At 32.7% G+C, this 72,089-nt stretch overlaps 5 protein-coding genes, 1 long non-coding RNA gene and 1 pseudogene across 8 annotated transcripts; 2 read left to right on the top strand and 5 right to left on the bottom strand.

The window, feature by feature from the left end:
* Positions 1–17,773: 17,773 nt before the first annotated feature.
* LOC120121828 (dof zinc finger protein DOF1.4-like) lies at positions 17,774–19,719 on the bottom strand. Its single transcript, XM_039141126.1, has 2 exons — positions 19,583–19,719; positions 17,774–19,305 (listed from the first exon to the last, which is right to left on the bottom strand). The coding sequence occupies exon 2, from the start codon at positions 19,081–19,083 to the stop codon at positions 18,124–18,126; it is 960 nt and encodes a 319-aa protein (XP_038997057.1). The 5' UTR covers positions 19,084–19,305; positions 19,583–19,719; the 3' UTR covers positions 17,774–18,123.
* Positions 19,720–21,710: 1,991 nt separating this feature from the next.
* LOC120121827 (transcriptional corepressor LEUNIG_HOMOLOG-like) lies at positions 21,711–27,697 on the bottom strand. Of its 3 annotated transcripts, none has more exons than XM_039141124.1 (15): positions 27,453–27,697; positions 27,176–27,273; positions 26,621–26,751; positions 26,357–26,529; positions 26,030–26,066; positions 25,829–25,934; positions 25,562–25,611; positions 25,203–25,376; positions 24,260–24,407; positions 23,668–23,777; positions 23,436–23,585; positions 23,086–23,241; positions 22,443–22,559; positions 22,154–22,351; positions 21,711–21,939 (listed from the first exon to the last, which is right to left on the bottom strand). In XM_039141124.1, the coding sequence occupies exons 1-15, from the start codon at positions 27,485–27,487 to the stop codon at positions 21,793–21,795; spliced, it is 1,830 nt and encodes a 609-aa protein (XP_038997055.1). In that variant the 5' UTR covers positions 27,488–27,697; the 3' UTR covers positions 21,711–21,792. The 3 variants fall into 3 exon arrangements, with proteins under 3 accessions (XP_038997055.1, XP_038997054.1, XP_038997056.1); XM_039141123.1 differs by having other exon boundaries at positions 26,021–26,066; positions 27,453–27,695; XM_039141125.1 differs by having other exon boundaries at positions 26,021–26,066; positions 26,621–26,733; positions 27,453–27,694.
* Positions 27,698–32,030: 4,333 nt separating this feature from the next.
* On the bottom strand, positions 32,031–33,088 carry LOC120121818 (VQ motif-containing protein 4-like). The gene has a single exon (XM_039141116.1). It carries the CDS (start codon positions 33,003–33,005, stop codon positions 32,259–32,261), a length of 747 nt encoding a protein of 248 aa, XP_038997047.1. The 5' UTR covers positions 33,006–33,088; the 3' UTR covers positions 32,031–32,258.
* Positions 33,089–36,746: 3,658 nt separating this feature from the next.
* On the top strand, positions 36,747–57,382 carry LOC120121791. The gene is made up of 3 exons (XR_005516020.1): positions 36,747–36,757; positions 38,574–38,581; positions 57,248–57,382. It is a non-coding gene; the product is annotated as an uncharacterized LOC120121791 (long non-coding RNA).
* On the bottom strand, positions 42,468–44,395 carry LOC120121789 (serine/threonine/tyrosine-protein kinase HT1-like). The gene is made up of 3 exons (XM_039141074.1): positions 43,643–44,395; positions 43,095–43,550; positions 42,468–42,806 (listed from the first exon to the last, which is right to left on the bottom strand). The coding sequence occupies exons 1-3, from the start codon at positions 44,393–44,395 to the stop codon at positions 42,516–42,518; spliced, it is 1,500 nt and encodes a 499-aa protein (XP_038997005.1). The 3' UTR covers positions 42,468–42,515.
* LOC120121790 lies at positions 56,801–57,457 on the bottom strand (annotated as a pseudogene).
* Positions 57,458–63,851: 6,394 nt separating this feature from the next.
* LOC120121824 (E3 ubiquitin-protein ligase RMA1H1-like) lies at positions 63,852–65,016 on the top strand. The gene has a single exon (XM_039141121.1). It carries the CDS (start codon positions 64,265–64,267, stop codon positions 64,979–64,981), a length of 717 nt encoding a protein of 238 aa, XP_038997052.1. The 5' UTR covers positions 63,852–64,264; the 3' UTR covers positions 64,982–65,016.
* The last annotated feature ends 7,073 nt before the right edge of the window (positions 65,017–72,089 follow it).

The raw sequence follows: 72,089 nt of genomic DNA, 5'->3' as shown, positions 1-72,089 counted from the left end.
CTATCATTTGTAAGAGAAACTTGGATACTAAAGTTAAATCATGGTTTTTTTTTATTTCCTTTTTCTAGTATGAAATAATTAATGTTGTAAGCTAATGCTGTTAAGGGCTCTATAGATAATGAAAATTTGAGAGAATCCCATAATTTCTTATGCTTTATCTTAATTGTAACATCCCAAACTATGGGTTAGTGACCAAATTGTAAAGTTTCAGAATTTGGTGACTAAAGTAAGAGAATGGATTAGTTTAGTGATTTATTTGGAAGTATTTCCTAAAAGTTGTTAGTAATTATTAAAGGAACTAAAGGGTAAAATGGTCATTTGATCATTTAAGGAATTAAAAATGTGATAATGGGGATATATATTTTTACAAGTGGGAGTGTAGGAAACCAAAAACAATGTTTCCAGAATTCTCTTCTCCTCCTTTCTTCTTTGTGCGTGAAGCTCCAGCTCAAAGGTGAGTTTCTTAATTAGTTGATTATTTGTTGAATTAAAAGTTGGGTTATGATTCTTAGGTGATACTTAAGCTTAAGGAAAGCTTAAGTTATCTTAAAATCAAAAGATAAATGAGTTAGGGAAGATTAAAGATTTGGAGTTCTTGAGTGAATTTCCAGAATGGAGTTGATAAGTTGAACTTGAAGCTAAATTTGACTTGTCATCAGCTTAATTAAGAAGTATTAAGTGTTAGAATTGGATTTGAAACATGTGGAAAATAGGGTATGATTCTTGAAATTCCTAAAGATGAGAGGATATTAAGGTTAAAGATGAGATAAATGAATATTAATGAGTTTAAGTATGTATATGTAAGTTAGGAATATGAAAGGGGTTGAAATATAAAGGATTTAATCCAAAAAGAATGAATTTTCGGGTTCAAAAAGAGGATTCTGGGCAGAGTGCATCGATGCATATTCATAGTGCACCGATGCATCAAGGTTAAAACCCAGAAATTGTTTGAATGTGTATCGATGCACAGGTAGTGCATCGATGCACTCTTTTAATTTAAAAAACATCGAATGCAATTGGTGCATCGATGCATACGATGCATCCCAGTAATAAACAAACATCGAATGTATTTTATGCATCGATGCACAGGTAGTGCATCGATGCACCGATAGGGAATGCATCGATACACTGTGCAGTGCATCGATGCATACCTTCATTAAAAGATGAAATGGGATTTTCTTTTAGCCTATGAAGTGAAAATTTAGACGATATCAATTAGTATATTGATATGTAGCAATGTATTATTATGATGTAGATATAGAATGAAGCTTGTTCTGGAACAATCTAAGGATTAAGATTGATTCAAAGCAAACAAGGCTAAGGTGAGTGCACATTATTTAGTATATAAGGTTCAATGGAAAATAAGACTTGTGATAAGTCTATTTCCAATAGTGAAAAACATGAATTCATAGAAGTATGTATTTGTTATGATTTATATGTGTGCATGAGTATATGTTTATGTGATAACATGATAAGATGACAATGATTTACATGTCATATGAACACATGAGAAATGTTATGAGCCATATGAAAGAGAAAGTATATGTGATACATGAGGGTGAATCCTATGTTTATATGAATATGAAATCATATGAGAATTGATATGAACTACGTGATTACATGTATATGTGAATGAAACCATGAGATTATATGAATATATGATATGGTTACATGAATATGTAAAAGGATATAAAAGATAATGCCCATGTTATGTGTCATGAGAGCTAGGGGTATAGTTGGCATGCCAAGAGTCGAGGGTCTATGTGGTCCTTCGGGACATATATGTATTCTTTGGAACATGTGTGAAGTCTGGTGAGACACATACTTGATCCTTGGCATATGTATATGATTCTTAAGGAATGATATGTGGTCCTTCGGGACATATATGTATTCTTTGGAACATGTGTGAAGTCTGATGAGACACATACTTGATCCCTAGTATATGTATATGATTCTTAATGAATGATATGTGGTCCTTATGGACATTATTATATGGCACTACGGTGCAATTCTACGCGGCACTCCGGTGCAATTATATGTGGCACTTCGGTGCAATTATATGAGATGTGGTAACAGCATTAGTGCACAACCTCTATGTACTCGCATATCTTTAGTTCTCACATGTGTATCATGGGCTATTAAATAGATAATATTAATAAAGTGATATGATAATATGTTTGTTTCCTTGTGGAATTTCATATGTGATATTGATTGTACAAATGATAACTTATAAGACCATATGATGAAAGGAATCAATGATAGTATATATATATAGTTTACATGACATGATATGTATATGTGCAATTGGTTATGGTATGTTATATGATATGGACATAAGAGATCATAGGAACATGAGATAAGAGATATGAATGATAATGACATATATGTATGCATATATTTGTTACATGTAAAAGTATGAGTGGTATAAAATGATAGTAGTAATTGTTTAGGTATGATTATTATTTACCGTTTACCTTATATGTTTATATGCCTCACTAAGTCTTTGACTTAGCGTGTAAGTGATTTACACGTAGGTTTCGAGAAGAGTAAAGAGCAATGTGGAGCAAGACAGGTCAGTTCTCCTTACTAAAGGTCAGATCAGAAAAGATGTGAATAATATGTATTTTAGTATATAAAGTTATAGTTGGCATATTTTCAAAAGAATATATTGTTTAAGCTATGAACAGTTTTATAAATGTTTCGAATAGTTATATGTAAATAAATAAGTGAAATATACACGCTCTGATTGGTTTTGTAATAATGAAAATGTCTTTTATGTAAATTAGTAATTTATATGTTATAAAAGTTTTAAATTACTCATTATTTTATACAAGTACATGTTTTAAAAGGTCAATGTGATACCTCGGATTCGTATCCGGGTCGGATACGGGTTGGGGTGTTACATTTAATGGTATCAGAGCTACGGTTTAGCCGATTCTAGACATCAATCGAAGTAAAAAGTGTTTTTAAAAGTATACATGCCAACATAAAGTGAATAATTTCTGATCTGATAGTGTAAGGAGTGTATTGTCTTGCTAATAGAATTAAAATGTTATGTTATATTAGATGTATGATCATGAGAGCTTCCAGAGTGAAGCACAAGGTAATAGACTGAAGGTAATAGCATTCACCTACCCTAGCCAGGCAGGGAGAAGAGCGACAAACCTCAGGAAGTGCCTGTATAAACTTAGGGAATGTCTTCACCATGTTGAAGAATATTCTGATGAATTTTCAATTTATATTTTTTAACTCATAGAATGAATGTATCGAATTAGTTGAAAAGTTAAGAGCACCCGAGTTCAAGGATGGATTTGAGGAAGGTTCTGTTGTTACAGACCTATAGTTAGATGATATGATAAAAGGTTTTTATTTCTCCAAAGAGGAAAAATTAAATTGAGTAGTTTCGTTACTACTTTGACAAGTTAGAGTATGGTGGATAAATGAAGCTCGAATATATGAGCTTGAAGCAAGGGAATTACCCATGCATGTGTATGAAAGTAAGTTTGATAAGTTAAGTAGATTTATTGTTGAATTGATTCTGATTAAGAAGGATAAAAAGGATACATGTGATTGATTGTTTAAGACTTGTGCCTTAAATTAAAAGAGTTTTACTGGTTTTGAAATTGTTCTCATTTCAAGAAATGGTTGATCGTGCTAAAGCTCTAGAGAGAGCTAAGAATAAAAGGATTGGAAAAAAAAATCTCAGATGATTAAGAGAATTAGTGCTTCATAGAATTTTAGCACCGTCAAAGAAAGGTAGAGATTTTGGTTCAACTTTAAACCAGACATGAATTAGTTGTATTCTCTGTCAGAGAATCAAATCAGATGAGAGTTCGACAGACTCCAACAGTAGGTTTGATCTTGAAAGATTAAACAAAGAGTTAATTGAGGATAAGTCAGGGTTAAAGACAACCCTTGTGAATTGGGTTAAAAGTTCTTTCAGAAGTTATGTAAATCGAAGCAGAAAAAGTATTTTAAATGGATTAGATGAGTATTGAAATCTGGTGATTTTTGAAACAAGTGGAGGAATGGATTAAGTGCTTTGCTAGAGATTAAATAATGTGAAGGATAAGAAGTATTTTAAATGTATCAAGTGAGGTAGATATTGTTTTTGTTTATTTAAGATGGAAAGAGTTAGCTATGGCTAACAAGATTATGGTACGGAATGTATTGAAATTACAAGATTTCAAGATATGGTAGGTTATGATAACCAAATATGAAGTGAATCAGGATACAATTGAATACTGTGATTATAGTAAAGTGATAGAGTGAAGGAAGTGAGGATTCAAATGTTTGAGTAAAACTAAGGATTGATAAGAAGAGTTTAAGTATGGGTACATCAATGATCAGTTTATAAATAAAGGAAGTTCGAATGTTAAGCTTGAATAATGGAAGTGACATGGTGTATGAGATTGAATGTTTATTTGATTAGTTGAGTAAACTATTGTTGAAATAATTCCGACGACAAAGAATGTATATGAATGGTTCGATGAAGGTTTACGTTTTAGATTGGAAGAACCGATGTTGACTAACAGAGTTATAAGATAGTAGTGTATTAAAGTTAAAGGATTAGAAGATGATTTCATGGTAAACTAATTATGTATGGTGTGGATTGAGATATGGTTATGTATTTTAATCACTGAAATGAAAGGTAATAAAGGAGATAAGGTATAATACTGTATATGAATGAGAGTATGGGTTTAATAAGTGAATTACACTGGGTTGATTTTAACTGAAATGATGTTTATGATTAATTTGATCAGGGCTTACGCCCTAGATTGAAAAGTTGTTATTAATTAGTTGTAATGGCATGGATGTTAGAGTTATCAGATTTGAAGGAAACATAAAGTAAGTTAATCAAATGAGATACGAATCTGGATGTGGTTGTGTATTTTGATCATATATATATGATATAGGCAAGGAGATAAATATTTATGTGTTTTAAAGAAAATTTTGATGGAAGAAAATACAAGCAAGATACGATAAGAATGAGGTTCTGTATTATAAGTGAAGTTGATTAGTAAAGTTATAAAGATATAATAAAGATTGGTAATTAGAGATAAGTTTAAGTGATAGGAATAGAGTATGTGAACATGAAAGAAATATATGATTGGTGTATAAGAAGATTTTGATTTATGAAGAAAATGAAAGGATGAAGTTTAAAGAATTAGATGTGATAAAGATTATGTTGAGATATAGGTTATAAGTTTAACCAGAAGTAAGAAAGGTATGTCAGGTAATATGAGAAATTGTTTAGTTATGCAAAGTGTATGTTTAATCAGTTATGATGAAGATTTAAGGTTATGTTTCTTGGTCAAGTGGATGTAGTCAGAGAAATAAAGAAAAATTTATATGTATTAAGGAAGTTTTGGAGTCAGTCAAGTAAGGATGAAATAAAAGTTTGGTGATTCTTGAAAGACAACTGAAGATTGACAAGGAATTTGATTGATTTATGAGTTTGAGTAATAAGAATTAGTGTTATTGTCTATCTGATAAGTGACATGATAGGAGATATAAATTAAAAAGGTAGTCGAATAATTGAAATGATAAGAACCAAGTTATTAAAGATGATACAAAAGATTAAGTTCAAAAAGCAGCATGAGAACGTTAGAAGATATGTTCCTCTTAGGATGTGCAGTGAAAATTCGAGGACGAATTTTTAAAAGGAGGGGAGATTTGTAACATCCCAAACTATAGGTTAGTGACCAATTTGTAAAGTTTCAGAATTTGGTGACTAAAGTAAGAGAATGGATTAGTTCAGTGATTTATTTGGAAGGTATTTCCTAAAAGTTGTTAGTAATTATTAAAGGAACTAAAGGGTAAAATGGTCATTTGATCATTTAAGGAATTAAAAATGTGATAGTGGGGATATATAGTTTTACACGTGGGAGTGTAGGAAACCAAAAACAATGTTACTAGAATTCTCTTCTCCTCCTTTCTTCTTTGTGCGTGAAGCTCCAGCTCAAAGGTGAGTTTCTTAATTAGTTGGTTATTTGTTGAATTAAAAGTTGGGTTATGATTCTTAGGTGATACTTAAGCTTAAGGAAAGCTTAAGTTATCTTAAAATCAAAAGATAAATGAGTTAGGGAAGATTAAAGATTTGGAGTTCTTGAGTGAATTTCCAGAATGGAGTTGATAAGTTGAACTTAAAGCTAAATTTGACTTGTCATCAGCTTAATTAAGAAGTATTAAGTGTTAGAATTGGATTTGAAACATGTGGAAAATAGGGTATGATTCTTGAAATTCCTAAAGAGGAGATGATATTAAGGTTAAAGATGAGATAAATGAATATTAATGAGTTTAAGTATGTATATGTAAGTTAGGAATATGAAAGGGGTTGAAATATGAAGGATTTAATCTAAAAAGAATGAATTTTCGGGCTCAAAAAGAGGATTCTGGGCAGAGTGCATCGATGCATATTCATAGTGCACCGATGCATCAAGGTTAAAACCCAGAAATTGTTTGAAGGTGTATCGATGCACAGGTAGTGCATCGATGCACTCTTTTAATTTAAAAAACATCGAATGCAATTGGTGCATCGATGCATACGATGCATCCCAGTAATAAACAAACATCGAATATATTTTATGCACCGATGCACAGGTAGTGCATCGATGCAGCGATAGGGAATGCATCGATACACTGTGCAGTGCATCGATGCATACCTTCATTAAAAGATGAAATGGGCTTTTCTTTTAGCCTAAGAAGTGAAAATTTAGAAGATATCAATTAGTATACTGATATGTAGCAATGTATTATTATGATGTAGATATAAAATGAAGCTTGTTCTGGAACAATCTAAGGATTAAGATTGATTCATAGCAAACAAGGCTAAGGTGAGTGCACATTATTTAGTATATGAGGTTCAATGGAAAATAAGACTTGCGATAAGTCTATTTCCAATAGTGAAAAACATGAATTCATAGAAGTATGTATTTGTTATGATTTATATGTGTGCATGAGTATATGTTTATGTGATAACATGATAAGATGACAATGATTTACATGTCATATGAACACATGAGAAATGTTATGAGCCATATGAAAGAGAAAGTATATGTGATACATGAGGGTGAATCCTATGTTTATATGAATATGAACTCATATGAGAATTGTCATGAACTACGTGATTACATGTATATATGAATGAAACCATGAGCTTATATGAATATATGATATGGTTACATGAATATGTAAAAAGATATAAAAGATAATACACATGTTATGTGTCATGAGAGCTAGGGGTATAGTTGGCATGCCAAGAGTCGAGGGTCTATGTGGTCTTTCGGGACATATATGTATTCTTTGAAACATTTGTGAAGTCTAGTGAGACACATACTTGATCCTTGGCATATGTATATGATTCTTAACGAATGATATGTGGTCCTTCGGGACATATATGTATTCTTTGGAACATGTGTGAAGTCTGGTGAGACACATACTTGATCCCTAGTATATGTATATGATTCTTAAGGAATGATATGTGGTCCTTATGGACATTATTATATGGCACTCCGGTGCAATTCTACGCGGCACTCCGGTGCAATTATATGTGGCACTTCGGTGCAATTATATGAGCTGTGGTGACAGCATTAGTGCACAACCTCTATGTACTCGCATATCTTTAGTTCTCACATGTGTATCATGGGCTATTAAATAGATAATATTAATAAAGTGATATGATAATATATTTGTTTCCTTGTGGAATTTCATGTGTGATATTGATTGTACAAATGATAACTTATAAGACCATATGATGAAAGGAATCAATGATAGTATATATATATAGTTTACATGACATGATATGTATATGTGCAATTGGTTATGGTATATGTTATATGATATGGACATAAGAGATCATAGGAACATGAGATAAGAGATATAAATGATAATGACATATATGTATGCATATATTTGTTACATGTAAAAGTATGGGTGATATGAAATGATAGTAGTAATTGTTTAGGTATGATTATTAGTTACCGTTTACCTTATATGTTTATATGCCTCACTAAGTCTTTGACTTAGCGTGTAAGTGATTTACACATAGGTTTCGAGAAGAGTAAAGAGCAATGTGGAGCAAGACATGTCAGTTCTCCTTACTAAAGGTCAGATCAGAAAAGATGTGAATAATATGTATTTTAGTATATAAAGTTATAGTTGGCATGTTTTCAAAAGAATATATTGTTTAAGCTATGAACAGTTTTATAAATGTTTCGAATAGTTATATGTAAATAAATAAGTGAAATATACACGCTCTGATTGGTTTTGTTATAATGAAAATGTCTTTTATGTAAATTAGTCATTTATATGTTATAAAAGTTTTAAATTACTCACTATTTTATACAAGTACATGTTTTAAAAGGTCAATGTGACACCTCGGATTCGTATCTGGTCGGATACGGGTTGGGGTGTTACATTAATATTGTATTAAACATTAAACTAATAAAGAAAACATAAAAAATATAAAATGTTTGAGAGGAATATAAAATGAAAAAATGTCTGACGTATGATTCAGATTCCACTAAGGTAATGTTAGTGGTTTGGACTTTTATTTCATTTCCTGATTCCATGTAATGACCAAAAAATTCTTGCATCTTTGTTGGTGAATCAGGTGATTCAAATATTAAGTTGCAATCAATTAAATACCATATTCATTAAACGTCAGCTTGTGTTTTTTAAATGGCAGACAAACTAGGCTTCAATTATTTTCAACTTTCTCCGATTTATCGACAAGAATAAAAGTATAGATTCAGATGGGTTGCATTTCATTTTGACACGTTATATTCTCTAGAATAATGTTATATATATATGTGTGTGTGTGTGAATCATAGTTTAGGGACTGCATTTTATTTCATTTGCATGCCTGGCCTGCAGGTCATATGATGAATTAATCAAAGTTGAAATTGCACACTTAGATGATAAGTTTTGGGTACAAACACACCGATATGTTCTTTTTCATCACGATTCAATAGATCCCTTCCGCACGTAAGTTTATTGGACTAAATCGTAACGTATTTACTTAATCTTTTATATTTCTCATTATTTAATGACATAATCTACTTTATAGTGAGTTTAAAGAAGTCTTAAGATCTTGTGCACGCTCCCGAATATTACATCAACGAGAGATGCATAATTTATTCACATAAATTTTTCATGAATGGTTAGGGTAGACGATAAGCAACTAAATCATTGCACACAGTTGTAAATAATATATAACTTTTGTTTTAATATATTGACATAAATGCTAATTGATTCACCTTTCACGTGTAATAGGTTTGGAGTGTGAGAGAAGTTAGTGAAGATGTTAAATGGTTTTCTCAAGGTCCGAATAGAATTGTTAACAGATATAATGCCTTCCTCATTAATAGGTTCAGGTTCTACACAAAATCTCGTGAAAGATTAAGGAGGACACAAAATTGTGGAGTAATTGTTACTTCTTCAACTACAAGTTATGCTAGTGCTAGGGACAATCATCCTATGGAGGGAGATATAGAATATTATGGAATTCTTACAAACATTATTGAGTTGGATTATTATGGAAAAAGAAAGGTTGTGTTGTTTCGGTGTGAATGAGTTGATGTAAATACTACTCGAGGCATTAAAAGAAATAAATTTGTTTTACAATGGTGAATGTCTCTCGATTAATTCACACTGATCAACAATTGATGGATGAGCCATATGTATTTTCTTCTCAAGTCAAACATGTTTTTTTATTGTCACGATCCAATGGATGAGGTTGGTATTTTGTGCTCCGTAATACCTCCAGAGATTTGATAGACATCGGGGATGGAAGTAGAGATGACATTGAAACAAGATTAGAAGCTTTACCTCTTGTAGCACAAAACTTAGATGAAAATATCACTAATACTACTTCACAATTTCAATGGGTTTGGGAGGAGGTGGATGAAGATATTTACGAAAATTGATATGACATTACAATATAGTAAGATTTTATATCTTAATTGATTAATTTATAATATTATAAATTATAACATGTTATCATTCAATATATTCATTAATAGTAATATTTTCACTAAAATTTTTGTTTGTTTATTGCAGATATTATGCCCAAGAGAAAATTAAGTGATTTGTGTATTGTTTGACCTTCTCAAGAGGAGGAAGAAACAAATAACGAGGAATCTAGTGGTGTTGGATCTTCGAAAGTTCTGATTACTGTTGAAGAAGCTGTACAAATTGAAGGTAATGTTAGACACTTTATTTAATTGATGGTTGATTTTCAAAACTTACATTTAATTATTTATTATATAGTTGAAAATGGTCGAAGACGCAATACTAGAGGGCGTATAACGTTGAAGGAATTATACCAACTTCCTCTTGGGAGCCATGTGAAGGTTTCAAGAAACGATGTCGGTCAACCTATTGGCCCAGAAGCACGTCTTCTATAATCTTCTACTGATTAATTATGAGTCATAGATGCAGATGATTGGACAAAATCAACCCCAGAGTCCACCATCTTAGGTGTTATTTTAGATATATGATTTGTTTATTCTAGTTAACAATGTTGAACTACATTATATTTTACTTTAATGTAAACTTTGATTTATTATTATGGATTTCAAGTTTTTTGTTATGGATTTCAAGTTTATTGGATAATATTACAAATTAAAATTTTAAATTTGGGTAATAAAAGAGCTGAAAAATAGCATATGAAAAATTAGTTTTAATTAGCGGCGTTTGTATAATAAAATGACACTAAAAACATGGCCAATACTGGTATTTGTAGAACAAAACGCCACCAAAGTTCAAGATCTTTTACGGCGCTTATACAAAAAACTCCACTATATACGTAGCCAATAATGACGTTTTACATTAACAAACGCCATTGTATGTCAGAACATTTAGCGACGTTTTTTTGGAACAAATGCCACTAAAGAAAAGAAAAATAGTGGCGTTTGTAAAATAAACGCCACAAAAAAGTATAATCTTTAGCGGCGTTTATCATTCACAAATGTCGCAAACTTTTGCAGCATTTGTTTTAGTGACTTTTTTTAGCCAGCATGATTTTTTGCGGTGCTTAAAACACCGCTATATGACTAACCTCTAAAAATCACCGTTAATTTGTGTATTCCAATAGTATCAAAAAAATTTGTTATAGAGAAATTTATGTCACAGTTATTACTATAACAATAAGAAAACAAAAATATATCACAATTACTTTTATTAAAACTATCATACAAAATTTTATCATAAAAAATAATATTTATAATAAAATTATTTGTAGTTACTATCAATTTGTTACAAGAAATATTTATCTTTGTAGTTTTTTTTGTTGGCAAAACAACAATGAAAGAAAGATAAGTTGAGGAGAAAATGAGTTTCTTTCTATATGTTATTTTTCTCTGTCGATGCCATGAAAATACTTTTTTCATTGAATGAACAGCAAAGTTAACTGCCCTATTGCTTGTCATTATGCCCACAATGGAAAGTTTCTTAGAAGCCTCCTATGAGCTCTACTTCAAATGTCTCCTAGGAAAAACACCATATTACATTTGACACACAATAAATGCATACAGATAATGTTAGCATAATGAATTGGTGAGCATCAATGATTGTGCTCTAACGTTGCTCGAGCTTAAGCTCATTTTGCATGATGTTAGCATAATAACTAATAGATTCTAGAAGGTTGTTAGTAGCAATTAAGGCTGTTAATGATTAGTTATAAATTCTGTTAGGGCTATAACAACCATGGGAGTTTTATATAAGCAGCAGAGGTTTTGTAAATTATTCCATGTATTCATTCACTAATCAATATACAAGAACTCTTTATTTATTTACTAGATACTTAATATGGTATCATTCGCTGCTGATCTTGGGATCGTGTGTTCTTTCTTCCGCTTGTGATTCGACTTTCTTGAAGTGCAGCTTACTCATGGATCTTACTTCCTCTACGTCTCGAGGTTTCTCCAACAAGAAAGTTAATGTGGTCATTGATGAAACCAATTTCTTGCTTTGGAAACAGCAAATCTTGCTCATGGTTCAGAGTCATCGACTGGAGCGACTACTGACTAGCGATGTTTATTCTCCACCCATAATGATTCTTGATGAAAATTGTGAGACTCGAATGAATGAGACATATGAAGATTTTTTTGCATAGGATAGTGCGTTGGCATCTTGGATGTTGTCAACAATGAGCACGCATCTTTTACCACAATTTGTTGGAGCTGAAACAACTGTTGCAGTTTAGGAAACAGTGTTCAAGTTCTTTGTAAATCGTTCAACCATGTTTGTTATGAGTCTGCATTATAAGTTGCAGTCTATAAGAAAGGGAAATAATAGTATGCGGATGTATCTTACACGTATTAAGGAAGTTTATGATGCTCTTGCCTCGTGTGGAAGTGTTGTCCCCCAGTTGAACAAATTGTGAGCATTTTGAACGGCCTTCCTCGTGAATTTCAGCCCTTCGTGGTTGTTTTCTCAATTGTGAAAGAAGCCATCTTGATAGATAACATATATACTATGTTAATGGATGCTGAGGTTCAGATTGTGGGTTTTGATGAACAACAAGATACCCTGCCAATGAGTGCCAATTATGCTCGAGGTGATGTTGATCATGGTTCCTCTAACCGTCAGAACCACAGGAATAACCGTGCATCATCTGCTTCTGGTGTAAGGAATGGTAGTCGAGGGCGTGGTCGAACACGTGTTCAGTGTCAACTCTGTGAGAATCTAGGTCACTTAGTTGATCGTTGTTGTCATAGATTTGATGAAGACTTTACTTGTGTCTCAGTCAACAATTATCCCTCTTCCAAGGATAGTTCATCTAGCAGTTACTCCTTGACTAGTTCAACTTCTGCTAGTGTTAACCAGGGCTGTAAGTAATGCTCTCGTGTGAAAGCAGATTCTCAAGTAAATACTGCTACTGTAACTTCTGAGCGTTGGGTGGTGGACTCGGGTGCCACTCATCATGTCACTCCAAATAGAACAAATCTTGCAAATGCCTCTGACTTCCATGGTCCAGGTAAACTTACAGTTGGTAATGATGTTTCTTTAGACATTCGAATGGTTGGTTATTCGATCTTACCTATTGCATCTAGAGTGTTAATGTTGCATGATTTGTTGCATATTTCTCATATAACAAAGAATTTGCTTTCGGTCTCAAAACTTGCTAGGGACAACAACATATTCTTTGAGTTTCATGTCAGTAGCTACTATGTACGTGATAAGGTTACTAGACAGGTGCTTCTGACTGGTGAGGAGTCTAGAGGGCTTTACTCGTTTGTGACAAGTAACATTGGAAGAGAAGACATGTGTACTGTTGTTGATGTTAGTTTTGTTACTAAAATTGTATCTAGTGAGATAGAGGAATTGTGGCATCGAAGACTTGGTCATCCCTCTAGTGACATATTAAGACAAGTTACTAAAGAACTTGATATAAAAGTTACCACAGATGTAAATAAAACATGTACTGCTTGTCATATGGGAAAAAGCCACAAATTACCTTTTATGCAATCAAATACATCCTATGATACTCCATTTCAACTTATCTTTACTGATTTATGGGGACCTCTATATGTTTCCTCGAATGGATTTAGGGACTATGCTTCCTTTGTTGATGCATGTACTAGACATACATGGATTTATCTTCTAAAAATAAGTCTCATACCACTGAAGCTTTCTTGTTGTTTCAAAGAATGGTGTTAACTCAATTTGGTGCTTTCATTAAAGCAGTTCAGAGTGACTGGGGTGGTGAGTTTCGCAGTCTCTCACCACTACTAATCAAAACTAGTATTGTTCACAGACTATCATGCCCTCACACATCCGAGCAGAATGGGATTGTTGAAAGGAAGCACAGACATATGGTTGAAATGACACTTATGTTACTGGCATATGCAGCTCTACCAATGGATTATTGGTCATATGTTGTTATTTTTGTTGTTCAATTGATAAACAAATTGCCTATTAAGGTTCTGTATGGGGTCTCTTATAGTGAGAAGTTGATGGGGAAGAAACCAAACTATAATGACTTGAAGGTGTTTGGTTGTCAGTGCTTCCCTCACCTGAGATCTTTTCAAGCTCATAAACTTGCATTTCGCTCTCGGCCATGCACATATCTTGGTGTCAGTCCCCAACATAAATGATTTCAGTGCCTGGCAGCTGATGGGATGGTCTATATTTTTAGACATGTAGTTTTTAATGAAACTGTGTTTCCTTTTGCAGGTAGGCTAACTTTAGTTAAATCACACGTGGTTAAGAATCAACAGTCTCAATCTCTTGAGATTGTGAGTAACATGCAACGTGTACCTATACAGCAGCTGGCTCATTCTGGTACTCAAGGCAGTACTGAGTCGGGATCAACATTACCTTACAACATGGAGGATGTTTGTATGGAATAAGCTGCAGGTGAATCTTCAAGTTTGGATGCACCTACTAAAGCAACTACTGAACCTAGTCTCGGGAATGATCTTGTAGAAGAAGCTGTGGAAGATCCTTCTAGCCTAGCTGCACCTAACAATATTACTGTTGAAACCAGTGCCAATACTGAAGCCTCTCCTGTTGTTGTTGTACCTCGTATGAATAGCCACCCTATGCTCACAAGAGGCAAGTGTGGTATTTTTAAGCCTAAAGCTTATTCAAGTCACTTTGATAAGGATGTTCCCTCAACTGTTGATGAAGCATTACAGTCTCCAAAGTGGGTTACTACAGTTCAAGAAAAGTTTGATGCTCTCAAGAGAAATGGAACTTGGATACTTATTAAGCTTCCTCTAGGCTGTGTTGCGGTAGGTTGTAAGTGGTTGTTTAAAGTAAAACGTAATCCAGATGGCTCAGTTCACAAATACAAGGCACGACTAGTTGCAAAAGGATTCTCTCAAGTTCCTAGGCAAGACTATCTTGACACATTCAGTCCTGTTGTAAAGTTTACAACACTTAATGTTGTCTTTTCCATTGCAGTGGCCAATTATCAACAATGCCTTTCTTAATGGAGACTTGAAAGAAGCAGTGTTTGTGCAACAGCCACAAGGATTCGAGCAGATAGCAGTTGATGGTGTGTCTCTTGTATGTCAATTACAGAAAGCATTATATTGGTTGAAGCAAGCTCCCCGTAATTGGCATGCTAAGTTAAAAGATGTGTTGCTGCAAATTGGATTTCAAGTATCTCGAGCTGACACTTCCCTATTTTTATAAACACAAGTGCTGAGCGTGTTTATCTTCTGGTCTATATGGATGACATAGTCATTACAGGTTAACCAACTTCTCTTATTGTCAATGTTGTCTGCATGCTGCAAGACACTTTTTCCCTTAAAGATTTGGGGTCCCTTAGCTATTTCTTGGGAATTGAAGTAAAACGGAGTAATGGCTCTTTTATGCTTAGTCAAAAGAAGTTTATCTTGGAGCGTTTAGAATCATCGTGTGTAACACCTATGGTTTTTGCACCTAAGTTAGCTGAGGATTGTGAATTACTGGTTGATTCTACTATGTATCGATCCATTGTTGGATCGTTATTATATGTTTGTCATACCAGGACTGAGCTTGCTTTCAGTGTTGGAAAGGTTTCTCAGTTTATGCATGCACCTCATGAAAGTCATCTAGTGGCAGTGAAACGCATTTTGAGGTATCTTGCAGGAACTGTGGAGTATGGTTTGATGTTTTTGCCATCTAAATCGAGATTCACAATTTCAGTATTTGCTAATGCTGGTTAGGGTGCAAATGTCACTGATCGTCGATCAGTTTTAGGTTATGGAGTGTTTCTTGATAACCACTTAGTTGCATGGAGTTCCAAGAAACAAAATTATGTTTCACGATCAACAATGGAGGCTAAATATAAAAGCCTAGCTGATGCTACTGCAGAAGTTACTTGGGTAAGCACAATGATAATTGAACTTAGGTTGAAGCATCATGGGAAATCAGTAATCTGGTGTGATAATACAGGGGCTGTGGCAATGAGTGCTAATTCGGTTTATCATGCACAATTGAAACATGTAGATCTTGATGTGCACTTTATTCGTGAAAAGGTGGCAGCTCAACAACTATGTATGAACTATGTGCCTGCAGCTCATCAAGTTACAGATGGCTTTATTAAACCTTTGGCTAAAGCAGCATTTGAAGTCTTTCGAGAGAAGATTGGAGTGCATGCATGTTCAAGACCAGAAGAACAGAAGAAGAAATAGAGGGAATGTTAGCATAATGAGTTGGTGAGCATCAATGATTGTGCTCTAACGTTGCTCGAGCTCAAGCTCATTTTGCATGATGTTAGCATAATAACTAATAGATTCTAGAAGGTTGTTAGTAGTAGTTAAGGTTGTTAATGATTAGTTATAAAGTCTGTTAAGGTTATAACAACCATGGGAGTTGTATATAAGCAGCAGAGGTTTTGTAAATCATTCCATGTATTCATTCACTAATCAATATACAATAATTCTTCATTTCTTTACTAGATACTTAATAGATAATAAGGATAATTTGAGTGTTATATATATATACACACATGCGCACATATTGTGAATATTTTTTAAAATAATTCCTACTTAAAGAGAGAAATTGGAGAATTTTACTCGTATTAGATATTAAATTTACAACCTAAGCTTTTAATTATTAGTCTAGAGATTATTGACATTAAATATGGAATTTTAACTATAAAAAATGCTATAATGTAATTATGAATGTTAGAATTTAATGATTTAGTGATACATGAATGAGATATGGAGAAGCAATATAAAAGAGAAAAGAAGAAGAAAGGAAATAGATAGTAATATAACCAACCAGTTTCACACGTACACCTTCAATTACAAAGTGTTCATTATGAAAAGAGAAAAAATGGTCGTCATAGTCAAAACGAGATAATTATTCAACTAGAAAACTCCCCTATAAAGTCTAATGATCTCGTCTGGGTCCAGGTTGTTCTTGTTTAAAGAAATTAATTAATTTTATATTTTGAAAATGTATTATAATTTTTATAGATAATTGTTGAGTTGCACCCGAAAAATAAAAATAAAAATCCAAATTTTAAAAATAACATTGTTGAAAGTATATTTTTTTAATTTAAGAATTATTTTTTGATATTCGCCAATTTAAATCTAGTGGAGGCTCAACTAATAACTCTATCATGGAACAAGTATAATCAAAATGAAGAAGAAGGTGTGACCCGATCTTGGTACTTGGCCTTAACAATAAATGAAGAAAGTATAATCTTCCTTTTCAACTTCAATGAAGATGGTGATTAACTCAAATATACATAAATCCCTATAATCAATATAAACTAATTGGTATTGGGGAAGGTCAAACATTAAGATGCCAAAAGAAAAGAGCCACTTTAAAGTTTGAAGTGGTTCACATTCTCTGCTTACTTGGAGACTCGAAACAGTGTTTTCGATGTTGCTGTTGTACCACCAAATCCAAAATATATGACAGTTGATGATGAGGAGATCAAATTGACAATTTCAACCCCGTGCCATAATCCCATTGTTTTTTTCATGTTATGAAAACAAAGTCATGCAGGTGAAGTAACAAAGAAAGTTGGCACTTGGAATTGTTAAAAGAGTGATGGATGTTGTTAGTCTCATCTACATGCACTAGGATGGTTTTAACTACTTTTACAAAACACATCACCAGCTCTACCATCTCCACGTCTTCTTCCAAATTCAAACCCTACTTAACTACAAACAGTTCATTGTCACTTGTTTGTTAAGTTTCTGAATGGAAACTAATAGGATCTTTTTTTCACGCAAATAATGCAGGAGTTAAACAAAGAACAAATCAGACAAAAGCATCAGCCCTGATCAAACATGAACTTGAAACTATATCAAAAGGTTTTAAAACAACATCAACGAAACCCAACTCAGGATATGTTTCCATACCCAAGAATACTAAAAAGTTAAAGTAAAAGCACACCCCAGAATCTGTATGCCATTAGAGAAAGAAAAAGAAAAAGAAATCAAATGGCTATTAGCCGTACTTTTCTTTCATTTACAAGATTCTCCCTCAACTCATGTCCTCAAGTTGAACTAGATTAAAGCCAACCCAACGACAGCAGCGGGACAGACAATAGATGATGCGACTTCGGATATGTGAGGCTCAAAGCTCTATGGGCTTTTAGTACAGAGAAGGAGAAAAATTGAAACTCCGTTTTAGAGTTATTAAGCTGTCTACCTTTGGACGTTTGCACTATGGAGGAGCGCCATAACCTGGAAGATCAGTCCATTGATTTGGATTCAGAGAAAAACCTGCTGTGTTGGTGTTTGTGTTCCAAGGGCTGCTTGTGCTGCTGCTGCTGTTGTTGATACTCCACACCGCCAATTCAGAGACTGTAGGGTTACTGTTGTTGAGGAAACTTTGATGCCAATTCTGCTGAGAAGAGTTACCTGCAGCAAGCCTGTTAGACTGTATCAACCTTTCTTGATCAGATGGGCACATGTTTACAGCCCTTTGATCTCTTTCACCCATAGGAAAGAATTGGGTTTGCTGAATTGACTGATGCTGTTGTGACCCAAAAGAAGCGACACCATATCCCTGCAAAAGACCCAAATTTGAAGAACCACCCAAGTCACCACCAATACTTAGCGCCTGATTGAGAGGTTCATTAAAAGGTTGCGGTAGGTTCATCGACTGAATTGCGGCCAAAGAAGACAAGAACCCAGCATCAGGGTAATACGATCCCACTGAAGAAATAGCAGTTGATGAAGAGAAACCACCAGATTCCTTGGTTCTCAAAGCAGCACTTACGCTGAGCATAGGACTAGAAGAGATCATACTTTGCGGTGATGCCAAGTTCTTCTGCTGAGCTTCTTGCTGCTGAGATATATGTGGATGAGACCTTGAGTTTTCACCGGAAGGAAAAACCTTTTTTCGCTTCCCTTTCCTGCAACCACCTCCCACGGGCACGTTCCTTAGGGTTCCACCTTGAGTCCAATACCTTTTACAAGTTTTGCAGAAATAACGAGGCTGCGAGAGACTGTAATTGTTGTAGTAACAAAACTTGGTATTAAGAGACTCACAACGAGGACACTTTTGAGGTGGGTTCTGCTGTTGCTGTTGATTCTCGCCTGTCAACGCCTTCAACCTCTGATTTTTCTGTTGGTTCTGCTTCATGCCTTGTCCACTCCCTCCTCCCCTATCTTGCTGCATCGCTTAATCTATATGCTCTTCTTTCGGATGCTGATTTATTAATCCATTTTTCAGTTAATCTGATACAAAATCAAGATTCTGGGTTTACTTGGGCTTTTGTCTTGTTGGGTCTGATGCATGCAGGTATCGATATAAAGCTTTAGAGAGAGAGAGAGAGAGCGTTTCAGATGTAGAGATGTATGATAGCTCTACGTGTCTGTATCTGGCTGTTGAAAATCTCTGCTGCACAAACAAAACCACGGCGATCGTTACTTTGTCTACATGCCCATTTCTCCTACCCACCAACCCGCCTCTACAAAACCATGCTCTTCCCCAACTCTCAATTACTTTTTTTCACCTTTTTTAAGCAACGAAAACCAAACGATAATCAAGAATCTGAATTTATAAGAAATATCCCCTGAAAACCCAACGAAAAATCTTGCAAGATCTCCATCTCCACTAATAATTTATGTTTATACATACACTTTTGAATGTGTAGAAAAGCTGAGGAGTGGCTGACCTGCTTTTACGAGAGAGGGTAAAAGAAGGGAATCTGTACGAGTGTCGGGCGTGGACAAAGTCCACTAAGCCCAGGTCTCAATCTAGAGTTAAGTGAGAGATGTTTTAAGAGGCAAAGAATTGGGTTAGTTTGGGTTCAGTCCCATATCAAACAACGTCCATCCCTGGAACAAAGACAAAACACACTGGTTGCTTCACCCGATAGATCATCATCATCAACGTTATTAGAATTGCATGAAATAAGGAAAAGAAGAGAGAAAAAAAAACCATACAGGCACGCGGAAACCTTGATTCAGTAATCTTTAATGTGTGTTTTTGGATGACAAGACAAAGAATATGAGTTGTGGCGTAATAAAAGAGAGGGAGAGACAGGGAATTTAAGAGAAACTATAGAGGAGAGACAATGTGATAGGGAATGGACTACTAAGCAGAGGGCAGATAGGCGGCGCGGCCAAAGCAAAGTGTGGCGTGGCGGTCGGCAATGGTGTGGCTGGCTGTGTCAGACCTCAGCTTAACTATACACTGTCTTCTTTCATTTTGTTATCATTTCACGTATCTTTCTCATTCCACTTCACTATTCCTGTCTGAAAAATGTTGCTCCCTCTCAGACTCAGTACTCTATTCTCTATTACTATTACGATGCGTTTGCTTTACGATTGAAAACGGATTTTCATAATTTATTATGTACAATTTTAATTCTTTTGGATTATATTGTATTAAAATAAAAAGTTTTGTTCATATAAATTATTTGTTTTATTTTTAATTAAATAATTAGTAATACAAATTTATAATTTTATATTAATTTAATATTTAAAAAATATTATGTATGTTAAAGTAGTATTTTAATATTTAATATATTTCATTAATGTTGTATTTATAATGTTTTTAAAATTGTACGATGAAACTGTATGTTGCTTGGCACTGAAATATTTAGTAATTATTATTAGTATGATTTTATTTTTTGTATTATTTTTATTAATCCATTAATATCTTATTAGAGGATTATGCTGCCTTTTGACTCGAATCTTTTCCCTTCTTTTTTTAACATGATTTATGAATCAAGCTGCCTACTAATTAGAATTCGATTTTATTTAATTTTTTTATAGTTTCGATTCTATTTAACGACATTGGTGTGTTAAGAGCAAATTAAATTTATTTTTTATAAATAAAAATTTAACTAATCATTAGAATAAATATAAATTAAGCTGGCATCCAATAAATTAATCTGATTTCAGGTACGCGGAATTCGTAATACACGCAATCTCCTAATGACTTTGCTAAAGGTAGATTCTTGACATATACAGCACATTTTCCATTGGCAAAAGTCTAGATATATATATAAAATAATTTGAAGGAAGTGGAACCAAAGAGATGGCTAGTTAAGGCCCATGTGTTTGAGAGTTTAGTCGTGTGAGTGAATGAGCCAATGTGTCTTCCTCTGGCCTGTCTTATTTTAGGCCACTTCCACTGGGAGCTTTTTCATATTGACCGAAGTAGTTTGAGTAGCCATTTTCTGCTATGAACATGGCTGCATGCCATTTACCAAGTAGCCCTGCCAACAGCCTCAGTTATGATCATGCAAATAGCCCCCCATATACCACAGATATTCAGCCAATGCTACACGGCATACAGTCAGAGAAAGCACACGCAAACATTTTTATCTCTCTCCTTTTACTATAGTTGCTTTGAACTTTGAAACTGTCGACCATTTTGTTTTGTTTGAGGGAAATATCCCCTTTTAAAGACCAACCTTAACTGGGGATTTTAGAATTTTACTTTTTACTTTTATATTAAATAGTATCATTATATCATATATGTTAATTATTTTTTAAAAGATGATTAATATTAAAATTAATGGATTGATCCAGCTGGTTAGATAAGTGACCAATAATTTAATCCAAGAAAGCAGGCTCTAGGCAGCAAGCAGTATCCAGAAACATGTATCAAAAACATCCATCAGAAATCAGCAGTTTTATTGTTTAACCATACTCTTCTATTTCCCATGTAAAAACAAAAGGATCAAAAGTGCGGCCAACAAGAATAGAGAGAATAAAAAAATGGCGGCATTTTATACTTCAGTCTCGGTTGCATTTCATGCGAGTATAGTCTTATCTATACTTCTATAAACTTTACCACGAAAGGCCGCATCTTGTTTTGAGAAATGCTCTGTATGTGCAAGCAGATGCATGAGTTCTCCTGGAGAAAGAATGCTTACTTCCATATCTTAACGCACTGATCATGGCTAGCGGAGGCAATCATTTCAGTCTGTAGACAATCTGCCAGTGAAGAAATAAGTCCCCTGTGTGCTTCAACCGCAAATGTTTTGTTGCTCTCATTTGGATTCCATAATTCAAGACACTGTTGACAAAAAACAAAATTGATCTTAATTGGAAGGTAGAATGATATTAGCAAAGATTGCAAAAGGATGGCAGAGAGTTTTAAATAAACACTAGGCCAAGACAACATCAACCTATTGAGGCATCAAGACATGATAAACATCTATGTCGAAAAAACTGCTTGCAAACATACGAGGAACAAACAGTATTTTGTAATACTATTCTGAATACATTACCTGGTAGCCACCAATGACCAAGAGTTGAGAGTACGCTGGGTGAAATGTACAAGACTGGAACTTGTTGCCTGTTGAGCGCAATTCATGCAAGCATTCTCCACCAGATACTGACCACACCCGTGCACTGTCTTCACTGATGGAGGCTATATACTTGCCACATGGATCCCAGCAAATTGAAAGAACCTCTTTGTTATGCCCCTGAAAGAATATAACAATCGTTCAGATAAGCAAGGAGACAAATGGACTTTTAGATGCGTGCAAGTTTTGATAACATAGGGAGTGAATCAACCTTCAAACAGGATTGAGGCTTGTTTGTCTCAACATCAATTACATTGACAACATTTCCTGAAGCTGTAGCAACTAACTTTCCTACTCGAGGCTGGAATCGGACTTGTTTAGTAGCTGCCTGCAGTCACCTCGTAAGGAGATTGTGATAAGCGTAAGTGTGGTTATGTTGGAGAACATAGATATCTAGTGGGGTAAGACTAGATGTAAGTTTGTCAATTAGTACTTCAGATATTTGCTAAATGAGTCATGCCATACAAAGAATAATTTGATGTTTTTAAACTTCCTTTCAACATAGCATTTATTTTGTCAAAACCCAACAGGGTGTAAAACTAAATATTCTGAAAATATAGATTTCAACCATTTCTCAATGTTTGCTAAGCATAAGCTGTTCTTCAAGAAGTATGCTGAGCTGAAATGCATAGACAAAAAAGAAAAAACTTTACGATTGATAGAAGCATCACCGGAATTCACCACCTTACGCATTTTCTACGAAAACATAATTAGATATCCTCGTAATTTTAACCTGAGATGATGTATTATTCTCAAGAAACTAAGAAAAAAAAATGGTAACATTTCTAATCTAAATTAGTAGTAAACTAAGATGTCTTTGAGGAATTCTAATATGTATATATTCAGAAGCTGACCTTAGTGACATGAATGCAAGTACGTTGGTTGATATTCCATAATCGCATCTCATTATTACTATCACAGGAACAAAGGAGATCAACCTTTCTAGGGTGGAAATCCAATGACAAAACCTGTTCAGCGTGCCCCACAAGCTTGAAAAGAGATTTGCTTGGCTGCAAAGCAAAGAAATGAAGACATTGTCAAAAGAAAATAAGTGCAGTTTACTAGTCTGCCCATCTAAGCAACAAAAAGAGCCCTGTAGAGGACATTAGTCATACAATAGCCTATCTTCATTCTGAACAAGCAGACAGAAATTTAGCTAATACTAAATAAATATCTGATAAAATTCCAAAAGAAAATTGTTTACTTTGGCAGAATCCCATATTTGGACAGTTTTGTCAAATGAAGATGTTGCAAATATGGTTGAACTTGGTCTAAAACGAACATCAGTAATGAGAAGAGAATGGTCCTCAGAAGTTTTAACAAAATCAAGGGTTTCCATATTCCATATCAACACCTGCCAGAAGAAAACTGCAATTAGCTCTAGAATTGTATAAAAAATTGCTTGAACAAAAAGTTGCATTACAACTTAAAATTACCTTCTTTTCATGCCCCGCACTAGCTAGAAACTTCCCATCTGAAGAAAAATGGCAGCTCAAGACTTTGCTTTTGAATGAGTGGAGGCAACTAACCTCCCCAAATGTAAAGCCTACATCAGTGATGACATAATTTATTATGGTTGCTTCAGTAAAATCTTTACCATTATCTGCCACAACTGCTTCTTCGTGACAGGATCTCATATTATTTTATTATGAAAAATCACAGGATATATATATATATATATATACATTGGTATATACATACGTGCAATAACACAATCTACACCAAGTTTGGTGGAGAAGGACGTGATAGAAAGTTTTCATCGTCCAACCTGATTAAGTGATACAACCAAATATAGTCTTCCCAAGCTATATAACTATTTTTCAGCAATGTAACATGGTTAGGGGAGAGGGCAGACTGCAGAGCATGGTAAAGATTGGAAAGTTCAAACGGTTAAAGGTGGGTTGTACTTGTACCTTTCTATATAGGATAAATTAACCGGTATAAGATCTTCTATTTCCATTGCATCAGTACCCAAGGAGAACTGAATATCATTTTTTTTCTGTTAATCTTAACAGAATTGTGGGTTACCTTTATGTTCAGTTTTATTAGGCCTGATAGAAAGGCGCCTTAAAATCTTGAAAGGAGTGCTTGGATTATCAGCATTATCATCGTCATGGGACAGAAAAGAATCAACGGTGTCATCAACAGGTTTATGCTCCTCAGCCTTGATAAAATCCTGCAGATGAACATTCCATGAAGCAGGCAACAATCATGATGCAAGCAAAAGAAGAAAAAAAAAGATCGACTCAAAGAAGAAGAAAAAGCAATAAGATCATACAAAGTATAGATCAAGAAAATATGACGACATTCTCCACTAACATGGAATAAATCCCCTCATATATCACAGGTCAATGGCAGAGCAAAAGACATCAAATATTTTCTGAAGTTTGATGTTTCTGATCTGCTGTTGTTGAATTTGATAATTTCTTTTTCTTTCTACCCGTCTGATCAAAGAAAATATAATTATAAGAAGATACCATACTATACATGCACATAGACAGAGCTTTTCCAGGATTTTCAACCAAGACGGAAGATTCAATAGCATCAGCATTAGCATCAGCCTTCCTTAAGAATTACTTGTATATTACCTGCAGTTGTTGCAGCAAACTATATTGGTTTTGATGTTCTTCTGTTTGTGCTGTTTGGATTGGCATCTGGTTCATCACCAATCAGTCACTAATGAGAAAATAAGCATGATAATTCCCCCCCCCCCAAAACGAGAGTGAAAGAGCTTCTAACAAGTGAAACCAATAAACACAACCATACAAGTTTTAAGTTGCATGCAATTACTACTGTAAGATCTCTTTTTAATTTATGACTATTTAAAGGAGGATTGATAGCATACATATCATAACATATTACAGAGGGTACCTAGTGACAAATCCATTAGATGCAAAATACATATTATCTTTACCGAAAACAAAATAACAATAATATATAACCATAAGTTTATGTCACTGCTTCAACTGACCAGTCTGTTATTCTCAATTGTTTCTGGCTTAGGAATGATCAGATTATGATAATTGAACTTGGCAGAGCTTCCAGGAAAAGCAGGTGTCAGGTTTTTGGGCATAAGTGACAACCCCTTATCTGATTTCTCTGGTTGACAATTCAATATCTGAAATTGCTGCTGATAGTTTGGTGCCTGAAAGAGTAAATTTAAATTATAACCCAAATCAAGTAAGCAAGCTCAACTACAGAACTGTTAGTGGAACTATAATAAGCAAACTTTTATTTACACTTGGCAGGACTTAAGCATCTACGGTGTCAAAAAGTGTAAAAGTTGGTGTTCGCAAGGCTCCAACAAATATTAATTAACATGCCACTTACATCCAAAGGCAATCCATTCAGTGGTGCTGGGTCGATTGATTCATTCAAGCCTGAAAATATAAAAACCACAACTTTGATATATATATAACATATATATAATTTCAATGCCAAAAAAACTAAAGTAAAGCAAGGCCAATGTTGTGTGCATCTTCTTCTTGTCAAAATAGATCAGATATCCAATATTCATCCCATCTTCAAATATACACAAGTAAAAAAGAGATCATATTTTCCAGCATGAACTCAAACCAGACGAAGGTGCAAGACAACCAGCTACATGAGGCCAAGTCACTGGAAGTTTGCCTTTTTGTGCCCCATAGGGAGTGGTTGAATTGATAGGAAGGGTACTCCGCAAGTTAATGCCTTGATTTTGTTCCTGTAAATTGAAAAGGTTGCTAACATTTAGAGAAAATAATGACAACTAGGTGGTTGTGTTAACAAAGTAAATAGTTTAGATTCTACCCTCTTAACTTGATGCTGAGCAAGATTTATCTGTCGTTGCAGAAGGCTGATACAAGTAAAAATGTGAGAAGATATGAAACTATCATTTACAGTTGAAGCAAATTACCATCTACCAGAATGAATAAACGTATATACTTTTTCTATTAACTTCAAATAGATCTCAAAATGTACCAAAAAAGAGTGAAACAATTTATTAAAAAGCTGAGCATTTCCACAATAAAAATCTTAGCTTTCGTTATATGTTTTTTGTTGGCAGGAGAAATAATGAAGCCAAAGAAACAAGAAACTGTTTGTCAATTATACAAGCTTACATTTCAATAAAAACACATAAATTACCTTGAACTGGACGCAAATGAGTTTGGGAGCCTTGGTTGATTAGTTTCAAGCAATCGAAAGCTGGAATCAGAGTATCTGGGAATAGAAACCAGTCGAGCCATTTGCTCATTTATCATCAATGGCGGTGAAAACATTGGACTGAGATTTTGTGATTGATCTTCCAGTTTTTCAGCCTGAGATATGGACAGTAAGAATACAAGTTTATGAGTTTGCTATAAAAAACTACAGCACAACATGATCTCAAATTCCACAAACAGTCGCCACCTTAGCAGAGGTTTCTGTCTCATAGTGCTCTTGAACCTTTGTTTGCCTAGTGGAAAATATGTCATAGAATAGCGACCACCATTCTTGAAGGAACCCTTGGGGAGAATCAATCGCTGAAAGAAAAAACAACCCTTCTCTCCAATCAACAAATTACACCATATACAACAAATAATCTCAAAAACATTATAAAAGAAGAAGAAGCGGAAACTCCTGATAATTTCATGCATTAATGCTAAAATTCAGAATAAATCCCACATAAAGAGAAACAAAACACCCATTTAACTAGACCAATTGATGATTAATCTTTGTTGTTGCAGAAATATAACGGAAACATAATTGGACATTGATATTGATCTACACATGGATGAGTTTAATCGTATAACCTTCCAAGATATTTCAAATGTAAAATAAAAAAATATACGCCAAGAATTTCAACATCGAGAATCATCTACTGAAAAATTTTAGAATCAGCCATTAAGAAATAAATTTATAAGAGAGGGAGAGAGAGAGAGAGAAATTGAAGAGAGTTAAGAATGAAACGGAGAGAATGCATACCAACTGAACGGTGACAAATACCGGCCTCTTGTCTAAATAGCTCCGCCGTCTCGTGCATATTCTTCTTTATCAAGTAATCGTGCAAGTAAAGGTCCAGTCTGTGTCCCCCAAATCCAACAAACACAACTTCAACTAGTAAACTATATAATCGAAATACAATGAGAGCCATAAAACATAAAAGCAAGCAGAAAAAACTGCAAAGCATATAAACCCACGATCATCACAACGCCAAGAACACCCTTGACCAAAAACAAATACAAGAAAAAGAAAAACTCACATTTTTTCAGCATCCCAATCATCCTCGTCTATCATGATTACTTTCAAAAAGGAAATAAAATCCTTCACTGTCACTGAAAAAACCAAGCCAAAATTGAACCAAAAAAAGAGAAGTCAAAGCATGAATGGGTATTACTTTTTGAGCACAGAAATAAAGGAACGATGAAAACAAGAGCCCCCAAATCAGAAACCGAAAGGGGTTTAGAAAATCAACGAGATGAATAAGAAAAAAGAAACGTATGGGACGGAGAGAGGACACCCGGAGGTAAGCCAACTAAGCAGCAAGTGACAGTACCATGCAAAAAGCAATGGAGAATCAAAATTGAATGAATTAATTGGCCGCTAACAAATAAATTTGGCTTTTTCTATAGAAACTGAGAAAGTCCCTCCTTTTCTCTTTCCTAAGTAGGCCTAGGAGGACATGCCAAGGTCGTCGAGGAAACCGTGTGGTGGACCCTTAAACCCTTTCGGATTTTGGTCAAGAAAAAATGGTTTTTGATTTTCTCTTTGTTTTCTTCTTATTAATTCTTTTTTGGTTTCATTCATTTGATAAAACCGAAATGGCAAGAGCACTTAACTTTAAATTGAAAATAAGTTTTAATTTTTCCCTATGTGATAAGGAGGCTTAAATGGAAGTTTGATTTTTATTTTCTTTTAGGGTTTTTTATACTAAAAGTGAAGTCTTCTTAGTGAAGAAGAAAGATTTTTGGGAAAATTATTGTCCAAGGACTATGAATCATTTTAATATGGCAATAAGTCATAATAAATTTAAGATTAATAATATTCAACGTACTTGCCTTTCATTTTAAATAGTGATGATTAATAAAAATGAATGTGAAAATTAATGGTCTAAATCTTAACATTTTTCTACTAACAATTAATGACCATTACATATTTATTACCATATATAGATGATATATGATTTATCATTTTCCATACTATATTATATTATTAATTATTATGGCATGAGTAATCACCACTGTATTATTAATTGATTACAAAACACTATTATTTACTATTATGTTATACCATCATCATATAGTATGTTATAATACTTTATCTTTAAAATTAGTAATATGTTATAAATCATTTATTAGTCTAATTGTTTTTTACTAACGAAATTTTCAACATCAAAAAATATATATAAGTTAATATATTTCTAAAATTATTAATTATAAAACATGCATCTTGACAATTAAGTTATCGTAGTATGTAATCAAAAGATTAATGGATAATTACGTCTAGATTAAAAGTTGTAGTATGTAATAAATAATTTATTCTTGTGCTATAAATACTGTACTATAATAACATCTTTTTACAATGTCTACTATTATTTTATCAATCATTTATTTTTATTTTAGTTTTCATATATTAATCATAATACTTAACAATGTAACTTTAAATCTAAAGTTTATTTTATAATAATTAATGATGATGATGATGATGATGATGAGATTTAAATCCAAGGGTATGATGATGATTATAATATAAAGTACCTTGGACAATGAAACATGGCTTAATAAGTATCCTCTCTCATCCAATTACAACAAATAGTGCATATATATGGAAAGAAGAACATGCGTCTATGCAATAATTTTATGGTCAGCAAGAGAACACAGGATTAAATTATTTCTGTGAATCCATGGCATCCTCTAAATATGTAATGAATTGTGGACAATCTAAACATGTCCTTACACTTGAACACCTCTCCTGTAGACATTTAACTAAATTTGAACTCAACTGAAGTTTGTGTCCAAGTCTGAGAATCCTGTTAAGAACCCAACCAGAGTTGTGTCCAGTAAGAGTGAGATGGAAAGGATACAGCAGGCTGGGCCAGGCCTACTAAAACTGTGGAAGCAGAAAATAAATATCGCGACATATAGAATGTCAGTCCTCCCAAGTATTACTAGTACTATATAATTTTTCTTCTATGGAATATTATTATTAATTACCCAATTTGTTTTTGTTTAATCTCAATTTTATTTAAAATAGATATACAAGTAGTGGATCATACGTCAATAAACACGAGAAATTACTAATCCTCAAATTTGGGTTCAACTTACAGATGGTCTCTATTGCAATTACCAAACAGAACTTTCAATCAAATGTGTGTAGAAACCCTAATTGTACCATCTCTTATATTTTAAATTGTTTTTCAAAGAGAATATTCAATTAGAAGCGGAACAGGATGAGCTGATTAAACGGACCAAAATTGGTCCATTTTGTCCATTCAGATTCAGTCATATGTAATAGATTTCAATAAAAATGGATGTCACGGATCCATTTTCCAATCGAACTCACAATTAATTAAAAGTAAATAAATTACATAATTTTATTTATGTTAACCACACCCAACTTAGATATTCCTACCGAAACCATAACTGACATAATCTTTTAAATTAATTATTGGGTTTATTTTACTTTAAAAAAATAATTTATTAAAACGATAAATCTCAGTCCCTATGGATTGATTTATTTACTGATTGAAAAATATTTTTAAAAGGACAGAAGCTATTTATATAATGTTATCTTTGTGTTTTTAGTCGGCTAAAAGAGATTAGTATATTTTGGGGTGAGCCAAGTCACTTAATTTCAAAGGTGTGGGCTTAATTATAATTGGTACAGCCGTTGATGCATCGTATTTTGATTGATACGGACGGAACAACTCAAAAGGGCAGAAGAAGTTAAATTTTGAATGGAACAAAAGAAGATATCTTTTGGTTGGGGGTTATGTGAATGTCGTCATCTTTGGAGTTTGACAGTTTGGAAATAAACAAACGAGTGGAGCCACGTTTTTGTCATTCCTTGGAACTATCAGTCAGGGATTAAATGAGAATAATATCATTGTTCAAAATATTAGAAAATTGAAATATCCTTTTTGTATTATTTAAAGAGTATGAATTAATAATATGTGAATGGGTTTACATTCGACCAGTCAATAAAATTACGTTTTAAAAAATTAATATGTAAACCATATGAAAGTCAAAGAATCAATGACATTATTGCTTTAATTTAACCTTCTTTCAGCCTTCAAACGTCATTTTTGTAACAAATGTTGAACTTGAATCCATCCTCGACATTATAATTCTGGACAACCGCATTGCCACAAATAAATTTATGACGCTTCAATTTGAACATTCAAATCTAGTTTTAATAATAAAAGAGAGATGGGTTCATTGTTGAATGCTTGTTTCAAGTTGGTAGTTAACTCGAATTAGCTGAGAATCAGGAAAAACGCAGAGGGCCCGCTTGATCTGATATGATGTAATATATAATTGGGTAAAATGTCCGCGAACAGTGCGCATGGAAGATTCAATATTGCCAATAAAATTAAATGACCCACCAACCCCGCACTGTGTATAAGAGTTGTTCAAAGTTTTTCAAACCAATACCGTATTCGCATAAAACAAACAAAGCCATAGACAAAACAAAACATAACAGGTGACCCCTCCGGGACATGTTCCCTGTTTTTTCTTTCTTTTCTTGCCTTTCATCATCATGATTCATGACATGAGTCCCGCTTTCCCTTCACAGCTGCACTTTCCCATGTCACCATTTACAACAGTTTGCAACTCTCTTTTCTTTTAGTCAACAAAAGTAGGGACTTAAAACAATATTTGAGTGCAAGATTCAAAGAAAACAATTCAGAGTTTTCTTGTAATATTAAAAGTACCCTCTAACTCAGCCAACTCAAAGGAAGAATAAAGATTGAAAATCAAAAGGGGGGTCATTTGCTTTCTCTCTCCTGGCCCCTTCTTATACATGTGGACCCTTTTGAGTTCATTGGCCTAATAAACTACCCTTGTGTGGCCGAAATTGGTACCAAATTGGTCAACAAGGCCACTAGATTTATTGCTTCTCTTATGTAAAATATTACCCCACCACCACCACCCCTTGTGCGAAAATCAAAAGTCACTATAAGTTGTAACTTATAAAATTCAGTATTAGACGTTTGCATTAAATGGAAAAGATTGAAGGGAACAGGTTTCATACCCCAATTAATGACTCGTTACGGTGGATCTACCCACAGACATACAGGATCAATATAGCAGAGTAGACAACCGTAAATCAAGAGTAATTTGGAAGTTGGAATTAAATAAGAAGAAAAAAGCACATAGAAATGGCTGCATCTCTCATAGCATCTATGTTTTGCCTTCTCAAAAGGAGAAAACAAAAACAAAGAGTCAAGATTCCTTGCCCATTTATCTACTCTTTCTATGACAGCTAGCCTCAAAGCTGCTTTAGCCATCGATTTGGTGCAAACAAAGCTTTCTTTTCAATTCAATCTCTCTCTCTCTCTCTCATCTCATCTCATGGCCTCTCTGTTTAATCATCTGCACTTCCTACGATGTCTTCAAAAGCAAATGGGACTGATTTAGGATCCAAGACTCGTTCACTTTACCTTTTGCATTTATTGATAGGTAAATATATTGCCAAGGGCTGCTAAAAAAACAATGATTCACCCCTTCGGTTGAGTTCATAGTCATCCACCACATGCATTAACCACTAAAGTCTCGAATTTTCATTTTTCCTATTGTTTTCTTCACTCAAAAGTCTTGAATTTCAGGCATCCAAACATAAGAAAATATAAATTAAAAGTCAAACAAAGCATAAAGTTTTACGATTGAAGCAAAGATTTTTATCTTCATTCCTTTGAAAGTTTCCGACAACCAACATTACAAATCTTATCTCGTTTTTTTCCCACTTCCTTTCCAATTCCCATCTTCAGTGCCCCAACAATATGCAAAAATCTTACAATAATAACGTTAAAAAAGAGAGAACTAAAAAAAGGTTAATTTATTTTAGTTCAAGAAGTAGAAGAACCTGAAACTCGAGGTGAAGTAACTGGAAAAAGTGGGAGAAGCCTAGGTTCCGAATCTCGCGGCGTAGATGCCGGTGATGGATGCAAATAAAAACCCTTTTCTTTAATTGCTTTCTCTTCAGCTTCCTTATCTAGTGTCGCATTATTATTGGCACAATTTGGGTAGTTTCCAGCTCCAGATCGGTCAAACGGGTCGGATATCAAAGGAGTAACCGGGCTAAGAGCCAAAGAAGGAAAGTCAAGAATGCTGGGGGAGAGTATTTCGGGTTTCCGAGGTGAAAACCCGGCAGTGTTGGAGTTAAAAGCCGGGTTCAAGGGGTTGATTTTGAGATTCTTGAGAGAGCTCCTTCGTTCGTAAAGCCTAAACCCAGAATTCTGCTTATTTTTTGGAAAGGATTTAATGGGAGGGATATGGGTTTTTGGGTTCGGGTTCGGATTTGGATTTGGATCGGATAGAGGGGAAGGAGTTGGTTTGACGGAAGAAGCTAGCTTGGCGGTCTCGGAAGATCCGGTGAGCATCTGGACGACTTGCTTGAAAGATGAAGTGTCCGCTTGGACGAAGGTTGTCGGGTAGGGGTTAGCTGATTCAGATCTGTTGATGGGTTTGGGCTGTTGAGGCGGCGGAGTTGGCGGTGGTGGGCCGATGTTGTTGGTGGTGCTTCTGTTGGGGCTGAGGCTTTTCGGAGATGCAAGGAAACTCGTATTCGAGCTCGGCCTCGGAGTTATCTCCATTAAGGTTTTTTTTTTGGTTGTAGGAAGAACAGGGGAGTTAAAGAAGAATGGAATGGAGAAGGAATTAGGGGGAGAGGTTAAGGACTGACGGAAGACGGAAGACGGAAGGGATTAGATGTGAGGAGGAAGAGCTTTTGGCACTATGGTTTTTGTTTGGTAAGAGATGTTCTGGTGGGGACTTTCGGGGTCTTTTTAGATCCCTCTATTACCGCTTCTCCCAATTCATGGTTCTGTGCTCACGCGCTTCATCATCTCTTAAGGGAATTTTCTTTTATTACCAATAATGTCACCCTTAAATGAATATGGATTTATTCAGTTATTTGCAATCAAAGCAATTAAGTGATTATAATATCATTTAAAGATTAATCTACACAGCTTTCACCAACCTTTCTTGCCCAAACGTCAATTTGATCCGTTCATCACAATAATTAGAGGGAGTTGAACGCACGCTCTAAAACATAGAGTGAGGATCGGAAAGAGAAATGAAGACACGTGGGAACATGCCATTGGTGGTGTGTGGAATTTGAGACGAAAAGTAGTGGGGGCCAGAAGAGAGTTTCAATCAAAGTTTTATGAAACATCGACTCACACAGTCTGTTTGTCTGGCCATGTATAGTTCGGGTAAGATAAGAAAATATACCATTGTATCATAACATTTACATTACTAATGCTATCGTGTAATTTATTACTTATATAAGGATGAAAATTTAATTATAATTTTATAAATCCGTTCTTATCTGTACATGTAAAAATTTATGATAAAAATTAAAAAAGATAGAGAAAAAGACAAAAGATAAAATTATATATTCATCCTTTCATGCATACCTAAACTACACCAAAAACTAAAAAAGAAAAAGGTTGAAATTGAGGGGTGAATCTAATTCTCATGTCTAAAACCCTGGCAAGCGAGCAAGTAAGCAAATGCAGTGCTGTAAAAGTTGCAGACTCAGAAGGGAAGGGACCACGTTAACCCGGATGTGAGTCATGTGACTAGACTTATCCATAATCATATAATTCATATGATTATTTTTTATAATACGAGGTAATAACAGGTAATATAAAATTTTTATTTATCATTAATAATATGTATACAAATTGCTGTCATGATTATATAAACACAAAATCTCTAAAAAATAATAACATCCCTCTTAACTAATAAAGTTACTTGATAGATTCATAATCCATAGTAATTTGCATTGAGTAGAGTGAAATATAAAAAAACTAATTTATATTTTTAGTCAATCCAACCCATTCAAATTATTTTTTTTAACAAATGATAGCCAACTTTTTTAAATGAGAAATAAAGCATAGAAACACAACCCCACAGTTCTCAAAGCCACACTACATATCTATGGAAACGTATGACAGGTTATATTTTGATCATAATGATGATGATGTATTAAGTGTTTATACATCTGAATTTAATTTAATAAAAAAATAAGTAATAAATTTAAATTTTGTAATTTTTATTTAATTTAATATTTAAAAATTTCATTCAATGTTAGTTATTTGTATGAATTATTAATTTATAGAAAAATGGTATGTGAGGCCCTTGTACTTTTTTTTGCTCTCAATGCGGTCCTCAAATTTAGAAAACAAAATCAATGTGACTCTTTGACAAACGATCTCCGTCATTGACCGTTACAATACTGACGTGTCACTTAACGGCGTTAATGTGATGGTCCATTGTGCCTAGTGACGTGGCTGATAATGTGGTAGATTGGCTAAATTGGTTTTTTTTTATCGAGTTCAAACGCCAAAATGATTTTTTTTAAAGTTTAAAGACTTATTTGATTTTTTAAGAAAAAAATACAAACATTTTAAATTCAAAATACAAAAATGTTCAAAAAACTTAAATATCAAAAATTAAATTAAAATTTTAAAAATTTAAAAATATATTATTAATTTTTACCTTGAATTTAACTTGATTTTTTATTTATATAAACATGATCTCATCTATCATGTACAAATTCTATTTTATATATTTACTTATAAGTATCTTAAATTTATAAATGTCTTTCAAATTTTATTTTACTAATATTTTTATAAAATTTAATTAAATAAATATTATAAAGTCTTGTAAAAAATAAAATATAAAGGTTATAAAATTAAAATTTATTAAAAAATAAAAATTAGAAGTTACAAAATTAAATTTATGTATAAATTATCATTAAAATATATAATTAAAAATATAAAAATAATTATACAATTAAGAAGAGAACTCTAATGAATATAACAAGATAGAGGAAAATAAAATTCACGAAAACTTGATTTAAAAATAATAATATGAAAATTGTCACACTTTGTCATTTTTTGTTAAATATAACTCTATAAAGTCAAGGTGGATATTAATTCCATGTGTTTGAGTGTAACATCCCAAATTACGGGTTAGTGACTGAAATGCAAATTTTGAAAGTTTGATGGTCAAAATAAAAAAATTTGGGAAAAGTTTAAAGATCTAAGTGGTATTTTCCCCAAAAAGAATTTATTCCATAAATGGATTTATTTAGTGACCAAGTTATAAGAATTTGAAAGATCGGTGACCAAAGTATAAACTTTGAAAATGTTAGAACCAAAATGTAATTTTAAAAAGTTACAAATGGTCACGAAAATAAGGAAATAAATATATTATTTTCCATTTTTAAATGTTGGAAAATAATATTTAATGGTTTAATTCCATATTTAGTTTGGATTGTTGGATTAAAGTGACTGAATTGTAAGTTTTGGAAATTGTAAGGGTAAAATGATAAAGTGGGAAAATATTTTGTCTATCTTTGACTGTGGAAGATGATAAGGTTAATGTAGCTTGGTATTAATGTAAATATCAAGTTCATTAAGGGTAAATTAGTATAGATGTTTTGAATTCAAGGGTAAATTGATAATTTAGCATTTAATGAATTAAATATTCATTAAATATTAAAGAAAGATGAAGAATTACGAGATGAATTCATTCATCTTCTCCAGCACCAACGTGAGCTTCTCTCCAAAGGAAAGAAAACATTTGTTTTCAATTTTGAGCTAATTCCTTTGGAATTCGAGTTATGTCGTGAAATAGGAAAGTGATCTACACGAAAAATGCTATTATTTTGTACCAATATTTCTTTCTAATCTTGTTGGATTTCAAAGATCCCAAATCTAAGGGTTTATGTTCATGATAGGATTCATGAAATTGATGTTAAATCTTGATGATTTAGAGGTTATAGATCCATTTTCAAGCTTGACTCATGGTTAGAACATGTTCAATCTTTCTAGAAATTATTCTTTGAAAATTTGAACATGATGAATTTGAGTGAGAAAAATTATGAAAAAAATATATAAGGTCTAGAAATGATGTTGGGAGTATTCTACAAGCTTTAGAAATTTTAGGGACCATTATGTAAATTTTGAAAAGTTAGGGGACCAATTCATAATTTTTGGAAAAGTTGGTGTAAATATTAAAGGAATTATTAAGTATTGTATTTTGATAGAAAATGCGTTTCAAGTATATTATGGATTTGTTGTGGGGATATGTTTATGTTAGTACAATACTAACATATGTATTGTTATGAAATTGTGATTGTACAGATTGTGATTGATTGTGACTAAGACAAGTTAATGATAAAAGGGTTGTTATGGATTATATTGAGGAACATCGTTTGGATAAATAAAGTGTCAAGGTGAGTGCAAGTTTAATTTGTATTTATGTTATAGAACAAATATTGGCTTGCGATGAGCCAATGAAGGAGTTACTATGGTAAGAAGTGACTCCTAAAGTATTTTATACGGAATAATAAGTCGTGCCCACGCCTTATGCGAAAACCTTTTCTGGTCTTGCCATATTTGAATGCATGATTCTATAAATACAAGCATTTGAATGATATGATGCTTATGTGTGCATGAGTACATGAAAGTGGGTATATGTGTCATATGTTATTATATGTGACATGATTTACATGATTACATGTATATGAGATATGTGATACTAAATTACATGAATATATGAAAATACAATACACGCTAGGTGGTATTGACATAAGTGACTATATGATCATAAACTATGTAAAATAACAAAGACTTATGTGATAACAAGAGAAACTGATATAAACTAGGTGGTATGGATATAAATGATAAGTTAAACGACATTGATATATGAGATTATGAACATGTGGATATACGTCTAGTTGAAGTTATAAATTACATGAGTTAGATATATAAGAACTGGTATAACCAATTTATGAGATTAAATGAAAAGTGAGATAAGTTAAATAACATTGACCTATAACATTGACCTATAGGACAATATGACAATAATATATAAATTAGGAGACATTGACAGAAGTGATTATACGAACATGTAAGATAAGCTTTATGGGGAAGAGTTATGGGCTTAAATGAACATATAATATATGAGTCATATGGTAAAGATCTATGAAGCTATAGGAAAATGTTATGGGATCTATGTGATGATAAGTTATGAGAATATATATAGGTAACAAGCTATGTGAAATTGAATTAAGTGAATATATGAAACTAGAATATAATTAATGTGATATGAGTGATTATGTAAAACTGTGAGATAAGTTATAGGGCATTGATATACGAACTATATGAAAGTATGTACATGAATATATGTATAAATTTATATGTTATTCTATGTGTTATGAGATGTATATATGAACATATGTGAACAAGATATGACATACGTACATGAACAAATGAGAAATGATATAAGGCATATGAAATGATCTATATGATTACATGTAATACGTGATTACATGCACTTGTGATATATTTTATATGACACGGACCTATGTGATTACGTGAGAAATAATATAAGCTATGTGACTATGTGAACATGTGAATATGTGTTTATGAGAAGACATAAGAACAATATATAAGCCATGCGACATGTGAATCATATGAAAATGTGCTACGTGTAAGTGAACCATGTGCCTATATGAATATGTGAAATGATATAAATGATAATGCCCATATTATGTGATATGAGATCTAAGGGTATAGTTGGCATGCCAAGAGTCGAGGATTAAAGTGGTCCTTCGGGACAAGTGTTCAGCGCCCCTAGTGGGAATTTATACGAGCTGTGGTGATAGCATATATGCACAACCTCAGTGTACTCGCATACTTTGAGTTCTCAGTAATGTACATGGGCCTATAAAAGATATCAAAAGTGTTTGCATTATTATATGATATCATGTTATTATCGTTTACACTGAATCACATGTGTATATGAGCTAATAAAAGAGAAAACATAAATACACTGTATATGATGTATATGCTTTATTATATGAAATATGTTACAAGATTTATATGTGATACTATGTGTATTGCTGAGTGAAATGTATTACATGATAATGATATACAGAAATGATAAGTACAAGATCATAGGATAAATGGGTTAATGATAATGATAGAGATCATGATAATGATAGAGATGTTGATCATGATGGTATATGCGCATGTATGCATTTTGTTATATGAAATGTTTTATAGTTTTTATTACATGTTTTATATGCCTCACTAAGTCAACGACTTAGCGTGTGATTGTTTTCACATGTAGGTTTCGAGAAGAAGAAGAAGTAAAGTTAAGCAAGACATGTCAGTTTCTCCTTTCCAAAGATCAGATCAGAAAATAATTGAATACTATGTATTTTGCAATATTGATAGTGGTTGTCATGTAAATAAAGATTTGAATACGATATGCTTTAATCGGTTTTGTAAAATCATGTGATTGTATTTTTATGTAATTATTTAGTTGCATTGGTAAAAGTTTTAAAATTATTCACTATTTTATACAAGTAAATGTTTAGAAATGTCAATGTGACACCTCGAATTCGTGTTCGAGTCGGGTACAGGTTGGGGGTGTTACATTGAGAATTTTTTTTATTATTCATATTTTTTAATTTTCAAGGAATAAAAAATTTGTCTCTAAAAATAAAAATAAAATAAAACTCACATTAGAATTGACATGTACGAACATAATATTATTGTTAAATAAAATAAATTTCACATTATAATTCATCCCTAGATTGAATGAATCATTTAACAATAACATTTTCAATTACTTTGTTTAATATATATTAAAATTTTTTGTAATCTAATTTTTATTTTTAATATTTTTATATTTAATTTTCTTTCTATTTGTATAGTTTAAATTTAAAAATTTTAAAATAAATTTTTCTAAGAAAATCAAATAAGCCCTTTAACTTTTAAAAAATCAAATTGGCCCTCAAACTCGATAAAAAATCAATTTTTCCAATATGCCACATCATCGGCCACTATAGATTGCAACGTCAACACCGTAACGATCAATGACGAAAACCGTTGGTCAAAGAGCCATATTGGATTTGTTTTCTAAGTTTGAGGGCCACATTGGATTGGAAAAAAATACGAGGGCCACATTGATTTTTTTTTCAAAGTACGAGGGCCTCACTTATCTTTTTCCTTTATTTATTTTATTTTTGAATATTTTAAAAAATAAGAAATCGCCTAATTTGGGGAAAAAGATTGGGTTTCCTATTTTTAGACAAGGTTTTGGTGATATGTTTGGAATGATAGTACCTATATATATTATCTTTGGCAAAGCTGAAACGAATTGGCTACCTCCCTTTTACCTGATATCTAAATAGAGATTTCACTAATATGGTTTGAATTCAGTTTAGTTAGGTTTGAATAACAAATGAAAAGAAACAATGGTAATAAATATCAGTTGGTACAATTTAACTCCCCTTTCATAAATTACGTTCAGAAAATTCGATCAATTTAAAATGAAAAGTGATATTCTACCCAACCTATAGCCATCCATTTCCGTCAAAGACAATGCGGTTTATTTGTTCCACTTAGGGTTTAAAGTCCTAACTACATTCAAATTTATGGGAAAAATGTGTTATGTTACTTACTAGAGGAATTGTTATTCTTCCTAGAGCTCATAGGTTCGAGCACCAGCGATTGCAGTAGGGTGATTGAGCGTTCATTGTCAAATACTTGAGAGTATTTAGAACAGATATTACTTTATAATCATATTGGTTTAATAAAAAAATATTCGTGTGATTTTAGTCACAGCCGTGTTTGTAGAGCTTTTATTTCACAATTTTAAATAAAATATTAACTAATTTCTAGTGACATGGCCAAAAAAATATAGAAAAATAAAGTATAACTAATTATTTCTTCTTTGAATTTACTTAAAAAATATTATAAGATACATTTGTTAAATGAAAAGAATAAATTTTATTATTAGTCTGTGTGTTATATGTAAATTGTGAATTTATTTAATATAATCTGCTGATCAATTTTAGTCTTATACCTTTTCATTTTATAATTTTAATAATAATCTTAAACAGTATATAGACAATATGATTAGATTGCACAGAAATATCTATAATTTATGTAAAATACAAAATTATTGTAAAATTTGACTTAACAAATTTACTAATTTTTTTTAGTAATTAAAGAAATGAAAGATTAAACTCTTAACCCTTGCGTCGTCTGTATTCAACTTCAGCCATCCTGGTGGTGGAGTGTCCACTAATCTCTTTTGTATTATATATATGTTGTGATTCATTTCATTTATTTTAATTTGATCAATTTAATTTAAATTTTTAAATTTTAATCTAAATGATACATCATACAAAAAATAATTTAACTAAATTATATAAAAACATAGAAATAAACTAATAATAATAAAATAAATTTTGACTTGAAACTTTTATTAACAATTGATTGGATCAAAACTAAACGTTTAAAAAATAAAAACTAAATATATAATTTATGTATAATAAAAAAAATACAATGACTTTGAATTATGGTGTGTAGCCTTTCTTACGGCCCAAGTGTCAAGTGATATGGGATAAAAAAAAATGTGAAATGGCATGAATATTGAAGTGATTGTTCAAGTGTTTCATCCAGCCTTAATTTCCACATCTAACTAGAAATTGAAATGGTGGCCCAAAATCCTTCTCTTCAGAGAAAGCAAATACAATGGCTATCGACTACCGTAGTTTGTATAGCATGGAAAATAGTATCGTCAACAGCAGAGAAACTGGCGTTAACAATCTCGGCTCCTCCTCCATGAAGAATTAGATTTGTCTGATTGAAAATGAACCGATTACTGTTGGTTTCAGTTGTTAACCCCATCACCAACGAAGAACCCATTTCATGAATCATCGCTACTACTACTAGTCGTATTCTTCCACTTTTCAACTCTCATTAAGCTGTCTTTCTTTTCCTTCATTCTCTCCAAATCCGTCTGCAACTTTTTTATATACTTTTCAGCTGCAGTCATATTTATATAGATTAATTTTTTCATATTTTTTAGGTTTTGTAATTTTTTTAACAAATCCCGAATTTTAAATTATCCTTTTACATCTTGTTATTTTATTCTCTAATTTTCTTATCTTTTTGGATTTTTATATATATTAATTTTAAATTCGTGTATAACTTTTAGATGATGACGTCATATCGTCATCTATCACCGTATCTACTTGTTAGTTGTTATGTGTTCGAGACTTAACAACGTTAGAAAAACATGTAGAGGTAAAATGTTGGAACAGAGGCTACTTACCAAATTAGAAGAAATATCAAGTACAGGAGTCCAAAAAGTAATTAACCCAGGAAAATAATATGTAATCAAAGGAATGTATAAGGAACAAACAGTTAAACACGCAACCGAAAATGTTTATTTTTTTTAACATTTTAGATGTAGTAAAACTTAAAATATTAAGTTTTTAACATTTTACACAACCTAAAATGTTAATTTTAATATTTTCGGTTGAAACCATAAATATTAAAATATATATATATATATATTAGGTTGCAGAAATAACATTTTAAGTTATACTTAACAGAAAATATTAATTTTTTTAACATCTTCAGTTACATCTTTTCATAGCCTTAAATTAGATCGTCATACGGCAAAAAAAAACCCTATAACCTGTATAAAGAACAAAAAAAAAATAAGGCCAATGTAGTGCAGAAAGATGCGGTCCGCTGAAACTGTCCAACGAAATCTGAGGATTTGGCTATGAAAACCGCCAACAAGCACGCGTCAAAATAAAACACAGATTAATATTTGGTAGGGAATAGGGCCGTCCCATTAGAAACCACTCAATAATTAATGTAACCCATACAAAGATTCGGACATTGGCCACCTTATTCAAAGAATTTGTTTTGCTTTTGATCGTTTTACTTTTTAACAAATACAATTAAGAGACGAGTAAAGATATTTCTGCAAGGCGGATGATATTTATATCAATAAATATCAACATTCTTTTGTAAAAGATTAGCTTGACACTGTTATTACTGTAATACTATTGAAAATTATGAATTAGAACATGCTTAAGTGCATCAGTTTAAGGATTATATCTATCTTAGGCATTTTGTAAAAAAACAAAACATTAAAAAAAGATAACATAAAACCCAACTTGATGCATAAAAGCAGCATCAACAGCAGCTTAGAAAACGAAGCTAATTACAATTGGCTGAGTGACACTACACAAGCCAAGTCCAAATAAATATTCATGAGAACTTGGGTTTAAGCATAGGCGAAGCATAGGCATTAGAGTGAGGGTTGTGGGCAGGACCAAGCTTTTGAATCCAATGAGCCAGCCCTTTCTTATGATCTTGGCAGCAACTTGGGTTCGGTACCAGATTCAGGGTCCCATCACGATCCAGCGAGGAATCAAATTGCTCCAACACCTTCACTATCTGCCAAAACTCCAGCCTCTTCTCCGGGTTTAATGACCAACATTGCTCGATTAAAGCTCCCATGGCAGGTGGACAGTCTTTGGGGACAACAGGTCTCAAATTCTACGAAAAACACAGCTTCTGGTATCAGAACTACACATGTAATCACATAAACATTTGCAAATGTCCCAATTTCAGTCAAAGATTGAAGAAATGTGATGCTGCCTTCATATTAAGTATCTATTGTTCACCCAGAATGGTGTTAGATTGATTGTGTAATCTATGCAGCCTAAAATTCGACTGTAAAGATTTCCAATGCAGTCTTATACCACAGTTTTGTGCACCAAGATTTCAATCTTCAGTTAAATCATGCATGCATATTACCTAGAAGCATGAGATTTAGGGTCATACCTTGTTCACAACTGCAAATGCAGCTTGGATAGGATTCATATCCTCATATGGGATTGTTCCGGCAACCATTTCCCACAAGATCAGTCCAAAGCTATACACGTCCACCTTCCTTCCATAAGATTTCTTTTTAATCATTTCAGGTGCCATCCAACGGTAAGTTCCAGGGTCATCTGCCAGCAGATCACAATATGACTCCTCGCAAGCTATACCAAAATCAGCTATTTTCATGTGGAATTCCTGATCAATAAGGATGTTTTCTGGTTTAAGATCACGATGAATGACTCCTTGAGAATGAATGTATTCCATTCCACGAGCAATTTCGACAGCAATAGTAACTAACTTTTTCAATGGAAGAGACTTGTCATCAAGCTTGTGCAAGTATGCCCTTAATGAACCCTCTGACAAATATTCTGTTATAACACAATAAACAGGTGGCTTTCTACATGCTGCTATAAACTGGTTATCAGATCAAGAGATAAAAATAAGAACCAGAACAAGTTATGCAATGAAAATTCTCAAATCATGATTTATTCAATACAATATAATACCTTTATAACATTCGGATGGTGGAGTCGAGATAAAAGATCAACCTCTCTATTGAACTGTTTCTCTAATCTATCAGCCAAGTCTCTATTGTCATCATCTGGTACCCTAATAATCTTAACTGCAACAGCTTCGTCCTTATATACGCCATGATAAAGCCGGCTATGCGCACCGTGTGCGAATCTAAGACCGAGAAATAGCTGGGAAAGATCAACTGTGTGCTCATCGGCTGTCTCTACAGCATTAACCCTTCCACCAGCAAGGTCAAAATACTTGGTCCAACCGGATTCCTTCCTGCCCTTTGTACTATCTGAAATCTTCAAGGAACCCAAGTGCCTAAGGGGGCTTGAGTTTGATGGTGCAGGTGAACCGGACCCTTTCCTGTCATGTGATTCTTTGTGGAAAAACTTTCCCAGGCGTCGCTTGTCGGATTCTTTCCTTCGAGAGTGCGGGGTTGAGAATCTCCTCCTCTCGGACCTTGCTTCCTTGAAAGTATCCGACAGAACAGTCTGAGGGACAGGGGATAAAGATCTTTGCTTGTTCATGATCCGATTTGGCTGAATCTGTGTATCATTGCGAAGTGGTTTGGGATTAGAGGAAGACACTGTTGACCTTGGTTTGGATGCTAAACTCTGGTCTTGTGTCTTGTCTGATTGTAGATTCAAAGGAAAAGAGCTCAATCTAGATGAGTCCAACCTATGACAAACGGTGTGAGAAAACTTGGTTCTCCTAATCCATGAATTTGCCTCTTCTGACATTTCTTATGATCTCTGTAATTCACTCCAAATACTTACAAACTTCAAACACAACAAAATCTTAAACCCAAAGCTTCCTTTTTTCTTCTTTTAAACTCCCCTCCTTTGAAGAAGGGACACGATCAAGAGATTGTTTCTGAAATTATTACTCTGGAACTAAATTTCTTCAAGCACATCAACAATTGACCACTCAAAAATCAAACTTTAGGTTTCACTGAAAATCAAGAAACCAATCAAAGCCTAGAAGAAGAAGAACCAAGAATGAGACTCTGCCAAGCCTACATCTTTTCCCCATTTTCTTTTTTGAAAAGAAATAAAGATGATCACTTGAAACCCATCTAATCTATCAAAAACAAACGAATTTATTTTTTCTCTGTATAGGCTTTAAAAGTCAAAACACCACCTTCCTTGAATGCCTGGAAACTCCCACAAACCAAAGAAACAAGTCATCCAACCAATAAAACGGAATTTAAAAGTAAAACAAAAACCCAAAGAAAAAAACAAAAACGTACACTTCATCTATTTATTGAAAATAAAGAGAGAAACCCCATGATTATGATACCCATTACGCTCAGGAAAAATAATAATTTATTATTAAAAAAAAAGCAATTACAAAGCCCTTTGTAAACTTTTTTGCCTTTTTTTCAGAACCCAGATTCAAATATGATCAGATAAGCACAAACAAAGCAAATTTAAAAAGAGGAAAATCTCGAAGTACTAAGAGTAGTACATACGATAACATAAACCAAAAAAGCATCCAAAGACGAGATCCTTACCATGAAGCCAAGAAGTTCATGGCAAATACACTCAAGGTGGCATTCTTTTCTTGGAGATTGTTATTCTCCCTTTCTTTCTTTCAAGTTCCAACTTTTTATGTTCCAAACAAACCAAAGACAATCTTTTTGTGGGTAGATAAGAGGGTAAAAAAGGATGGGAAATAAAACCCAACAGTAAATAAATAAAAACTCTTAAGAATTTACCTCACCTGTAAAAGGGAGCTTGGGAAGGTATACGTATTGTATACGGAGATAGTCTTAAGTCCGTAGATTCCGTAGACCCAATATTTTCGGTTGAATACTGGAAACACTGGTGGAGCCAAGTTGAGAGGCGGTGCTCGACTGTGTGTGAGGACCACCAAACAGAAAAGTCAATGTTTGAAGGCATAATTCTCCAAAAAAAACAACAACTAATTATTGATTTTTTCCCTTTAAGAAAGTAAAGTAGCGTAAGAGAGCAGTAGTTAATTCTTTTTGTTGGCAATTAGAAATGATAAAGGTATTTAATTTGCATTCCTTTGTAATGACTAATGACTAATGACATAAAAGAAAAAGTGAAAGTGGATAAATTTCGGGCGATTTGATGATACTGTTTAACCGAATATATTCTTTTTAATATCGTTTGACTTATATTTTTTTGAAGTTGCACCATTTCGATTGAGGTGGCGAAAGGCACATCTTCGGGGACGCGTTTTACCTGATTTTACGTTGAGTTGGATGCTAAGTGTGAAAGACGCATCTCCGGGGATGCGCCTTCACGGGATTTTGCTGATTCGGTTGGTGATATTTTTTTAATAATAAAAATTAAAATTTTTATTGTTATTATAAATTAGTAATATATTATGTAATTTTTTTTCGGTTATAATTTAATAATTATCGAATGTATTTTTTTAATGTGTGTTAAAGATGTAGTGTATTATCTACATTAATCGGATAGAACGATAGATGAAAACTAATTTTTATTTTATTATAGTTATATGAAAAATGTATAAAATTATTATATTACACGTATGGTTATATTATTATTTTTTATTTTGATTATCGATTTATTAATTTTATCACTTGATTATTTAAATATTATCAATCTAGTCATCTGTTATTATTATTTAACCAAAATATTGATGCATAAGTTAATAAAATTAATATAATTACACATTTAATCTTTTATTATTATTATACATTGAGAAATTATAGAAAATGCAATTACATTTAAATATTAGAAACAAAAACATTCATTTAAATAGAATATTAGGTTACATAAGGGTTATCGGTTATGTGATGATAATAGAGCTGGACATTTTTTTCTATTGTGTCTGATGTTTCTACAATGCCCGCATCGTTTTTGTTCTGTTGACTTCTCCCGAATATCTATATCACAATGTATTCTAGTAGATTTTGGACGACCTGAGTCCCTCAATAGCAATGGATCTGGTACAATTGTAAGCCAAGTTTGAATCTCATCTGGGTCTCTTTCGTTTCCTATGGGCGGAAACTCAAATTCATATACCTTTAATACTTGTGAAAGTTGGTATACGGGATCAACATAATTTTTGTAGTCCAAATACGAATGTGAGCAAGTTGCAATGACATGAGAGCATGGATATTTGAGTGCTTGAAAGAAACCACAATCGCACCACCTCTCATGCAGATTAACTCTGAAAGAGTTAGCTTCAATCCTTTGCAACGGACGTGGCATTTCGGTTACACGAAATAATTCACGGGTGCGAGAAAAATTTGTAACCAACATCCCATTTGACGCAGCCACTTTTTTCTGTAAATCAGTTACTAGTCTTGGGTGGTAAATATGGTTGTTTTGCATCCATGTAAGAGTTTGTCCACCGAGCTTTGCAAAGAGTTGACCCAAACGAAAATAAGTCGTTTTGACCAACGCCGTGACTGGTAAATGTTGCGCCCCCTTTAAGGTTGAATTTATTGCTTCAGCCAAGTTTGTTGTCATATGACTATATCGATACCCCCCCGTCATACGCATTTGTCCACATTTCTTTGCTGATGTCCATAATGTACTCGCACCCCTTCTTATTTTGCCAAACAACTCTTGTAGCATCGACTCAAACCTTTGAGGTAAGAGTTCGTAACCTAAGCCATTAGGAATATGTAATAGTTAATATGAAGTATAAATAAATAATACGAAAATGATAGAAAAATTGGGGAAAAGTAACATACCCATTCGCACGACTAATTGACGTTCATCGTTCTTCTTGTATTTTTTCGTAATAGTTTGCAGCAATATGACAGACACAATAACGATGTTGAACATGTGGAGGTCTATACATTGTACCCAAAGAGTCCATTGCTGCTTTTAGCCCGGCTCCTCGGTCTGAAATAATGTATACTCATTCCCTGGTGACAACATGTAAACGTAAATTTTTAAGGAAAAAAGCCCAAGACTCATTGTCTTCTCCTTAAATGAGGGCAAACGCAATGGGAAGAATATTGTGGTTTCCATCTTGGACCACAACCAATAATAAAAATTGCTTGTATTTCCCATACAAGAAAGTACCATCAATTTGGACAACTGGTTTACAGTACTTGACTGCATTAATACACTGAGAGTAAGTCCAAAAGACACGGTAGAATTGACAGCGATCGTGAACCACTCGATCATTCACGTAATGATGTTGAGTTTCGAACTCAACAATTGTCCCGAGTTGAGTCTTTGCACAACATGAAACCAACTGGGCATCTCATTGTAAGATGAATCCCATTCGCCATGAAGTTTTCAAATGACATTCTGTTTTGCCAACCAAGCTTTTTTATATGAGACGGTGTACCCATATTGTGTCTGTATAGCATAAATCAACACTGCAATAGCTATATGAGAGCTTTGCTTCACAATAGGCATGATTGCTTGGCAAATAATATTGGAGTCCAAGTTGGGATGATCCTGGTTTATACCTCTTGCACAACACGTATGAGGACCGTTGTATCTGGTTAGTTCCCATAAGTTGTTCTTCCTCTTCCTCTTTGATACACAAACCATCCATTGACATCCGTTGTCACGTTGGACGCAGTAGCAGACATATTTCTCTGTGTTAGATCGATCAACTCGGGACTGAACTGAGTTATAAATATTGTAACTCTTTATTGCCATCATTGCTTCATTCTTCGATGCGAACTCCATTCCAATATGTAAATCACCGTCATTGACTATTGATTGAAGTCTATAGTTGCCAACATCAGGAAGATCCGGAAATTCAGGCTCATACATTGCATCATAATCAGCCCTATACATATGTGCAGGAAGTTCGACTGGTGTTGTATTTATCGGAACATCATCCTCGTCGTCATCATAATGTACGTTAAACTGTGGTGAGTCAGGTTCAACAAATAATCTCGTTTCAGCACCATCTGCACTTGGCTCCCGAAGAGGTTTTTCTGGTGGAGATGAGGGTTCCTCCGATAATCCAATGTTGAGGTCAAATAAGTTCCCGCTTGTGTGTCATCCCCTTGAACTTGAGGCCATTGTATCATGTGGGATGTGAATAGACTACCGTCTCGTTGGCATTTCCATATGTAAGTCGAAAACATTGGCAGATGAATGTCTGCCCCTTGAAGTAGAAGAGATGTTGCCATATGGATTATTGGTGAAACCACGTGGGTTGAGATCATAAGCAGTTGCAGATGAATGCCTTCCTATTGAACTTGATGGCATGACATCTAGCGTTGGATCCGCCATTAATGATGTGAAATCATTACAGACCAGTTGTGTCAGGCTATCAACTTGATCAGCTTGATATACAATGCCAAAGTGAGAGGAATATGAGAGACCGTGAGAAGCACGAACCTCAATAAAAGTGGCATACATTTCAAAAAGAGATTGTGAACTTCCCATATGAGCATCAACCATCATAGAAACATCATCATTGTTTGAAAGCTGAAATGATGTATACGTGAGCGAAAAATGTTCAGTAGGAAATCTGTACTGAAGTGAAAATAGTCTTCTCCGGGCTGCTACACGAATCTTTAAAGAAATTTTTTGTGATTAACTCCTCAAGAGTGATGTTTCTCTTCAAGGTTAAGGGGGATATAATGATCTGACTAAAAAACAACCCCCTCTTCAGATTCCTTAATTTCTCCATCATACAAAACAACAGCATAAAGACGACTCATTTTCAGAGAATAGAGGATTGAGATTTTTGAGAAATTTATAGTTTGAGAATTTGAATGCTTGTGAACTGAAGTTTGTTTTGAAAGTTTTATAATACGTTGCATATAATAGTGTCTATAACGGGGGTACTATTCACGTGAAGGCGCGTTCCTAGGGGCGCGCATTCCATTATTTTGTCAGAAAATATGTTATCATTGCCCTATTATGTCACTTATGTCCCCCGATAACTATTCATGCCAATACCTACTATTTCTTAGGGAACCGTGAAGGCGCGTTCCCGGGGGACGCTTTCCATTATTTTGTTAGAGAATATGTTATCGTTCCCGGGGGTGCGTTCCTGGGGATGCACCTTTCACACGTGGCATCCAACTCAGTGTAAAACCAGGTAAAGCGCGTCCCCGAGGATGCGCCTTTTGCCACCTCAGTCGAAAGGGTGTCATTTCGAGAAATATAGGTCAAACGGTGCTAAAAAGGGAGATATTCGGTTAAACGGTGTCAGTTTGGTCAAATCGCCTAAATTTCGGACAAATAAAGGTGTCGTTTTCATGAAGAACGTGTCTTAAGAAATTGTTATAATAACTCGGGTAAATTACATGTTTAGTACTCAACTATCACTTTTGGTTTGTTTTGGTCACGTAATTATTTTTTTTTTTTAAATTCATCTAACGTTATGTTTTAGTTTTATTTTAGTCATACACCGTTTAAAAAGTGATAGAACTTCTGACATGCTATTTATAAAAAAATCAATTATGACGTTATAGTAACTTATGATGACACACCAATAACATCGTTAGTTTTTTAACAACGAATAAACGAAATGAAATCAAAACATAATATTAGATATGATTTTTAAAAAAATGTGACTAAAATAGAATAAAAGTAGTAGTTGAAATATTATAAGTGTAGTTTATCCTAATAATTTTTACATAAGTAACAGTTAGAGCTGGGTATATGGGCTAAGGCCCGCGGGCTACCCGTTTAACCCGCGACCCGTGCGGGCTTCGGGCCTCAAAAATTGAAGATCGTTTAATTTGCGGGCTTTTTAGCCCGGACCGTTAAACCCGCGGGTTTAATGGGTATAACCGCGTGCTACCCGCGAAACCCGTTAAAGCCCGCTTAATTTAAAATTCATAAAATTTTAGAGAAAATAAACTTAAAGAATTTTATTGAAAAAGAAAATAATTTACCTATAAATATGATGTTACTTATAACTATTGTAGTTCTTAAATTTATTAGGATATTTGTCATAATTTTACCGCTGCTTGATATTTTTTTAATTTAAATATACATCATTATCATTTTGGTATTTAAAGATTTTTTTATTTAATTTTGACCTTTATTTTTTTCATGAAGTATGTTATCTATTTTGTTCTTTAATTATAAAAATTCACGTGATATTCTAATAATATATCACATAACACGTAATATTTAGATTAAAAATAAGAAAGAAAAGCAAAAGAAAAAATTGAAAACATACTTTTCAACTTTTAAAGACTTTTACAAAATAAATATATTTTTATCAATTTTAATATAATTGTATCTTTCAAATTTACTCTTATACTGTAAGTATTTTATTTTATATTTTCATATTATGTTTTAGTCTTTCTCTAAAACATTCATAAAATACAATTATTAGGATAACTTGACAACTTTCTTTTTAGATTTGTATAATGTTTGACTTTGTTGAATTTTTATGTTTGAATTTCTACTTTCAGACACTTTTGTGTCTTCATATTATAGCCTTGGATAATCGTGTTTTATAAGAGTATAATGTGGTTATTGTTTTATTTAATTTTAAATTTGGTGATATAAGTGAATATTGTTTTTTTAATTTGAGTTTAAGTAATTATATCATTATATATATATATTAATGATTAAAAAAATTTAAAAAAATTATTTTATAATCATTTCCGGCTATTTAAAATAAAAATTAAATATTATTTATTATTTTGACGGTGCTACCTTATTTTTCAAGTTGCTCGATCATTTTTAAAGGTGTAGTAAGCTAAAACATTATTTTTATTGTATTTAAAGCATTTAACATTATTTTTATTAAACGGGCCGCAGGTAAGCTCGTTTAACCCGCGGGTTAAATGGACGGGTCACGGGCTTTAAAATTCAAAACCGTTTATGAATGTGAGCTTTTTAGCCCGTTCTATTTAAACCCGTACCGTCAAAACTCACGGACTAAACGGACGGATAGCCCGTATACCCACCTCTAGTAACAGCCATGGATGGTACGTTTCGCACGGATTTCTTGTATCAAGTTTTTCGTGGCCAGCGGCCCTCTTGTCGGTATCTGGTAGGTGTTGTATATAAATATTATTTGAGTAATTGAGTTTATTGAAATAATGGTTTAATTTTGAATTGTTTTTAAAAAATTTTGTATTAAGTTTCATTATAAGTACTTGTTCATTATTATTAAAGAATGTATTTTGATTATTAATCTAACATTTTTATTGATTCTTATTATAATTATTTGGATATAAAATTAGTGTATTTCTTAAATTTTATAAACATATTGTTTCTTTTTATAGAATTTTATAAACATATTGTCTATACCAATAAGACGTGTTTAAATAATAAAAAATACTTTTAAAAAAAATATAAATTAATATTTAAACTTAAATCTAATTTTTAAACTTTTTTATTTAATTAAGTATCTAAATTTGGTTTAAAGTTTATTTTAGTATATTATTTTGTTCAATCAAGTATATGAATTTACTTTAAGATACTTAATTTTTACTTTATGATTAGAATCTTTTTAAATAAATTATTTAGTGTAAGTCCTAATTTAGATCAAAATTGAAGTTCTAATGTTAATTTATATCAAAATTATTTAAACTGTTAAATACAAATACTTAATTGAAAAAAAAATCTAAAGTGCCAAATTAAACTTTATAACGTTTTAAAACCTAATTGGAAAAAAATTACCAAATTCAGATGTTAAAATATGTATTTGTTCTAAAAATAATAAATATGTCAGTTTTTAATTTTTATATTTTTAAAAAGAGTCGTTAATGATTAAAATATTAAGTTTACTTTAATGCTGATGGGATATAAATAGAGATGACAAATGGTTGAGTTGAATTTAGCTTCGGGTTAATCTAACTCGATTTAAAAAATGTATACACTCCACACAAATTTGATATGACATGAAAAAAATATATCTTCCACCCGACTTTAGTTAATCTGAAGAACATATTTTTTCTACCCAAATCCGATTCAACCTGAATTTTTGGAGTATAAATTTGATTAGACCTTGGACCCATCTTAAGTATCTAATTATAAAAGTTATAGAGAGAACATTATAGGGATAATTCATAAAATTATATGAAAAAAAAATACAATTTTGCCTCTAGGTTGGGTTTAAGTTAGAAGTTTTTCCATTCTACCGAACTCGATACGACCTGAACTCAGCCTATATAAAATTTAAGTAAAACTTAATTCAAACATAATTTTTTATATAAAAAATATATTACCAAATAGAGTTGAAATTCGTCGATTTCTAATCGAGTTATCATTCTAAATATGAATTTTGAGTTTCTTAAAATATACAAACAAAATTTACCTTCACTATAAAATTTGTTATTTTTTATTAAATAAATTTAAATGAATGATTAACAAAATTAAAACGAAATCATTTGACTAAATTTGAATAAATTAGTTTCACTATTTGTTTAGCTAAATCAGAAATAACAGGAAAGAAAGCAAGAAGACCTGAGAATATGGAAAGTGGTACTAAAACCTAAAGGGACCATTCCTAGCATATCTCTTTTTTAATCTCACTGTTATTTAATTTATTTATTGATTAATTTAAATTATATATTGTATAAGTATATCATGAGAGTGATTCTTCAATTTCAATTGTTATATTTATGATATCAAAGTTTGAACTTATAATCTTACTTAAAAGATTTAATATTTCATCTCATTATACTATTTTTTAATATTTTAACTCTTGATAATTTAGTTTTAGTTAGAAATTATTAATTTTTAGTAATATATATCATATCATTATTTGTATTAATATAATATATATTATATCGATAATTAAGTATATAATAAAATATTACATTAAATATTGATTAATAGTTAATTAATTATTTTTGCTAAAAAATATTTTAATCAAAATTGTAGCGTTAAGTTAAAATGATGATTTAATCTAATATTATAAATTCTTTTTCTAAAATTATTATCCAAAGAAAGCTTGGTATAGGGTTCTCCAGGTCTAAGATGTGACCCCAAGTAACTATTTGAGTCACCATTTCAATGTTTTTATTTGAGAGAGTCGAACCTCAACCCCACCTAAATCAATTCCTTTCTTTTTTCCATTAAATTGGGTACACCATGGTTCATGATTCTTGTAATCCCTAGATTTGGTTTAGAGATCTACGATAATCGCAACGAACGAATAGAGAGTTGATTAACAAAAAGTTCATAATTATTTTTAAAATTGTTTATCAAATATTTTATCATAGATAATCTCATGCCACATTTACAAGGAGTTTAAAACTAAATATTTAACTTTATACAGTATGAAAACTGAGACTACACTTTCAATAGCCAAGCCGATCATACATCTGGATAATCTGAAAACGACATACAAAAAAAAAGTAAACTATAAAATTCAGTGTGTCCCCTAAGTACATTTAGATATTAATATTCAAACACAAATAATTCAAACATTATGTAATAATAACATAAAAATCAGGCAACAGTAAAATCAATTGTTCACCATTGGAATATCTTAATAGAAGTTCTCATAGTCTTATCTTTCGCCGTAGATAAACTGGATAAGGATGTTACCCTCCGAATAGGAGCCTAAAATAGAAAATAGTAAACATGTTGGGGAAGTTATCCTCCAAAAAGAAACTATATACAAAAAATCATAATCAGGATAGGGATATTACCCTCCAAGGATGAACCAAAAGTAGAAACAAGAATTAGGATGAGAACGTTACCCTCCGAAAATGAATATGAGACCTCCGTAGATAGTCTCAATATAGAAATTTATACCAACCTATAGACCATCGAAAAACATAATGATAAGGGTAAACAAAAAAAGTCAAAGGTCAACGTCTTCGGTTTAAGTTCGGATTTAATCAACGGTTCAAAACCAGTTCGGTTAGATTGGTTCTAAAACGGTTCAGTCAAACCGGTTCAACCCTCTATATTGGTTTGACCCGTTTGCAGGAAAAAAACAACTCCCACATGTACAGCAGTGGCGCGTAGGACGGCCTCCGGTGATGGAACTCATTTTTTTAGTATCGTATTTTAAAGTGTGATGAGTCACTCATAAGGATCATGACGGAGATGTGAATTTTTATAAAATCCGAAAAGATGCGATCTCATAAAACGACGACGCGGACTACACTAGAGGAACATAGGACACCGGTAGATGATGCCACAAGTAATGACCACAACAATCTGAACGGCGATGAAATAAGTAATGAAGGCAAAGGGGAAAAGAGGAAACAGGAGTGGGTATTTCATCATTACCCTAAAATTTTAGGTTAATCAAGCACAAGTTCCTACACTTCTGAAATTCACATCTTCACCCAAGTTTAATTACAACTTTCGATCTAGCCCCCAAAATTCTAGATATGATAGTTATCCATTTAGTCTTAATCTAAAAAGTTTATCTAACAACGCCTTTCTGATATCTCTTGATCAGGTCTAATAAATTTCGTCTTGGATTACGAATGATAAGCATGCTGCTTGATCAATTCTACAAGAATGTCAACTATTTGGTTGGAAATAACCTTGTAGAAAAGAAATTGATGTAAGAAATCAACAATTAGTTTGTCTAGTAGGTTAAGACACTATATTTTTTTAAGTAAGGTTAGAAGTTTAAACCCTAACGTTTGTAGGGGTGTGCAAAATTACCCGACCCGGTTGACCTGACCTGCCGACCCGTATCTAAAAAAACCGGGTAATTCTCTAAAAAAAATTACCCGGCCGGGTCGGGTACCCGGCCCGACATTTCCCGGGTCGGGCCCGGGTCACAAAAATCTAGTTTTTCCGGGTACCCGGTTACCCGAGTACCCGGTTAGTTTTTATTTATTTTTATTATATATATATATAATTATATAAAATATAATGAATTATTTATATTATGGATTATTATATTTTGTATTTTGAACTTTTAAATTTTATGTTCGGATATTAGAGTATGTAATTCGAAGTTTCGAACATTTAAATTTGTGTATATTTTTTTTTAAATTAATAATTTGAAAATAAAAAATTAAAAACCGGGTATCGGGTACCCGATTACCGGGTACCCGTAACATCCGAGTCGGGACCCGGATTTACACACCCCTAAACGTTTGTGAATAGAACAAATTGAGTTGAGAGTATCGTCATTGCCTCTACAATATCAAATCTGGATTAATCAATTTATAGACCGTTGATAAATTAAAAAAAAATTATGCCTGTAACAGATCTCAAAGCATCTACTACATAGGCTTGTTGATCCGTATCAAATTATTGAGAGCGTCATTGAGATAGCTCTGCCTACCATTTCTTCTCCACCACCGCCACTATCTTTGGCCAATGATTCCCCAACTTCAGGTGTCGTGCCAATACATGGAACAGATAGGAGTTTAGATTCTAGGAGCCGTCGCAGAGTTGGCAACAAAACCGTTTCAAGGTAAAAGCTCTACGCATGTAAACCACCTTTCGACTCTCGTGGTAAACCCTTTTGATATTTCATTATGATAGCAAGCAGCAGAGATTTTTTTTAATAAAAATCACTAATTTTATTTAAAATAAAAAAATATATTAAATTACAATAAAGATTTAAAATCGTAATAGTAAATTAAACACATAATTAAAATAATTTACTATAATCATTGAAATAAAATTAATAACTTAAAATCACATAAAGACTATACAAGTAACAAATATTTTGGAATCAAACGAAAAATAATATATTATTTTACATTAAGATTTTATTTGATATACACATCAACAAAAAATTAATCAAATAATTAAAATTTCATTACTTTCTTATTTTATAATTTTTTTTGAATTAATCACTGGTATTCGATCTATTGATCGACTAATCCAAATCGGGTATTACAGAGGCGAGGGCGACCCTCCCAACTTAGTTTGCTCCATTCGCAAACGTCATGATTCGAACCTCTGACCTTATTTAAGGGACCTAGTGCCTCATTCCACTAACAAATTTTATATCATTACAAATTTATTACTATTTTTCATACCAAATAAAGAAAAAATAAATTTTTTCCCAACAATATCCTAAATGTGAGATAATTTAGCCGATTAATATGCTATTTTTAGTATCTCTATATAAATAAAAAATACTGCAATGGATATTGGCAGGCACTTTATGATAAGACCATTACCAACTTTCCCAGCTAAATATTAGAACTGGGTTGGGAATCGGGATCCAATGATTAGCACACCACATTTGTTTTACACAAGCTAGACATAGACGAGAGTATTAGAAGGAAAAAGGGGGGGGGGGGGAAGAAGAAACAAAACCAAACCAACAAACAAGAAAACATAGCAGAAATGCAGAAACTTCATACCAGCATCTGTCTGGTCTAAGGTTTAACTGGAAAAAGGGGAGTGAGGACAACATGAAGAGAGTACAGGTTGAGCACCAAGAAAACTACTGCTGCAACAAAATCGGAAATAAGGGCGCCAGTGACATGGTTGCAAATCGGCAGCCAACCTGCATGACTATTCCCTTTCTTGCCCATCTCTGCTACTGTCAAAGCAGCTGAGATGCTCGATGTTAGTACTTAGTAGCATTGCTATGACCACGTCCAGGGTCACAATCAGGCCACCAACCAAACTCTTTGAAGATAAAAAGAGAGCTATAAGAACGTAGCCGCTTGCAATTGCCTCAGCAATCACATAAAACCTATGCCAAAATTTATCAACCAACAAATATATATTGGGAAACTTAATACAGGGGAGTTGTAAAAGACTCTTACTTGAATGCAGGGGTGTTGCTATATTTTGCCGAGAATTTTAGGTTCAACACCTCAGCAGAGTCATGGCTTGTAACCATGACAACTATTGCAGAAGCAGTTGCACCAAAAGCTAGAAGCCTTAGGAGAATGGTGATAATTGTTTTGATTTTGGCCATCAAGACTCAAATGATAGCAGGAGGGAAATGGATTTCTCATTTAAGTGGGAATGAAACAATATATATAGATGCAGGTTCCAGATTTGAATAATTTGATGCTCAACATTTGTTTGAAGATGAAAAGAATGATTTGGTAACCTGCCAAAGAAGATGAAATCAATAAGAGGAGGCTCTCAAATCAAATCTATTGGGTAATTTTACATCACAAGTGTACAAGCTTTAAAGGTTGATTGGAGTGTGGGGGCATTTGATTATAGCTGAATCAGTTCAATACCGTACGGAAAGATGTACAGCGGTTGCTAGTAATTTCAGTCCAGGTGTACTTTTGGCCTTGTGCTAGCGCTGACCTAATTTATTTATGTTCCGCTTATGTACTTTCTTTTAGTAGGTTCCAAATCCATACGTCCGAGCGGGTCAAATTCATAGTTTGAACTTAGTGCTCAACCTACACTCTCTTCATATGAAATAAGAGTTATAACTAAAGTAGAATCTTTGGCGGACTGGTCTTCACCTATAATCATATTTTTCATAGAATTTTCTTGTTTCATTTGTTTTTAAATGCAGATATGGCTCAAATGGTTTGTGGCTCTTGTCGTCAATTGCTTTCATATCCACGAGGAACCCAGCATGCTAAATGTTCATGTTGCGAAACAGTAAACTTTGTACTTGGAGGTTCCTTTCTCCTTTTCTGATGTTTAATATCAAACATATACTTGCTTTCTGCCAAGAGCTGTAATGAAGCTAGCTATTCTTATCCTCCACTTATTGATGTTACAGGAATCACAGTTATTAAAAGCTTGGTCTTTTTACTTGGACAACAAGAGCATGCAGTCTGGTTTTCTATTCATTTTTTCGCTTCTGTGATTTATTGGTAGAAAATAGAATGTAGTCTCAAACATTTTATTAGTCTTTCCTACACTTTCAACTCATCAGGTTGGACTGGTTAAGTGTGGCAGTTGTGCAGTGTGGTTGATGTACCCCTATGGAGTTCCATCAGTCAAATGTTACTCTTGCCTTCGTGTGGCAGAAATCGGGGTAATGTGATTTCGTCTCTCTTTTTTGCTTGCAGTTTTATGTTGGCTACCTTTGATCAACACGTTTTGTGCTCACATCAGATTGTATTGCTAGTGCTATCATTTTTATGAGAAGTTGAGCTCAGTGGATTCATTATGTTAATGCTTCATGTGTAGGCACATAATGTACGCACTCTATAGCAACGAGAGTTGGTACAAGTGGTTGAGATTCAGGAATTTAAACTTGTAAGGTCAAGTTCGAATCCTATCACTGTCACTCTTAGTGAACAATCTGTAAATTCCTATATAAATCCCAATCGGGTCTTAGGTATGCCTTAACTTTGGACTGGGAGAGCCACCTCTTACCTAAACTTTTTGTACCAAAAAAAAAACAATGGACGCCCTCCATGGTCTGTACAACGGGAGCAACTGACCCCTCCCAATGCTGTGTATTTAACTGCCCCAATATCTTTCTAATCTATTGATCCTCGACTTTTTTATCTTGATGTAATTTGTTGACTTATCAATGTACATGAATTAATGCCGATATTATCCTAACAAAAACTCAAATCTATTTCGATGTGCTAATCAAAGTTGGGAGTTCTGGATTATGTTTCAATCTTGCTGCCATGAAAGTTGAACTTTCTGCTTTTATCCTTCGTTTAGTAGGGGTGTTATTTTTTCAACATGTCTTACCCAAAAATGTATTTGACTAGTTTCAATGCGTAGACGCTCGTTTTTCCCGGGTTTTAATTGTTTATTATTATTATTATTATTATTTTATTAATAATATTTTTATTGTTTTTACAGATCCAACAAGTCAAGTCCGAATTAATCAACCTAGACCCATTTACAAGATGTCCATTTCGGGTCAAGCCCAACAACCCATCCAATCAGCAGGCCCAAAGAAAAAAAGCCAAACGCATTAAGGTTTCATTATGTTCTAACATAGCCACCTAATCAACAGCCGTTCGATCGGGTTAGAGATCAACAATTTAGATCTCTCAAAAATTAGGGTTTTAAATTTAAGGGGTTGTTTGATTCAAGGTATATCTTATTACTAGAAGAATAGAATCCTCATTCTCTTATTTGGTTGGCAAACATTCTCAGACTCCGATAATATTTTATTATCGACAGTAAATTTTTTTAGGTATATTACCGGAAATGTGATTATCATTCCCCTTAAGGATTGTTGGATTACCGACGTTTTAGACTAAATTACGTTTAATTTTTTTCTCAAAAATATCCTTCTTATGTAGTTGAATAATAAAAATTCTATTAAGGTTAAATTACAAATTTATTCTTAAACTATTTTAAATTTACAAAAAATCTATAATTAAAATTTTATATGAAGTTCAAGAGTTAAAATAAAATTTTACCCTTTCATTAAACCTATTTATATTTTCAATTTTATAAAAAAATTATATAAATTTTATGAATTTAAATTTTTTAAAGAAAATATATAAATTAATTACAGTAGAATTCAATTTATTAAAAAAATAAATATATAATAAAGATAATTTGATAAAATATATATTCCAATAATCTTTTATACCTTTAATCAAACACTGTAATCTTACATTCATGCTAAATCAATCAAACACAAAATACATTATCAGTAATCCTATTCACCGATAATATTTTATTACTACTGGTAATTTTATATTTCGTGAACCAAACGTGAAGCAATAGCAGTCGCTACCAACAAGGTTCGGTCACCGATCGACGCGTGTGATACATGTACCCACCGTTTGTCTCCTCACCGCGTGAGCCGCTGCCGTCTTCATCAAATCCGACCAAACAATATAAAGTCACTCAAATCAGACGAATACCAACCCTAATATAAAAAAACCCATTTAAAAATTCACTTAAATCCTGGTAATCCGGGAAAATCATTCCCCTACCAAATAGCTTTCATGATTTCCATCCAAAAATCAACCATAAATCAGCAAGCAACAATCGAAATTGGTTGAGAAGGGATTCAAACAACAAAGATAAGCCGAACCAAGAAAAGTGGCCATTTTCAAACAAAGGAGGCTTTTGGAACAAAACAATCATTACAAAGCAAACCGAAACAAAGAGATTTTCGAACCAAAAAAACTACCATTAAAAAAACTCACCTTTAGGCAAGATTCGACCACCATTGCTTCACTGGAGCGATAACATTCCAACATCGGAGGTAAATCTCTTTCCTTCGGGGGTTTGGGTTTCGATTTTCGATTTTGAAAAAAAAAAAAACTTAAAATTTGGAACTTTCGAAGGGCCGAAAGAGAGAGAGGGGAGAGATTCGCGTTTGGGTTTGCTTGCCTTCACCGTAACGAAATTTCATGATATTTTGTTTTGAGCATTCATTTTTCTATATTTATATGTTAGTCACCAGTGTATGTGTTATTCTATTTTCATTAACATTCGATTTTGGCTGCAGTATTTTGTGAACCTTATATTCGGGCACTATTGTGTATATTGACACATTTCGGTATAATTCTCATTTATCTTTCTGATTTTCTGGTTCATTTTATTTTAGTCATTGACTTTATGCGAAAATGACTATTCAGACTCTAAGTCCTTAATTTCTAATTGGTTTACATTATGGCTGTTTTATTTTGGGACAATTTTAATTTATTAGTGTGATTAGACCTTGTTACTTATGCTGAGTTTTGATTTAGTTCTTTTTGCCTCGAAATTGTTGATCTGGATTTTGGCAATTTCTGCATTTTATTTTAGTGTTTATTATGTGAATGTGGTGTTTATTTTACGAAAGTTTTAGTATGCCAATAAATATTGGTTGCTAAATATACAATATACTGTTATATATATTTAGATAATATTTTTATGACCCTTTATATATATATATATATATATGTATATATTTAAATTTTGATATTTCAAATGACTATAAAATATTTATTTTATTGGCCAAATTTTAATGTCTTTTAGACTTGAAACCATTTTCATTAACCTTTGTTGTAGAACGGGCGTAAAAAACACTACTTCATGGAAGAAGTGTGATTCAAGACACCATTCGAACGAAGTGTGAACTTAAAATAAATCGAGCATTTTTTTATTTACCTATTAAAATGCTAAATCTACCTTTTTTTATTTTAGTTTTTACAAATTAGGTTTCTAGGAAAAGGGTAATATATTATTTCATGTAAATTCTGATATTTGTATCTTATTCGATTTAATATTTTAAACAATTCAAGGAGAGAATATTCTTTTACATATATGAAATAGATGAGATAGCTTTTCCGATTGAAGATTGTGAATCTCAAGATTTCTTTTTTAAATTAAAGAAATTTTCCCTAATAATTAATTCGAAATAAATTATTTAATGTTCAATAAAATAATCATACTTTAAATATTGATTCAAATTTACGATGTCCACCATTTACAACAATGTATACGCAACTAAGTACCAATTATGGGCGCGGTGGGGGTGTTTATCATTCCACACGCGTAATCAATTCTCGAATCCTAAAATGAATATTTGGATAAACACAAACCAATTTTTGTCTTTAAATGATTTTTTAAATTGTTTTAAAAGTCATTTTTAGGTATCAGATCTACCTAACCTAAACGTCGTTAGCGACTTGAATTTGTAGTAATTAATTCAAAATTCCAATTTTCTTTAAACAAGTAATAATTGTTTTCTTAAAACATAAAAAAATCTAAAAAAAAGTGGTTATAACATAATGTTTAACCATTGAATGGGATCCTTACCAAACATGTATCCCTTTCAAAGTGAAGCCTGTGAGTATGAAGAGAAAAACGAGGGGCATATTTCTTAAACCTTGTCAAACAGACAAAGAAGCACGTGCTATGATTAGGTTCGACTTTTCTTCTGTTCGAATCTTAGCACCTTCTTTAATCTATATGCCGTCTTCTAGACAGGATATAGGTAATCTATTTATTTAGCATTCACTTTTTTTGTATGTTTATTTTGATAGAATTATACCAAGCTAATAAAATATATAAACCAAAAATATCGTTATACTATGTTATATTATTATCTCCTTTAAGTTAATGATCAAAATTAACGGTAAATAATTAAATTAAAATAAAATATTAAATACGATTTTATAAAAATAAATAAATAAATAAAATAAAAATGCGAAATAAATAGTGTATCAAATAAATAGTTTATCTAACTTTTATCTGTTTTTATTCATGGACGAATCTAGAAAATATTTTTGGAGGGGTTGGAATTTAATTACAAAATTTTAAAGAGTTTATATGTACTTTTACCGTTATATTAGCTTATAACTTTACAGTTATTCAAGGGGGCATAAAGTAATTCCACCACACTCACAGTCATCCAACTATTTTTGTATATTTATGTTTTGGTCATTGAAAGTTTCAGTGGTTAAACAAATTTTGTTTCTTCTTTCATGACCTAAGTTCAAGTAGCATAGTCTATCATACATAATTTTAATTTCTCATTTTTTATTGATTAATTTTAACTTCTTATTTTTTTCTATATAATACATGAGTTGTCCATTATTTGTGAAAATTTAAATTAAAGAAAAGAGTATGCATAAAAATTATCATAGATTTTAAATATATTTAAACGTGATTATTTTTAATTTAAAAATTAAAATGATAAATAATTTAAATAATATACTTTATATTTTTAAAATAAAATAATTAATACAACAGCAATAAATCTACTGAATTAAGACTCAACAAATAAAAAATCATGTGATCCATTAAGGTCAGCAGCAATTCTATAACTTCTCAGTTGCCATCATCCTATAACAGATTTTATATATATAATTTATGTTACAAAACCTCCAAGCGTGGTGGGTTTTTATCCTCAGATTAAAATAATTATATAATTCAATGACCATAATTGCATTTCAAGATAGTAATTATTGATTACTAAAATTAATATAATGTTTTGAATGAGTTATTGGGATTAGTATTTAAATTGAATTGGAGTATTGAAAATTAATAGTTCTTATCCAATCAACTAGCCATCTAGAACTTTGAAAAAAGAAGTAGCCAATCTTAACAACAGTGAAAGGCTCGTCCTTTAAAAAAGAAAAAATTGAACAGCTGGCGATGTTACCCACGTGTCGAGTCAACATAGGATTAGTTCACTTCGTTTGGCCCAGACAGGCGAACCACCGGAATTTGTATTTTTCTCGCAAATTGAAGAAAATTATAGTATTATTAAAAAGAAAAAGTAGGAAACCATTAGAAAAAGTGGGGATGGGATTCCTCTATAAAAGCGGCCTCGTTGATACACGCGCTCTCGCATCCCTTTTATCAATCAGATCTCTCTCCAACTATTTCGCCTACATCATCCTCCATTTCTATTCTTCTTTTATTTGGTGAGACAGCCATTAAATTGAAGCTTAGTGGACTATTTTATCTACCTTCTTCTCTTCAGTTTTAACTCGGGAGTTTTCATTTTTCATTTCAAATATTGAGGAAAGTTGATAATTTTATGTGTTCTCCAAAGTTTACTGTTTCGTTTCTAACTTGAACATAGCAAAGTTAGAAAAAAGGGTACGATGCAGTGTTTTATAAACAGTAACTTTTTTCACCATCACCAATGAGCTTTGGGGTTTATTGGATTTGCAGATAGGTTAATTGGAGTGTCATTTCAATTAATGTGATAAGGAAACCCCAAGTCAGTTAACTATGTCTTCCGTGTATAATATTGCTCGCCAGTCTCTTTTTGTGGCCCACCATTCTTGTTTTATAGCCATTGTGCCGTTTTCAAGTTGTTGCCTTATTTGCTAGATTTGTTACTAAATTGATATTCGGTGCTGATCCTGTTTCAATTTTGTCGTCTCAGAGATCAATAGTCTTGCAGTGTACAAATCAATGGCCTTTGAGCAATATCATGCTCCGGAATGGAAGACGGCCCCCAGTGCTGCAACATCTGAGAATTTTAACGGTAGCTTTGACTGCAATATCTGCTTAGACGTTGCGCATGAGCCGATTGTCACTCACTGCGGCCACCTCTACTGCTGGCCCTGCATCTATAAGTGGCTTCATGTCCAAAGCGCCTCCCTCGACCCGGATGAGCACCCACAATGCCCGGTATGCAAAGCTGATATATCCCACATCACCATGGTTCCCCTTTATGGTCGAGGCCAATCCGAAACCGAGCTTAAAGGCAAACAGGCACTTTATAGAGGCATGGTGATTCCCCCTAGACCTCCGGCTTGTGGCAACAAAGCTCTTTTGTCTCCTACATCCCCGAATACTCAGCAACTTACTTATCGGAATCCTTACCAAAACCAAGACTACAACCACCATGATTACTACCAAGACGATTCTTCCGAACCGCCGATGCTCAACCTCGGAGGCACCACCTTCACCGGATTTCATCATCCGGTAGTCGGGATGTTTGGAGAGATGGTATATGCTAGGGTGTTTGGGAATTCCGAAAGCTTATACACTAATCCAAACTCATATCAGGTGACAGAAACTGGAAGCCCCAGGTTGAGAGCGCAGGAGATGCAGGCTGACCGGTCGCTAAATAGAATTTCGATTTTCCTTTTCTGTTGTTTCCTTTTGTGCCTAATCGTATTTTGAGTTTTGTTTTTCGTATTATTTTAAGGGTGAATTAATTTAGGTACCACTAACCTTTGTCATCCTACTCATTTATATTATTAAATTTTTAATTTTATCAATTATAACACTAAATTTTAATTTTACGTTCAATTATGTTATTATTAAGTAACTAACGTACGAGACGATGACATGATTAATGATTATTGATATAACCTATCATACCAAAACAATGTCATCTTAATGACTATTATTATATATTCTATCAACAAATACTTTGATTGATGATTTAATCATAAATAAGTAAATAATTAATATGTTTACATACTGCACTATTTATATAATACAAACTAATAACAATAATATGTAACTAACTAATTGATTACTAACTATTGAAACTAATTACAAAGTGATTAGCTACATATTATCTCAACACTCCCCCTCAAGTTGGTAGCCGGAAAACATCTTTCAGTCCCAATTTGCTCATTAAATAGTTATGTTGATGTGTACCCAATGCTTTTGTAAAAATATCAGCAACTTGCTCTGTTGTGGCCATATATTCTGTTTGAATCAATTTTGCTTGAAGTTTCTCCCTAATAAAATGACAATCTATCTCAATGTGTTTTGTTTTTTCATGGAAAACTAGATTGGCTGCTATCTGTATGGCTTATTTACTGTCACTAAACAACTTAACAGGTACTGTGTGCTTCATTCCCAATTCTTCTAGTAAACCAGTTAACCAAATCAATTAACAACTCAATGTACTTTGTTCTTTCATGAAAAACTGGATTGGCTGCTGACTGTATGTGTATATGCTGATGATAAGGAAATAATGCTTTGTTTCTTTGATTTCCAAGAATTCAAAGACCTTCCCAACTTAACACAAAAATCAATAATATATATTCTTGACATCACATAAGAAGCCTAATCAGAATCACAAAATGCTACTAAATTTGTTTCCTATGTTGCTTCAAACATTAAACCTTGTTCAGGATTCATCTTTATATACTTTATCACTCTCAAAGCTGCATCTAAGTGTGAAGTCTTTGGTTGTTGCATGAATTGACTTAAATGTTGAACAAGAAAGGTAACATATGGTCGAGTGTGAGTTAGATACAACCTGTAACCCACTAACCCGTATCCGACCCGAATACGAGTCCGAGATGTCACATTGACTTTTCAAAACCTTTTTCTTACAAAATATCAAAACATTTGAACTTATTTTAGGAAAATACCACAGTATTCTATTAAATTGTGTTTCGTATAAAATTTCCAAACAAAAACATATTTATGAATAGTAAAATACGTATGAACAATATTGTATGAACAATAATGAATAGTGATGAACAATACTTGCTACAGTACCCAAATGTTAAAATTTTCCAGATTCAAAGAGAGGAATTGATTCCCCTGCTACAGGGAATCGATACCCTACTACAGTACTTCTGTAAAATACTTATAAATTTATAAAAAAATCTGAGGTTTCATTCGTATAAAATTACCATTTACATGTACATATTTAAAACATTACCAAATTCAATCATATGATTTCACAAAACTGATTAGAACATATCAGATTTAATCCTTTATTTACATGCCAACCACTATCCTTATTACAAAATACATACTATACATTTCTTTTCTGATATGATCTTTGGAAAGGAGAAACTAACATGTCTTGCATAACTTTTACCAATCTTCCTCTTCTCGGAACCTACGCGTGAAACAATCACACGCTAAGTCGTTGACTTAGTGAGGCATATAAAACATAATTATATGCTAATTGTAACTTCTACAATGCATGAACATTTGATATTACCTTATCATACCAAAGCATGTATTCTTTTCTGTAATATATACATACATGCACATATCATGTAACATAACATCATTAACATGCTTATCATTTCTCATTTTATCATCACTAATTTCTTTATATACCATATCAACATATAATGTAAACTCTAAATCACACCATTGCATAAAAAATTACCAATCTCGTATAACAAATACATTTCACTTAGGAATACACATGATATCACATATAAATCTTGTAAATACTTTTGATGTCTTTTATAGGCCCATGTACATTACTGAGAACTCAAGGTATGTGAGTACTGTGAGGTCGTGCACTATGCTGTCACCACAGTTCGTATAAATTTGCACCGTAGTGCCACGAAGAATTTGTCCCGAAGGACCGCGTAGAAATGCACCGAAGTGCCACATAGAATTGCACCGTAGTGCTATATAAAATTGTCCATAAGTACCACATATAAATTCCTTAAGAATCATATACATATATCAAGGATCAATTAGGTGTCTCAAAAGACCTCATACATGTTCCAAAGAATATATATATGTCCCGAAAGACCACGTAGAATTTGTCCCGAAGGACCGCGTAGACCCTCGACTCTTGGCATACCAACTATACCTCTAGATCTCATGACACAAAACATGGGCATTATCTTTCATATTTATTACATATTCATATCAACACATAGTTCACTTACACGTAAAACATTTTCATATGATTCATATTCACATGTCACATAGCTTATACCTTGTTATTATGTCTTCTCATAGACATATATTCTTTCTCACGTAGTCACATAGATCCATATCATATAACATATATCACATGTGCATGTAATCATATAAATCGTATCATATAACTTATATTATATCTCATGATTTCATGTAAACATGCATGTTATATTTTGTTCACATATGTTCATATATACATCATATAATCCTTTCCTATAGTTCATATTTTATTTTCACATATGGCATATCCCATAAATCACATAGCACATATAAGCACATATCAATTCATATAATCAAGTATACATACATTTCATGCCATTCACATCCTTATAATCAATACTCCATATATTATAACTATTGAAAATAGACTTATCACAAGTCCAATTCCTTATAATCCTATAAACTAAAATGCACTCATAAGAATCATATCAATCATATAACATTTTAGGAGTCACTTCTTACCATAGTAACTCCGTCACTGGCTCATCGCAAGCTAATGTTTTTCGATCGCATAAGTACAATTAAATTGCACTCACCTTAGCCTTTCTTTGATTCAATCCTAATCCTTTGATTATTCCAAAACTTTTTTAGGCTCAATATCTACATAAATATAACATTTCAAAACAACTATCAGAAGCCTAAACCTTAAACTTGATGTTGATAACTTAAGCCGATTTGTTGAAAACATTTTGATATTTCGATATAACAAACTAAGTTTAAATGAATTTTAAGATTTTACAAATGATTTTCTAAAGTATATTCGATTCAATTAATCGAATATCAAATTATTACTCCAAGTCTTTCAAGATCATTTCAAACCTTACTAAATGTGTAAAATTGTGTTTTATACTTGAACTATTTTTGAAACAATTTTCACAAAGTATTTTGAACCAAAATCAAGCCTAAAATCAAAATTTCAAAGTGATGCACCGATGCACCAATCCATGCATCGATGCACCATGGAATTAATTGAACATCGAATGCATCGATGTACTTAGTGCATTTGATGCATCGATGCACAAGACCATGCATCAATGCACTCAGGCTTTTTTCAAAACATCGAATGCATTTCATGCATCAATGCACTCTTAGTGCACCGATGCACTGAGAGTCCAACGGTCAAAATATTTGAATTTTACACTGATGCACCGATGCACCTAGGGTATGCATCGATGCACTGACGCTCCCAACTGCTTTAATTAATTGTTTTCACACTTAAATGGCTCTATTGACTCTACTAACCATCCCCAACATTTAGAATCATTTGAAGGAGTATTTAAACAAGTTCTGAAGCCATTGATCAACAACAAGAAAGAACAAATCATAGAGAAACAAGAGAGAAAGCATCAAACATCAAGTTTGTGCAATTCAAGCCAAATTTCCTTTCAATATTCATTTTGCTTTCAAGAGCACAATTTGTGCCCAATTGTAATTATCTTTGAGTGTTCTTATCTTGTTATAGAATTGTGCAAACAATCTACCTTGTGAGGATTTCCTTGTAAGTTTGTAAATTTGTATTTCTCTTTGAAAAAGAGTGTGCTCAAGAATTGGGGTATAATTCTTAAGGGAGTTGTAAGGTTACTCTTTGTCATCAAAAGAAAGAACAAGTTAGTGAATTTGTTGGAAAATCCTTAGTGTGGATAGCTAAGGTAGTGGACGTAAACTTTGGTTGAGAAAGTCGAACCACTCTAAATCGCTGTGCATATCTTTTCAATTTTCTGCAAAAGCTTCCACCAAAATTTTAATTGCCAATTCACCCCCTCTTGGCCAATTTCATTGATCGATTAACTCAACAATTGGTATCAGAGCCTCACTCATTTGAAGGTTTAACCACCTTTTGAGTCGATTCGAGAAGAGTTAAATCGATAAATATGGCTTCCACTTCCGATTCATTCCCATGGAAGAGTTCAGACCAATTGACGTGCCTCCATATTTCAACGGGACAAATTATCGTCGTTGGAAGAGGTTTATGATGATATTTATCCAAGCATTTGATATGGAAGCTTGGATGATAATCGAGAAAGGATATTCCTCTCCTACGAAGAATGCATAGAAGTTGAGTGATCAAGAACGAAAGAAAGCTCAACAAAACCCAAAGGCTATGCACATGTTATGTTGTGCAATTGATCCTAATGCATATGAAGGTGTTTCTTATTGTTCAAGTGCCAAGGAAATATGGGAAAAGCTTGAGGAGATCTATGAAGACAAGGAAGAAGAAGAACCAATAAAGGTGATGTCTCTATTAACTCTCACAGAGCCAAAGGTATCTTCTAACTCAAATAAATTAAATTCAAAATCTTTTAATGAGTTACAAGATGCTTATGATGAATTATTTTCGGAGTTTGAGACCATGAACTCCAAATATAGGAATTTGATTTCTAAACTTATAGCTAAAAATGATCTTCTTTTGAAAGCTAAAACAGACTTGGAAAAACAAAATGAAATGTTGAAAAATGAGTTAGAGCTTTCAAAACTAAAATCTGAAAACTTTGAAAAAGAAAATTTCAAATTAAACAAACTTCTTCTAGAAACGAAAATGGATTTTGAAAATCAAAATGAACTCTTGAAGAAGAATTTAGAACTTTCAAAAATGAAATTTGAAAATATTGAAAAAAAAATTTTTAATTTGAAAGTTAAGCTTGAATGCTTAACAAAAGAAAAAGAGATCATTTTAAATAATTCATCTAGTTCAATAATGACAATATGTTCACATTGTCATTATCATGGTCATAAAGAACATACTTGTCCTTTAAAGAAAGGAAAAAGGTTTAAAATTAGATAAGTATGGGCTCCAAAAGGAACAAGGGGCATTGAAACTAACATTCACAGATCCAAAGCAATTTGGATACCAAAATCTACTTAAATGTCTCTTGTAGGTGTGTGGGAGCAATGGTGATGAAGATGATGATATTCAAGATGCTCTTGCCACACATGAAAAAGAAATGGGTAACTCTAAACTTAATGTAATTATTCTATTTGGTTGCTCATTTAGTTTATGCATGCATGAGGTTTTAAATATTGAATAATTACGTTTTATCTCATGTATGTTGAAAAATATTGTATGATGAACATAATAATTTTTGGCAATGTTTTATAAACTCTAATTCGTCATATTAATTTTTGGTCAAAATTGTTTTTAAAATATAATTGATATCTCTTTAACAATTGATATCGATTTTTCAAGAACTTTGGTTTTGCAAAAATTTGACCTTAAATTTTTCTTAATGTTTATGCATAGATTTTTGTTTAAATATTATAAAGTTTTAATGCATAACATTTTCAAAAACTTTATGCATGTACTCTTAATCTCAATAATCAACATTGCATAATGTTTTGTATGTGAATGGATTAAAGCATAATCCGAATAGGTGAATTTGACAAAAGATACAATGTCTTATTTTTGAATTAAGTGTTTGCAAAATTGATTGACATTGCATCTACTTTGATTATGTTTGTTGGTCATAGAAAATGAAACATTTATATGGTGCATTTAGATTCCATTGATATGACTAATTTATGCCTAGTTGCTAAGGATGAGCATTATAGTTGGTTATGACATAGGAGACTAGGACATGCTAGTATGAGTGTTTTGCAACGGCTAATTCAAGGAAATTTAGTTTAAGGCTTGCCTAAGCTTAAATTTGATAATGATAAAATATGTGATGCTTGTACTAAAGGAAAACAAAAGCGAGTTTCTTTTAAATCCATTAACGATGTATCAACTAGTAGAATATTACAATTGATCCATATATATCTTTTTGGACCAACTAAGACTACTAGCTTGGGTGGAAAACAATATGCATTTGTCTTGGTAGATGACTATTCTAGATATACTTGGGTTCTATTCTTAAGTGCTAAAAATGAAGCATTAGAAAAATTAATCACGTTTTCAAAAGTAATCCAAAACAAAAAAGGTTACTCTATAACTAGTGTTAGGAGTGATCATGGAACTAAATTTGAAAATCTTGGATTTACTGATTTTTATAATTCTAATGGTATTAGCCATAATTTTTTAGCACCTAGAACCCCTTAACAAAATGGAGTTGTTGAGAGGAAAAATCGAACTTTAGAAGAAATGGCTAGAACCATGCTTTGTGAAAATAATTTGCCAAAATATTTTTGGGCGGAAGCCACAAATACTGCTTGTTATGTTATTAATCGAGTAATGATTAGGCATATTTCAAAGAAAAATCCATATGAACTTTTAAAAAATAAAAAGCCTAACATTAGCTATTTTCATCCTTTTGGATGTAAGTGTTTTGTTTTAAACAACGGTACAGACAATCTTGGCAAATTTGATGCTAAAAGAACTTTTGTTGTAGAAGAGTCTATACATGTTGTTTTCGATGATAATCTCCTTCCGATGAAGGATTCTTGTGTGAATAATGATGTAGGCATTATAAATGACGTTAGATATGACGTTGGAGAACCATCATCAAAGGAAGAAACAAAAGATGAGGAAACTCAAGATCCTCTCGAGAATCCAACCATTGAAGAAAGGGAAGTATCTTACCCAAGGGAATACAACTATGTCAAGGATGGTGAGATTATAGGTGATCCATCCAAAGGGGTAACAACTCGATCTTCT

The sequence above is a fragment of the Hibiscus syriacus genome, unplaced genomic scaffold, assembly GCF_006381635.1.
Source record: "Hibiscus syriacus cultivar Baekdansim isolate YM2019G1 unplaced genomic scaffold, ASM638163v2 tig00110383_pilon, whole genome shotgun sequence".
NCBI lineage: Eukaryota > Viridiplantae > Streptophyta > Magnoliopsida > Malvales > Malvaceae > Hibiscus > Hibiscus syriacus.
Note: the sequence above shows the minus strand (reverse complement) of the source record. Positions and strands in the feature narration are given on the sequence as shown.

Coding starts and splice junctions, on each gene's coding strand:
- LOC120121828 (XM_039141126.1), bottom strand. CDS start 19,083: ATGCAGCAAGATAGGGGAGGAGGGAGTGGACAAGGCATGAAGCAGAAC.
- LOC120121827 (XM_039141123.1), bottom strand. CDS start 27,487: ATGATAGACGAGGATGATTGGGATGCTGAAAAAAT. Junction 23,778..24,259: donor TAATAAAACTGAACATAAAG/GTAACCCACAAT, acceptor TCACTGATGTAG/GCTTTACATTTGGGGAGGTT. Junction 21,940..22,153: donor TGGTCATTGGTGGCTACCAG/GTAATGTATTCA, acceptor TTTTGTCAACAG/TGTCTTGAATTATGGAATCC.
- LOC120121818 (XM_039141116.1), bottom strand. CDS start 33,005: ATGGAGATAACTCCGAGGCCGAGCTCGAATACGAGTTTCCTTGCATCT.
- LOC120121789 (XM_039141074.1), bottom strand. CDS start 44,395: ATGTCAGAAGAGGCAAATTCATGGATTAGGAGAACCAAGTTTTCTCAC. Junction 43,551..43,642: donor ACCATCCGAATGTTATAAAG/GTATTATATTGT, acceptor TCTGATAACCAG/TTTATAGCAGCATGTAGAAA. Junction 42,807..43,094: donor CATTTGCAGTTGTGAACAAG/GTATGACCCTAA, acceptor TGTTTTTCGTAG/AATTTGAGACCTGTTGTCCC.
- LOC120121824 (XM_039141121.1), top strand. CDS start 64,265: ATGGCCTTTGAGCAATATCATGCTCCGGAATGGAAGACGGCCCCCAGT.